The sequence below is a fragment of the Leptosomus discolor genome, chromosome Z (assembly GCF_034619465.1).
Source record: "Leptosomus discolor isolate bLepDis1 chromosome Z, bLepDis1.hap2, whole genome shotgun sequence".
NCBI lineage: Eukaryota > Metazoa > Chordata > Aves > Leptosomiformes > Leptosomidae > Leptosomus > Leptosomus discolor.
This window is the reverse complement of record NC_141419.1, coordinates 74,258,202-74,330,290: the sequence shown is the minus strand read 5'-3', so window position 1 is coordinate 74,330,290 and position 72,089 is coordinate 74,258,202. Positions and strand designations below refer to the sequence as shown.

Below are 72,089 nucleotides of genomic sequence, written 5' to 3'. Positions count from 1 at the left end.
TGGTTCCAAAGAGTGACGTGAGCTTCTTCACAGAAGCATGAGTCTATCTTCAATCAAATCCAGTTGCAAAAATTATTTCTGTAAAACTTGTATGAAAAATAATCAACCTTTGACTCGGGGTTTGAGCCTGAGAAGTGCTAAGCGCAGCATTTAATCATCTGTTGTCTAGATCAGTGCAATTTAATGAGTTTGAACATTTTAACCTGTGATTGCCACCTGCCAAATTCAAGGCTTTATGGCACTAGCAGTCAACAAACTCTGAAGGTGGAATTGACATAAAATTCATTTATTCATTAATAGATATTAGCAAAATGGGAATTTAAAATGTAAATACCAATTAATATGCCTATTTCCAAGCATATCTGAATGGAATTATTAGGGATTTTTTTTCAGAATTGTCCAGCAAACATTACCTTGGAAAACAACTTGAGGGACCTGCATACTTTAGTACACCATTTAGTCATACCACTTTACTTTCTGGTCTCATTAGTTAAATAGATTCTGGCAAGGATAATACTTTTATAGAAGTCCTGCAGAAAGCAGTGCTATTCATTCAGTAGCAGTACATAGGAACAGTATGGCCAGTGTTCCCATATCATGGTTTGAATGACTTGAGCACTGGATGTTTTATAAAAGGTGCCCTAGAACAAAGAGACCTAGCAGTATATCAGTGACTGAGATGATCTAAACCACTTTGTGATATCAGAATAATTTGTTAATTAAGAGAACAAAGTGCATAGTGTGTTTGTTCTACCATTGCTCCCCCCATCCTGCCCAATTGCCTTACTTTTTAATAACCTTAGGTGAAAGGCAACTAACTTTTGTTTATTAGCAAGAAGGTAGTTGTACTAATCTTCAGTTTTTACTGATATAAGATGCCCAGATAGCTTTTCTTAAGAAGCTTAATTACAGGGGGGAGGAGGAGGGAATTACCCTTCTAATTAAAGCTGAGAAACAAAGATAAAGCATTCAATATCTCTGAAAGTACTGAGATTACCTTACTCATACTGTGTTATGTTTCAACATTAGTTTTCCATGGTACAAGGTTGTTACAGAGGGCATACACAAACTCTTATCTTGGCAACTCATAGGATAGTTTGCAGCAGGAAAGCAAAACATTATGGCATGTAGTTTCATGTTAATACCATATACTTATTCTGGAATAATAAAATCTGTAGAGAAAAGCCTTGCATAAAAATATAGACCTCTGACTCTGGATACTCATACAGTAATGCAAATGCTCCCAAATGCTACAAAATCCCTTTACTGCGATGGCTAGAAATGTAGAATTGGGTGCCTTACAATACACAAATTGTGGTTAGTTTAAAAAGAGAAATGATGTGATAAAACAGTCTCTGACTTCACTGGCACAACAGACAAGAAGTTGGAGATAAGAAGTAAGACTAGTTAGAAGAGTTGTTATGTTCAGCAGCTGGAAAACTGATAGCAAAAGTAGTCTTTGAATGGTCTAATGGTAATAGATTTCTAAGTATATATTTTTACAATAAATTTGTGTGGCCAATTGTGACCAGAAGTATTTCATAGAAAGATCCAGACGGGCATAAAAATGGAAAAAGATCTGGACACAGAAATCAGTGAATGGGTTTCTTCATAAGGAGAGTTTGAGTATTAGAGGCCAAGAGAAATCAGCAGTTAGTTGTATTTGTGGCTCTGATTTCAGTAAGTTACTTGGAGTGCTGTTAAATACACTCAAGTAACTTGCTGGGGAAAGGGAGAAGCTGCTCTGGGCAAATGAAACTTGGAGCAATTTGCAGCTGTATCTGGTATGTTGAGAAATGTCAACACGCAGAGATACTACAGGCAAAGTTGAATTATCAATATGGCAGAAAAATCTCCTCTTTGTGCTCAGTGCTTTGCTATCTTCTTGGCATTGTTATCACCCCATGTGCCATAGCAGTAGTTAACCTAACCTAGTCGTTAGGTAGTTTTCCTACAAAAGAACATGTGGCTATGAAAGCAAGCAAGCAAATTTTTTAAAAGGACTTTTCACCTGTTCTCCTCCCTTTTCTTGTTTCCTGAAATATTTGGCTGTCCTTTAGGTAACCTTACTGGCAAAATAACAACAGACAGTCTAAAAGCAAAGATTAATGGTAAAAAAGGTCAAAAGTAGACACCAGTTTCTGACAGTAGTTACGCTGGTGTAAATTTAGTATAATTTTAATGAACAATTAATTTAAACCTTTGGGATATGGATAAAGTAATTGTAATATTACAGTTGATTTTATATAGGTTATTTACTCTTCCCTGTGCACCAAGAATGTTGCTGTTGTTAAAGTAATGCAAGAAGATTTGCATAAAGAAATTTGAACAGATTAGTCAATAGATTGTGTTGCCGAGCAGACTGCAAATTACGTACGATATTTTTTCGTTTCTGTGTCACCCCAGCCCAAGTTGGTAGTGCTGTGGACTCATTTTTCATTTCATGGCTTTTCAATGGAAGGTCATGAAACGGTCCCATGGCAATAAAAACAATAGTTATGAGTCTTTGTTTGACTTATTAGTTTGAGGACTAAATGATCACAGGGAATCTGCTGTGATAGCAGGGGTTCTGTGTTCAAGAAACTGTGGAATTTGGAGACCCTAGATTTAGGGCTTTAGGGTCTCTAATCATACACACTTAAGAAAGCATTTGACTTTGCTTTGCTTTGTTTGTTTTTTGTGAAATTAGGAAAACAGTGTTTTCCTATGGCAAGATGTAAGAAAGATTTTTTAAAAAAAAATCACAGTTGCAGCCTGGTTTAACCCTTTACTGCTTGGGGCACTGTGGAAATACCTTCAAGAGATGGATTAGAAATTGTACCTTCATGTCCCTACTGAGAATCAGCAAGGAGGCAAACACTAAGAGATCTAGTCCCATTCCACATAATGGCTAGCTTTCTGGGATAAGCTGAACCTTTGTATTTTTGTGACTTCAGTGTGGTACATTTTATAAGGATTACAGTTCTGATTAAAGTTTGTAACCCATTTGTTTCTAGTATGAATATTGTTTACAGAGTCTTCAAATAATTATCTATCATATCTAGATTGTTTGTCCTTGTCACTGAATAAATAAATAGGAGCACTACAGTTATACTGTGGTCTTTGCTCTAGTGTTAACATGCAAATACATGATTTAATCTGTGGCCTTTTCCTTTGTTTTGACCATGTGATTAGAACTCTGTTAGGCCAATATTACACTTGTCTTCCAAATTTAGTCCTAAAAACGTCACAGAGACAGTATTCTGTCTCTTTCAAACTATAAAATGGGCTGGGTTTGGATCCAGTTCTTAAAGCCTTCCACCTTCCCATATGGTTCTTTCTTCATATTTTCATGTGTTCTTAAATCATAGTCTTGTGAAGGTGTGAAAAAAAAATGCCATTGCATCAGTAAAAGACAGTGTATCTTATGACCTACATATTAACTCTGTCATGTTTGGAGATTAACAATGCCCGTCCCATGGGTCTGCCTGTCCAAAGGCAAGGAAAGTGGTGCTTCAGGCTGTGCAGAGACCTGGAACATGGGTCTGACTGTTGCCAGCATCAGTCCTTCTCTTCACTCTAAAAGAGCAAGATTCAATAAAGGCACATATGAGTTGATGAGAAGAAACATGAAGTCTCAAAGCAAATGAAAGAACAGATCATTCTGAAACAAAAGAAATTTCATTTGCTTATGACCTTGTATTTCATATTTACATTCAACATGTTAACCCAACTTACGTACCTCAGCATTTTATGTGACTGTTAAGGAAGATAAAGTCTTCCCAAGAAGTCAGTGTGACTACAAGCCTGTACAACTAAATTTTGCCTATAGCCTAAATATAGGATATATTAAGAATATGCTCAGACAAGCATTGCAGCTGTCAGCAGAAATGACCATTTCATCTCTCACTGGAAGAAATGAACATCAGATACAGTCTCAGTTGCTGAAGTTTTGTACATTTTAACTTACTTTGTTTCTGAATCTCAAATGAAAAGTAAAATGGCTTTTGTCAAAAAGGATAAAATAAATACTCAAAATGAGTAGGAAATAATTTGTTGGTATGGATATACCTTTGTGGCAGAGGTAAAGCCGTGTTTCAGCCTCATCTAGGTAGTACATTGAGAAAGGACAAAGTAGTAACTAACACTTGCCTTAGAGTTTGAACTCCGGTTACTAGTTCAAACAAAAGTAATTTTACTGTTATTCATGTTAGCTAATATAAGCTATGCAGGCATGTGAATGCAAGTTATAATTAAACCTGCATTATACTATGTAGCATATCCTTAGGAGCTCTTTTTTTTTCTTTAAAGCACGTTCTAAAGTCCTAATGACTAAAGTGTCCTTAAATGCTTAAATGCTGTGCTGTATGTTCCTGATGAATTGAAGTATAACTAATGATAAGGCCCACATGTCAACATACAGCTGAAACAGGATCAAAAAGTACTATGAGATCATAAGACCCTGGAAGCAAAATCTGAAGTATAGATATCAGTGCCTCAAGAAACTGTAACAAGCCTTGAACAGTAGCAGTCCAGAAGGAGAATCCTATGTCAGTCAGATATTACTAACCAAAAGGATTGTGGTTCAGTCACTTGTTGAAGACAAGGAAATGGGAAAAGGTTGTATCAACTCCAGATCATTTTAAAGGATTCTCGTTTAGTCGAAGAGCAGGAAATATGGGCCAATGTACTAATTCTAGAGGAAAAAAATAGATGTAGTAAGTAAGGAAATACTGTGAATTGAAACAAATAAGTTAATTAGGAAGTCTTAGAAACAAGACGTATCTTTCCAAAGGGTTTGTTTCAATTGTAACTGTTCCTGAGGCATTTTGTGATATTTCTGTAGGTACAGTTCTATACATCTGAAGTAATAAAAGTTTGAAGCAATAATACACCAAAAGAATCCAGACAAATCAACTTCATGCTCCCCCACTAGGACAGCAGGTGTATTTTTAAGCTGTAAACTTAAGAAAATAGCACTACACTGGAAAACATGTCTAGAAGAAGATAAGCAAATGTGTGCAACAAAGTGTTGTTTCTTTTTTAGCTCCACTAATCTCTCTGTACTGGGGCTACTAAGTAAATAATGAGGTTTTAAGTCACTCAACTGTCTTCTTGGTTTCCAAAAGCAACTCACATACACAAATCTGAATGCAATGTGCACTGTAGGAATAACATGAACTGAAGGTAATCCAAATGTTTGTGAAGCACTGCGCCTTCTAGATTTGGGAGCATCCACTTAAATGTCTGTATAACCACCTCCACCATCACATGAACTGGTCTTGGAAGGTTAGCACATGGAATATAACACTGGAGGTATTCAGGACCAGTTATATTGCTTTGTCTGTAAAGTGGTTTGGTTGACTGCTGGCTATTCTACAAATGCTGTAATACATACAAAGTGATTTCAGTACTGGGCCCACTTATATGGGAAAGGTAGGATAGTTTGTTGAAACAAGTTTACCTATTGTCTTTTCCAAGGTTATGATGAGTAACGAAAGTTGAATGCATCAAGCTGTTAAACATACCACCTTATAAAAGTTTATTCAACAGTTTCTTATATGCTTCATTTACCAATAAGTTCAAAAGACCTTAGTTCCAGTGTTTGTAGAAGCAGAATATTAAGTAGATTCTTCTTAATTTTAACTTTTTTCTTAATTCAACTTCCTCTTGGAAATCCACAGGTCAAATTCTCGCCATTTATTTTATATTACAGATTTTTAAGAAAATGTTCTGACAGTATGAGTGGAAATGAGACAGGATCCCCATTAAAAATAGATGATCTTCATAATGAGACTGGTGCCCATTCTGAAATCACAAGCAGAAAACTACTTAAAAATGTAAACAGTATTTGCATCTGGTATTTGCATCTTCATGTATTGTAGCAATGAGAACATTTTCTCTTTGGAAGACGGGACGCTCTGTAGCAGGAAAAGCAGAAAAACCTACACTCCTCTTTACAAAGATCCAGGTACTTGATTTGAAGACCCAATTCATGTTCTCAGTAAAAACACTGCTTTCAATAGGAGTAAGACACTGGCTACCTGACCATGTAAAAGATTTTGTTCAGAGGTTTTCCTGGTAATTGAACTGGATTTTCCATAGGCCCTATGTACTTATTTTTACAACTAGCCAGACTTGAAAGAAAAATACAGCTCTTGAATTCCTGCCTGTCCAGAATTCATATAGTCTTGAGTGCTCTGAGCTGTACTGTGTTATGTGTGTGCATTCTGGTAGTGCATACCCCATCCATGGCCAAGAAGGAAATGTAAAGCAAACAAGTGAAGTAGCCCTCTGTGCTGTATCTTGTTCTCTGACCAGAAGATCCTTCCAGTAATACTCTTGCAGAATGACTAGAAGCCGCTGTCCAAGACTGAGAACAGATTATAACAGCACACAGTGGGGCTTCTGTATCCTTTAAACATAGGAAAATTGCAAGACAGGTATTGGGGAAAAGTGTGATATAACATAGTGTGATCCTGCTTGTTTAAATCCATTGACATAGAATTCCATAGGAGGAATACAATTAATATTTTAGCTCTCAAGCCAGTGTAGACAACTGCAGTGAGTCAGAGAGAGGATTTTAGGAAGTCTCAGGAGCTCAAGACTGGTCAGTAATAAATAGAAAATATCAGCATCAGAATCTGCTGTGGTGAAGAAGAGAAGTGGCAGGTCTCAGCAAGTGTATTTGAGGGTTTTGTTCCTTAGAACTGATTGAAAACTGGGAAAGAGAAACTAGGAGTGAGTTTAGGGGGTTTCAATAGAAAGGATGACTGGAAAAAGTTAGGTCTAGGTAAAGGAATGAGATTACAGAAAAAGGAAGGAGAAGGATGAGGGAAATTTTGGGGCTTTGGGGAGTCTTTCCACATGCTCACTAGCCCTCATGCCTTCAGATGACAGGATACAGGACACGTCCTGCCTCCCCCACTTGCCATTAGCCTCTCCACCCTCCAAAGTCCACTCCGATCTCAAAACCTAGCGGCATCTTTCTTCTCTCATTGAATGGCGGTCAGCTGCCACCCTCCCCAGAGGAAGCATTCACCTGACTCTGCATGGAAGGGACAGCCAAAAATAAGCTGGCAGGTTGTTCCCATGTCTCACTCTAACAGCCCACACTTTGCACACTCCAGCTTCACCCCAAGCAAGACCTTGCAAAACAGGTAGCAAGGTCACATACTGTTGTTTACTTTGGCTGTGCCTGGAAGTTAAACTTGCTTATTGCCACTGGAATTGGTGAGAAGAGCTGCCACAGATTTCAGCTGATTTCTATGAGTAAAAATTGAATGGTTTGTTAGCAAGCCCCTTTTTAACTTGGGTGTTTGGAGGAAGGTTGAGGAAGACTTTATTCCTGTTGCTACTTTTTGCAGAGCTATTTGAATGCTGATGGTATTTGTACAGCAGGTTTAAGATGCCTCCATCAGCTGCTAGAACATGTAGCAGTATATACGTTGTTTATGTTCTTTATTGCTCCCCACAGAATAAACTTTTTAAGAAATTTTTTTTCCCTTCCCGAACAAGGCAAAATAATACTTAGGGTAAAACACGTATAATCCTTTGTGGGAAAATATGATGTAGCAAAAGTTAAGGACATTATTGACTGAACCAGCTGTATGACATTACACTATTTAAACAATTTAATTCTGCTTATGTGCACTGTGTAAAATCAGGTGTAGAAAACAGCTAGAGGCAAAGCCTATTGTAACTCCCTCATATATTAACTGTGACATTTAGACTTTTTAAGGGTGTGAAACATATACAACAATTCGTTCATGCCAAAGCATGGACTAAGGCTTACTGCCATTTAACAAAGGAACAACTGTTTCTTTGCCCTGGAGAACAGAAGATGGTCACTGGCAGGGAAGGATTCAGTCTGGAAAGAAGGGAGTGTGCTTTGCTGTCATTGGCTTGTTTTTACTGGGAAGGTGTACTGAATTAATAGAGAAGTTAATTGACGATTATATTAAATGAGAACTTGCCTTTACTATGGCCAAAGGCAGATCTGTGTTAACTGCTTTTGTCTGAGATAATCGCAATTCATAACTGTATTTAAAAACATAGTATATTACTACATTAAAAAGTTCATTTAGTATTTTCTAACCAAAAGGTCTTAAAGGGACAATGGAGGCGCCAAATAGATTGTTTTAAATATCAGCAAGGAACCCTAAAAAAGGTGTTCTGTTTGCAGGCACAAGCAAGTTGTCTTAAATCAGGACATCTCTCAACATTCCTCACCACTGCCTCTCGCTTTTCAGGCCCTGCTAACCTGCTTTGGGACTCAGGATGGGGAAACCTGTGACTAGATTTCTGTCATGATAAGGCTACCTCCTGACAGACTTTCTGCAGTAGGTCTGCACTGTTAAATATGCATTAAGACTTGCAGAGACTCAGGAACGAGACCAAATCCATATACTTTATAGTAGACTATAATTATAAACTAAGAATAGGCAGAATGCTCATTTCTTTTATAGTCTCCTCATTCTATACAAGTTGTGAATGACTAGCTACTATCCCATGTTATTATTTACAGGAAACTGCAAGTATATAGTTAAGAGAGAAAATCATGAGGTTTATGCCAACTATGCTTACGGTAATCCTGCATAAACCAAATTTTTTTTTGTACACTCTTTGAATCGTGGTCTCACTCTGTATTAACTGAATTTCCATGTAAAGCAGATGCTATTTCATTGTTGTACTTAATTATACACACTCAGCTGTCCTTTTGTTTTCAATTAAAGAGTGAAATGAAGAAAGTCTTGCTAACACTTGTTCTTGATGCTATTTTACTGTATCAAGACTTGCCCTTAAATATAAAGAACTAACATTTTCATAAAGATAATTGAAATCAGCGATCTAGATTTTCAATAAAATTTGTTATCTTTGCCAGGACTGGTATCATATAATGCGAATCTCTTTAAATGCTATAAGAAGCACCCCAATTGCCTCCCTAAGTCCATGATGAGAGTTTTAACTTTGTGAGCGTGAAAATTGTCACTCCTCTGATTCCCTTGCATGCTACCCAGAAAAACATCAGGACAACCTAAGAAGTTACAAGAAGGAAGAAAGGAACCTTGCAATTATCCACAAGTGTCCACATACGCAGTTCAGCACACTAGCATGTGCAGCCACTTATCTCACATTATTGCTGCAACATTTTTTCATATTAATGTCCAACAAGTCTCCAAGGCTTTTTTTTTAAACTCTTTCTGCAGTAGAGGCCTTATACAAATAAATATTTAGTCCTTTTGTCCCTTTGCTCCTTTTCAGTCCTTATGCATGGAAAATTCAATTTCAATATGAACTTTGCCAAAAAGAGATCTGAAAGCTGAGCCTACAATTGTTAATTTTAAATTGAATTCAAGCAATTTCATCCTGCAAAAGCTCTTTGTAGACAAGATCTATTAATAGTATTATAGTGTCATAAGCCTAGAATGGGCACTCTTCTGTGTTCTCTTGGCAAACTAATATTCTACTGATGAATAGAACAAAAGCAAGATCTTCAACCTTAACAGGTTGCAAACAGGACAGCAATACATTTCCTTTACCAACAGCAGCAAAAGGTAAATCTGCTGAAAACATATTTATTTCTATTGAATATTCATCCATTTGACAAACTTTGATTTAATGTTTTCTGTATACTTTCCTATTTTCTTTCTTATGCTTTCTTATTTTTTGTATAGTCACCCTCCACTTGCTGTACACTGTATTTTCAGTTGCATTATAGTAATGCCCCAACCTGTAGCATTGGATGCAGTCATCCACAGCTATGCTATTACATCCTATGAAGCAAGTGACATACTTGTTGCCATAATAGAGGAGAGGGGAGGGTTTATCCCTTCCAGTAACTCCATCTCTGATACCTGAGTCAGCAAACTGTTCTTTATCTTCATTAGTAATATTGAAGGTGTATTCACATTACACTCAGTTTCGTCTTTGTCACTAGTGATACACCTTCATAGTTACAATTATTAAGTTAATGGAATCATAGAATCATAGAACCATAGAACCATAGAATCATAGAATCACAGAACAGTTTTGGTTGGAAGAGACCTTCAAGATCATCAAGCCCAACCTTTGTCCTAGCTCTGTCAACACCACTAAACCATGTCCCTAAGTACAACATCTACCTGTCTCTTAAACCTCCAGGGATGGTGACTCCACCACCTCCCTGGGCAGGCTGTTCCAATCCCTGACAGCCCTTTCAATAAAGAAATTCTTCCTAATACCCAGCCTGAACCTCCCCTGGTGCAGCTTAAGGACATTTGTTTGTCCTTTTCCTCTGAAGACCTCATATGCTACCTTGTCTCTGTGTAAGAGTTTTTGCGTACGTGCATTAGAAGATACTGTCTCTCTTGAAAAGCCCAATAATCTAAGTAGGGCTAGGATCCTGATACCTCTTCCCTGACTCTTTGAATGTGGAGCAGAAGGACTGTGCTTTGCCAGAAGCCATAAAGAAAAGCCTGCAGGAGAGCCAAGAACCAAGACTGGATTTCTTACCTCCCAAGTCAGTGCCCTAACCACAAGTCTATCCATCCTTTCTCACTAATGTCTTGGCAGTTGGATTGTAAACCTATCTTGTGAGTAATAAAACCAGTTAGTGAGGATTGTTTGAACAGCACAAACCCAGTAACAGTGCAGACATGCTAGGGAGCAGACTTATGCAGCTGAGAAGCTCGGCTGCATTACAGTCGAGGGTATAGGAATAAAAACAACAGAGGGCACGCATGCTTGGAAATGCATTTCCACTCAGGCAATTTACTGTGTGGGTGGGAACTTTACACTAGCACTATTCCCCTTTCCCCACTGTTCCTACAAGTTTTTAGATGAGGGTCTAAAGACAGCACGTGAATTCACCCACTTCACTACATTTCTTTCATATATCCTGCATGCAATTATAGCTTCAAAGGTGGGGGAAAGCAAGACAAGGGTGTGAATTTTCTGAGTCCATCGTGAAGAATTCTTGGTTAAGAATAAATTGCATTCGTCCTTTGAGCATCCTTGTAGTCTTGAGGATGGGGAAAACTAGCAAGTAGCTGGCCCATGAGGGAATGAAGGGAATCACAATTTAAAAGATGTTGACAGACCTCTCGGACAAACTGAATCTCAGGAAAAGAGTCACAATACTCAGGTTTTTTAAAAGCTTATTAAAGGTTAGGTATTCCATGTGGTAACTGTATAGATTTCAGCTATGGTAGCAAGTCCAAAGCATGCTTTACAGGGTCCTTTGACTCTCACTAATGTGTTTTTGTTTTTTCCCTTGAGGGAAACTAGAGCTTTCTCTACAACTAACACGAAATTTGATCAGTTACTTCTACATGGAGGGTTTAAGAAGACAAGGAAGGTGAGTCTGTTAATTCATTAACATGTAACTCTGTTAATACTTACTTAGGGAATTTGGGCTAAAGATTAATGTTACTCTGAACACATGAAAAATCATAAGCAGTGGTACTAAAATAATCAGTCTCTGGGAGACTCTTTCAAGCAAAGCTGTATATATTGTGAGCAAAAAGTACAGTACCTTTTTATTTACAGCAAATGATCTTCATTAGTATTGATCACTAGTTCTTTATTTTCGCCTGTTCAGCACACGTATTACTGCACTGTTTCATAACTGAGCGAGCCTTGGGCAAAAGTAATGTTTTTCATGTTTCCTGTTTGATATCTAGCTTTCAGATGTCTAAGACTCTGCAAGCTACGATTACTGCATACAGAGAGATATTGGTAAAATTCCCAATAATTTCAGTGGGGTGCAAATAGGAACTTCCAATAGGGGTCTTTTAACCTACATCCTACCAGGTCCTGCCTACCTTTCCTGATATTATTCCTGCTGTAGTTGGGGAAGTTCTAGTTTCTCTCCACTGGAACATACCCGATAGATTCAGTCTCCAGAGAGGGAACTGCCAAGAGCTTTTCAATTTACTACATCAGCTGGCTCGTAATTCTCATGGAGGAGGAATAGATGGGAGTCACAATGTGGTCAGATCTAACTTCATTTTAGAAAACTATCTGAATTATTTTCCAGATGTGATTCTATCCTTCTACATATCCCACATAGTCACGGCTCAAATTATGAAAATTATGCAAATTATTTGCTTTTCAGCAAATATTGCTGAAAAATAAGGAGAGGAATAGAAACCTAACAACTGTGGCTATAGTACAGTAAAGATTCAAAACACAGCATTAAAACCACTTTTGAAATTAGGCATTTAGGAAGAAAATGCTGGATTTCAGATTTCCTTTGCAGCTTTAATTCTGTCTGCATGTGCCTGTCTGTTATGATGTGCTGTCCAATTATATAACTCTACTGTATATTTTCCACTTGACTACTACTTTGGTCAGTATTCAATTTTCTTTTTTCTTTACTGTTATTATTGCTGTGTGTGGCCACATGTATTATTTACTCACGACTTGTCAAATCCTGTCTGAGGAGAGAACTATTCATTGCTTTGGCAAGCGTTACGATACTAAGTGCTAGCTTAGCTCTGCGTGCCTAAGACTGCTGCAGACCAGGCCTTGACATTCCAGCTCAGACCTGCTGTAGTCAGTCAAAGCATGGGCTAATGAAGCCAGGTACTCCTGATAGCCCCTGTCCCCACATCTGGAGGTAATAACTCCAGGGGCTTGTATCTGGTAACACAAGGGATCAGTCCAGTCATTCTGTAAATGCAGGCAATTAACTCCATATTAGTTTGTACAAAAGGCACAGCTGACATGTAGCAGTCTCCTCTGATAGTCAATTTAGAGGCAGAAGGATACCCCTTAATGAATTCACCCATGCCTATGAGATGTTAACTGTAACAAGCTCCCAAAGGCAAGTGACTGTAACAGCTGCATTTTGGAAATGCCTAATGCCTTTTTCATGTTCAAATGGGGCTGAATTTTGCAAGTGGTCATCCAGCTGATTTGTAATTGTTATGTAGCAAGCATCTTTTGTAACCTCGTTACCTAGCTATCCAAATGCTTCATACTTGGATATGGATAAAAATAAACCTAAAATATGTGAAAATAATGCTGGGCATTTTAGATCAGGAAATTAAAATTATTATCAGAACATTCAAAGTGACTTCAAGGACTAAAGAAATTGAACATCTACTGAGAAGAATTAATAACTTTGCATTTTTACACAAACAGAGTGTAGAACAGCAGCAGTAGAATAACTAAAAAACACTTTTCCAGCTTGCAGAATAGTTCAGTGTCTTTATAGTGTCCTCAGGATGCGTTGTTGACTCTGGAAACAAGTGAAATAAAAAGAAAAGAAAATTAAATTTGATCTCTCAAAATAACAGAGTCCACTTGTACTATTTAAGTACATAACCTTAGAGGACGCTGCTTTTCTACAGTGCTAGACTAGACACAGGATTACAGAATTACCAGTTGTTTGTATGTTGGTCCCAAATCTCTATTGCTATGCAGTATGTGCACATTAACCCTCCCAGAATTACAGTTCACAGAAGAGTTCGTTACTGTTGTTTGCTCACTGATGGGTAACTGCTCTTTATGGCTCCCCATACCCAGGAAGAATGAAGCATGGTTTGGCAACTGAGACCCTAAATTCTCATTAATGAGCAGAAAAGGGGCCTTTCTCCAAATTACACAGATTCAGGTGGGAGAACTAAATCAAAAACTATATACAAGCAGTATCAAAGTAGGGAGGAACTAGAAAGCACCCCCTCCTCAGCTGGGTCATATGCTTAACCTAAAAATGTTGTACATAAAAAAAGCAAAACCGTTGCCAAAAAAAAAAAATCTAATATTGCACCAGTGGAAAAAAATGTCATAGGCTGTAAACCACTGGTATGTGACTTAATAGTCTGTCATTGTTCTTAATCCTGTTATTGTTTTCTTTGCTATTTGTTTCCACAGCAAAATTCCAGCAGTGATAGAAAATGAACAGCAGTGAGAGAATACGAAGTCTATCTGAAACTGCCTGGTGGTTCTTTCTCTCCTAGATTGTTGCTAGAACAAGGTTTAATCCTGCAACCTTTTCTTTTCTGATATCCTCACTGAATGCTATGGGAATAGCAATGCAATAGGGAGTTGGTGTACTGGACAGACAATCACTCATTATTCAAAAACCAGCTGCCTTCACCTACTATCACTCAGTATATTTTGCTGAATGAGTGCTTGCTTGTACACTAGTAATCTAATTTCCTCAGTTTTAGAACATTTCTCTCTATCCAATTTATCTTTCATTCTCTGCTTCACTTCTTTATCCATCAGTCATTCTCCATATAAAAAACCACTAACTGTACTAACTCCTTTGACTGCATGTCAAACCCCCCTCTGTGGTTTATGTTCTGCTTATGGTTAACTTTTCTGAACAATCTTTCTGCGGCTTTGTTCATCCCTAGCACAAAGAAGCCCCACCTCACTTTATAAATAACAGAGTCCATAGTCTTTGGCCATCTGTAAGTAGCTTTGACCAGCCCCAAAGCTACAATCTATATGGAATAGCTAACACACTTAAAATGCTCAGTAAAGATGTGAATTATTCTTCAAAACTTCTCTCCAGGAACAGGTAATAATTTTGAAGTTCAGTGTTACAAATATGACTACAGAAATGTCCTATTAGCCTGCACAGACTTAATTTACCTCCTTGGTACAGCAAAGATTAATGTGGGAAAAAAAAAAAAAAAGCTTCTAAGCTTCTACTGTGAAAATAAGACAGTTTCTTTAACATGGGAGTTAAATCTGTCTTTATAAACATTATTGCTCTCTCACGATGTCACTGCAAGTATTTTATTTCTTGCACAACATGCTATCTAAACATAAACCTTAGCACAATAAAGTTTAATTAATGATCTTCTGACCTTCAGTAGAACAACATAAAAGCAATAGATTTTGCACAGCAAGTCTGCTCATTATTATTATAAAAATAGCTGTATTGATAAATATTTGTTAGGAGGAAAGTATTGTAATAACAGAAAGAAAGTGCTACCTTACCTACTAACCAGGTATCTGGTCATATGTTATAAATGTTTACATGTACAGAGATAGTTGCTTAGAGCGTATGGTAAAGACTGAGTGAGATTCTGCCAGCATGTTACATGATGCAATTTCTTTTTTAAGAAGAAAAGCAAGTGCCCGTTTTTTTTTTCCAACCTATGTGGCATGGAGTCTTTGCAAGTATGCAAGTGTACAAAGCAGGCCAGAAAACACATTTTCAGATTTTTGAAATAGTAACATGTATGTACAGTCACTCAAATAAGAAAGAGGAGAAAAATGTTTAAAATTTCAAGCCTAACGCTTCATTAAAGCATTCACTACTCATGTCTGTGGAGTATCATAACTGTCTAAGTCTTGTACATCAAGATTCATCATCAACTTAATCTGTAATCTTAAAGAAATGTCTGGCCAAGTTCTGTCTTCTGAGCTGAACATGTAATTTCAGAAATAGCATGGATGCAGATTCTGCACTGATATACACTATATGCAACTCCAGTGAAGATATAAGGATTATGTCGTTTAGATACCAGAATTTGTGCCTCAGATTTAACTGAAAGCTGTATCTACAAAAGATTATTTCTAACATCAGATTTTACAACCTCTGCAGCCTTCCTGGCACTTCCAAAGTCAGGAAATTGAGACAATATGAGAATATTGTTCTAACTCCCACACTGAAGGAAATAACGATTCTGACATAGGAGCCAGGTTTTGGTTGGCTTTCACCATGTGGACAGGCAAGGGGAGGCAGTATTTTTGCTAATTAATTATTTGCTTTCTTTCTAAGACTGGAAACCTGGGGTAGGGGCTGGCTTTGTGATACAGTGACACATAGAACAGATATGTGGCTACCAACAAATTCCACATTATCCACTAAGTTAGCTTATGAAGACAGAAGCATTGAGTCACCATCAATCCCCTACCAGTCACTCTAAACTTTAGATTTTGTGGGTCAAGCCTTTCACTCTCATGACTGACCAACCCTGTCCCCAGCTGCTCCTTGCCAGTTAAAGATGCTCATCATAGAAGTTAATTCCCAAGGTACATTGACATTGAACAGTACATTTATGTCGCTCGAGAAAGGAATTGTTCACTAACCATAGCAAACTCTTCCTGTAAATCCTTCACAAATCACAGCAGTTGCTTTTTAAGGATTTTCTGGATGAGATGCTTCTACCCTGGAATTGGTAGCTGGCCACCTTCCAAGACCAGCCTGTTGACTCTCAGCCTCAACAATTTTCAGGCTGAGTGATCAGCAATTCTTTGCTTGGCCCTAGGGAACTTACCCACCTTAGGGATGCATGGTGGTGGGTGGCTTTTATGTTATTTGAAGAATTTTTCATGGATTCTTGATATTAAAGAAGAATCTCACTGATTCAAGTTATGCCTACAAGACACAGTCACAAAGAATGCAGGACAGAACACCTTAATTCAGTGGCTTCATTTAGCATCCAGTGCCAAAGTCACAAACTTTAGCTAAAGCCACAAGCCACCTTCATATCAAGGGCCATTCGGCTGATACCTCATGGCTAGCAAATACTCAGAAAGTATTTGCCACAGCTCTAAAATTTCCTAAGTACATGGGAATACATATTCTATAATGTAGTTTTGCCTCTAGCACTCATGACATACCACAATATTTTCATGGTAGCTGAGCAACAAAGTGTGTTCAGTTGTATCTGTAGTCCTTTTCAACACTTCAACTTAGTGAAAATTTTAAATCTCAAAAATTATTTAGAAAGTTCAATTATTTTCTGGCAAGTAATTATTGTCACAAACATATCCAGAGCATTAGTACACCATAGGTCTTCAATTCATTCTAGATATTTAACTTCAGTCTCAACTTTGTTCTGAGAAAAAAAACTAAACAAAATGAGATCATGGGGTCTTTGTGCTAATTACAGGTTAGCATGTTTGATGTGTAATTTAAGATTTTCCTAGATTTTCCAGCCCTTACCCCTAGAACCCTTAGGGAGTACCTAATTTTAAACAGCAGAAATATTCATTCTCACAGACCTTCATAGGTGAGATTTTCAGTACTTTTATTATTTTTACTAAAGTGGTCAACCTCAAAACATGTAAACCTGAAGATCTGATGCATGGAATAGGAGTTTCACATCCTAAATAAGCAAGTGAGAACTTGCTATGAAGTTTGTACAGATCCAAAATAAATACACCAGTCTTACTGTACTCAACTTCCTTGAGTTATTCCTATCAAGTCTCAAGTCAAGACTTCAGTGTGGCAGAGAAGGAGGAAACTTGAAAACTGGCATTCTTCTTGGAACACTAGTTAATTTTTAACTGGTGAGAAATAAGACTGTATCTACAGCAAGAGTGTATTAGATCCTGCCTTTCAGTAGCAAAACATAGCTTCCAAGCCCTTAGGCACATTATTCTCTTGTAATTGTTAATTTCCTCTCTACTGTTCTGTATGCAATAAATGAACAGATTATTATCACTCTAAATAAAATACTATAGTTGCTTTCTATAGGAGTTCCTCAAGAATTTGTGAGGCACAGATGCATTTGCCTATAATAGACATAAAAATGTTTAGAAAACAAGCCATGTGAATAACAAAGCAAATATTTGTAAAGAGTTCCATCACATCACTTTAAAGTAACTTTTATAGTAACTTGAAATTTTAAAATCATTATTATACAAGTTGCATTTTCGTTCCGTCACTGTTCTGTAAAGGTGTTGCTCCAGCAGCAGCTGCTGTGGTCCTGTCATCCCTCATCCTTATCCTTCATCTGCTCTTCTTTCATCTCATGTCAAAAGAAGTCTTGTAATAGTGGATGCAACATGCCAAAGTGATAGTCCTTCTGTGCTTTTTTATATCCTTACATAGCTTCCTAACAAACAAGCAAACACTTGATTCTCAGTGCAAAAGCTAAGATTAGTTTTCCACTTCTCAAGAGGCCCTAAAATTAGGAGATCAGGTTTACTGTTACGAGTGAGCATCAGTGCCCTGGAGAGATTTTCCAAGAGGTTGGGCAGATCCAGCCTTTTCCAGGTTTTGAAGGACATGACCCATGGACTGAAGCCTTCCTTCAGTTAATCTAGCTGTGTAACAACACAGCCTTTACAAGTTGCAAGAAGTTTTATAACACAGCATGAAGTCTTGCTGCAGAAAGAGTTATGTTGTGATTCACTGACCAATATAAATACCATGTGATTGGAATGAGACACTAATAAAAAAGAATCCCTCAGTATCTCTTGAAAACAACTGGTGTATGCTGATTAGACATTTGCAGTATTTGTGATTGTATTTTTGATTCCTTCAGAGCTTTCATATATCCAGATCTAACAATCCAGCTAAAAGGACAACTCATAACTCTAAGAAGTAATGGGCTAAAGTGACACAAGTAGGAGACAATAATTTTCTCACTCTACAAAAATATGTTAAATCCTGTGGAAAATAGCTGTTTACCAACCAGTTTCCATAAGTGTCAGCCCACATTCTGTTCTCATATGCATTTTATTTTATTATCTAGCATTTCAATATCACCAGAAATCTTGAACTCCCATATTGGGTGTAACAGAGACACCACCAGTAAAACCCACCAAGTCCTGCTCTTCCTTGCTTTCTTATGCATTGCCAAGTCTGAAGTGATAGCATGTCTTTTGAATGACATGTGAAGTAGATCATGACTGGCATCCTTGGATTCTTTGGTGAAAGTAATTGCAGTGCTCTGCCTAAATTCGTTTGGATAATTACATGGCTCTCATTTGAATTTAGCCTGTTAGCTTTTGCTAGAAGAGTACGTGTTCACTTCATCCCGCCAGCGTTTCAGCTTTTTCTCCCCTTTCAGCAGCTGCTGAATTTCAATGGCAGTTGAAATATCTATTTCTCTTTGGGGAACCAAGCATGCAGAGAATTGCAACATGGAAATCTATTATTTTAAAGTTGTGTCAAGCAGGATGCACCTTTATTTCTTTAAAATATGCATCAAAAGTGTGTTACCTTCATGAGTTTGTGTACCTTACACATTTGTAATAATATAGCTTTACCAGGACGGCTGCTTTCTGTATTTTCCACCAGTTTATGCGAATCAAATATTTATTCCCACCCTCTCCAAAATACTGAGAAAGAAGCTTATATTAACTTGAAAATAGCCTGTTTGTAAGTCAAAATCTTGCGGTTTTCTCCCTTCGCTTTGCCTTCCCATACAGGCTTTTCCCAGGCTGGTGATGATGCCCGGCGGGAGGACGGAGCGGGTCCTGCCCCGCGGCTCTCCTTTCGGCGCTGTTTCCCCGTCTCACCGCCAGGTGGCGGTGCCACCCGTTTGCGCCGCGCCTCTCGCAGCCGCGTGCTGCGGGTTCCCGGGCGGTCCCGCTCCGCTCCTTCAGAAACCCGCAGGCGGTACCGAGGCCGAAAGTACGCGCGGTCAGCCAAAAAGAGCACGGACTGCGATGCGCAAGGCCAGGACAACTGACGGCCTCGGTTCGGCTCCGCGAAGAACAGCTCGGCGGCGCTTCCCGCGCCGGGGCCGTTCGCCGCCTGCGGTGCAGCCCGGGGCGAGGCCTTGGCACGCCGGGACAGAGAACCCCAGGCACTGAGCTGGGCGTTAAGGACATCGGTCCTGCTCCTGCCGGATCTGCTCTGGAGGTTTAAAATTACCGCAGCAATCAATTGTTATTAAAATACATTGCTTGACCGAAGCACGCTGTTGAATTTGAGGAGTGTAGCAGCATAAGCATCGACAGTTCCTCAGTATTGCAGCACCACGTCTATATTTAAATTTGAAAGCCCAAAAATATACTCTAAATTACTGAGATGTTTGCATTTCAAGGCTCTTTTTCTTTTTCCAGTTCATAGAATTGTAGAATCACAGAGTACCAGGTTGGAAGGGACCTCAAGGATCATCTAGTCCAACCTTTCAAGTAAAAACATAGTTTAAATGATACAGCCCAGCACCCTGTCACGCTGAGTCTTAAAACTGTCCCATGTAGGGGAATCCACCACTTCCCTTGGAAAATTATTCCAATGTCTAATTGTCCTCATGGTGAAAAAGTTTCTTCTGGAGTCGAATCAGAATCTTCCCAGGAGTAACCTGTATCCATTACCCCTTGTCTTTTCCACGTGACTCCTCATAAAAAGGGAGTCTCCATCTTCTTGGTAGCCACCCTCGGTGTACTGGTACATGGTAATAAGGCGTCCCCTAAACCTTCTGTTCTCAAGGCTGAACAAACCCAGTTTTCTCAGGCTTTCTTCGTACAGCAGGTCTTCCAGTCCTCTGATCATCTTCGTGGCCCTTCTCTGGACCCTTTCCAGCTTGTCTGCATCTTTTTTGTATAGCAGGGACCAAAACTGAAGGCAGTACTCAAGGTGTGGTCTGACTAGCGCTGAGTAGAGTGGGGTAATGACTTCTTTATCTCTGCTGGTGATGTCCTTGTTAATGCAACCCAGCATCCTGTGGGCTTTCTTTGCCACTGCAGCATACAGTTGACATATTCTCTGTGTTGGCAACAAAGAGAGAAGAAAGATGGTGCTGATCCCTGAGCCCTTAGATGAGAAACAGAGAGAAGAGGGGACTGGGACCGAGGAGAGAGCAGGATGGGGGAGCAGAAAGAGGCTACACAACTTCATTACCAAAATCTTTCCGATTCCTTGTCCTACAGAGTAGATAGGGATCCTATAAACTTCTGTAGGGCTTTGCCTATGACATGAATTTAAAGGGTATTCAAAGCATCTTTTGTGATAATTAGACCAGACGGACAGTTCCAAGTGTGCTTATCATAGACATATGAAAAACTAATGCAAGTGTTTCTGGCGATAGGTGTAGCTGTCCCACAGCAGGCTGCACTGAGGTGGTGACTGCTGTTTCTATTTAAAGTGCAAGAATAGGCAAGTTTACCTTCTTCCAGAGATGTGAATAATTAAAATAAAATAAAAATTAAAAAATGCAGTATTCCTGCACAGTACATTTATTAATGAAGTGCAAAATTGAACTAAAATAAGTCAGGCTATCATCACAGAACTCAGTAGGGACAGCAATAACTTTCAGCTGTCTCTAAAGGCATAATATCAGAACCAACCAGGCATACTGCTTCACTTCAGGGTTAAAGTTTCCTCACGGAATGAGTCATTGAATCATTGGCTAGCAAAACAGAAAACAGCTGCTCAACAGATAATGGGCAATGCTCCAGGTTATTTTTGTCACTATTTTAGCAAGCCATACATTCAGAATTGCATTTTTAAGTGCTTTCTAGAGGACAGCTTGACAGAAGAGCCAATGGTTAAATAAAGTATCATACCTCTCCAGCAATACTCAATTATTTGCTTTAATATTATTTTAATTGGCCATTAATGTAAGTTATCTTGAACCTTTGATCTACCTTTGAAAATTTCCTTACCTTGCAATGCAGCCTTCATGAGTCTGAAATAAAATAGCAACCTTAGAACTTTAATTATAGATATGTCTAGTAATCCTGTTCTGCTATCAACTCAATAGAGAAGTTAATTTCTGATAGCTATCAGAATTGAACGGCCTCTTTCTTCGTAAGTCCCTTAGCCACCAAAGATCCCATATAAACTGATGTGCCATTTTCGTGGTAATGGAAGATGTAAGGACAAGAGAGATACAGACCTCTGAACAGCGACAGCCAAACAAGAACTGAGGGAAATAAACGTTTTTTATCACCAGTGCATTCTGCTTTACATTACCAAGCCCAGCTAGAGGCACTCTATAGAAGACATGCTAAAACTTGGAAATGCTTTTTTTCTTTTCACTGCACTTTCCTCTTAGGTCTTCTTGACCAAACTATCAAACCTTGTAGGCATTATTGGCCCTGAGATCACAAAGCAGCATGGTTACACTACAGGCGGTGTTTGAGGTCATCAGTCCTGCTTCCCAGACACGTGGTAGATGGGATCATGGATTCAAGGTGTTAAGCCCCAGAAGATGAAGGTTACTGGGACAATGTGATAGCACTAAGGATTTGGAGTTGTCTTTACTATTCTGCTGCAGAAAAATAACTCTGCCCTCTCCCGGAAGCTGTGAAACATGAGCTTTCACTGTAATTCTCCCCGCAGTCTTGAGTCTGGCTCCCTGACATGCTGGAGAAGGCTCTGCTGTGTTTGTAGGTCACTAAGAATGCAGACTCAGCCCTTCAGGCACCTCCTTTTTGGGCAGGGATGGTTATGGTTCTCTCCTCCCACCAATAACATGGTTAACCATGCCTGTATTTCACTCAGGCAGAACTTCTGCAACAACGTCCAATGCACTTGATAATATTACAATTTACCTAACCTGAAATCTGCTCCATTCCAACTGTCAAGCTAATTAAATCCCTTCCCTCAGTAACTTTATATTTCAGTCAGAAGAAATACAGTTTGTATCTATTGCTGTGTATCCCTTGGAGAAAGAGAATCATTACACTTCCATTTAAATCAAAGAATCTTTCACATTATTTGCGCATATGATTTGTCTGCGCATTATTCATAATGTCAAACAGCACAATATTGCAATAATCAGACATGCATTAACATATTGGTTTTACTACTTATGCATGAAAGCTCTGCATGTGTTGAAGCCACTCAAGACCCCAGCATTATAAATAGTGCTCTATTGTTAGTGGGTAAAAGATGAAACAAGTCTCCCGGCAGTGGAGCATAGCACACCCTATTAAAAGTTAAGCTCTGCCTGTGCTAAAAGTGAAAGGTGACATCAACACATAAACTAGTCTGCTGGTAAGGCACACGGCTGGGAAGAGTTTGCTCTGACTCTGCAGCTTCCCCAAAGCAACAGGAGCAGCAACTTACCTTTCTGCCTCAGCAATGGCAGAAGCTGTTATAAGACACTGGGTGGAAACTCCCGTACGCTATCAAGAGCAGTTTGCTGTCCAAGAGCTGGAAGCACGCAAACTGGACCACTCTTTATATGCTTTGCCGGGGCCTTCTACAGCTGCACTGAGAAACAGAAGGCGTATCACAGAAAGTACAGCTGGGACGGGGAAGAGCGACCAGGAGGAGGAAAACACAAGCTTTCAGGTCTTGCTGGACGTTGTGCAGTTCCGCCCTGAAGATATCATTATTCAGACTTTCGAAGGCTGGCTCCTGATCAAAGCTCAGCACGGACCCAGGATGGACGAACACGGTTTCGTGTCCAGAAGCTTTACCAGACAGTACAAATTACCCAATGGAGTGGAGAACAAAGACTTGTCTGCACTTTTCTGCCACGATGGCATTTTGGTTGTTGAAATGAAGAACTCACTGGGAAAGAATTAGACCCTTGTCCATAGTTTATTGGTGAGATAAAATTATTCTTAATATAACAAAATAATATAATTCAAGCAATGCTGTAGAGTGTAGTAAGCATGAGGCTGTATTTATATCACAGTAAAGGAAAATCTTTGTATATATTTTTCAGAATGCCAAGTTTATTGTTTGATGTGAAATGTTAGACTGCTTCCCTCCAGCTACACATGTTGGAAAGCCAGGCTTTTTGAACAGCAGAAAATTTAGTCTAGTCACAGGAAGAGGAAAAAAAAGCACTATTTGATAACAAATTGCGAATAAAACACCTTTAAAAGTTCAGTAGGAGGAGTTGTCTAAGGAACAAGTGTCTCTCATACATACTCATAATCATTAAAGAAGCAATAGACAGGTTGTGAGTCCTATGGAAATTTAATTTATGTACCAAAACCTCTGTTTTCTAATTTTTGAGATTAAATTCTTCTTCCTTAGGCTCTGGAAAAGCACAAGAACTGAAGGATACTCTCAAGACAAAAAAACCCTTATTTCCACAGTTCAAGCTTGTATACAAAAAAACGCTTGAGAGATTACTTTTCAGAAGTGTGTTGCATGTTTGAAACTGTAAGAAAAAAGAATAATCACTGACTATATGTGCTTGAAAACACAGTAAGTAGAAATTATGCTTTCTGTCAAAGACAAATTAATTTGAAATAAAACATTCAAAGACATTTAGAAAATTGGTTTTGTTTAACATAGTCTGCTATCTATTAGCAACTTGAGAAAAAAGATATTGCTTACAAATATTCAAAAAGATCAAATTCTTCCTCGTGAAGCCGTGGTAATAAAAAGGCATTACTCTAGCACAGATGCCTTTATTCTTACGCCTTTTAGGTAGTCTTGTTGTTCAATCAGATCAGTATTTTATTCATCATGTTACTTGATGGTTTAGGCTGAGATCCCACAACTGAGTGTTCCAGAGCAAATTTTTCTGCCCATGTATTTTCTGCCGATGTATTTTCTGCCACTCTGTGTGAACATGGGCTCTGTATGAACATGGGCTCTACGTGAACCTAATTTTAAGTGCAGGGGTTCCTTAATACAAACACAGGTTTAATTTTTGTCCCAGTGTCTCTCATTTCATGAGAGTGTTAGAGATGAAAAAAATTCCACCCGCTATATCTAGCATCTGGTCTTTTCAACATAAATAAAAATAATGCTGTAAGTGAGTTTGCAAATACTCAAACATTTGAGGAGATCTGCAGCTGCAAGTCGACTGCCTCCTTTTATGTGTACTGGAGATGAGTATGACTGCTGTGCTATGAATAGTAAAGGAATGTGGATGGAAAGTGCCAAGTTAAATACAGACTCTTCACGATAGCAATCTGCTGTTTGGACAAATCAAAAACATATTCAAATGAAACTGAATAAAAACACAATTTTAAGAATATGAGAAAAATCTGATGAACAAACCCCAGGCTCTTGCTAGCTGAAGCCAAAGAGTTCCTTCAGTTTAAAATGAAAGCTCTAAGCTTGCACATCTGCACATGTCCGTTCATTAGAAAGATTTATGTCACGGTTGTTTAGACTTGAAGATATTTGAAGTAACAGATTTTACAGAAGTGAGTAGTCCAATTCTTGCATTTTACTTATTACTTGTGCTAAAACTCACAAGGAGTTTGTACAAGAAATGCAGAATAAGGTCTGGATTGTAAATTTCCATCATGAGCAATTATTTTATTTTTTGAATAGAGCAGAAGAACTTAATGTTTTCTAACAAACCAAACCAAATACAAACCATATGTCCCTACATTTCCACTCAACCCACATTTTTCCCTCATATTACCTGTGTTTAATTTGTGTATTGATAATACACAAATTAAATTTAATTGTTTATTGAAAATAAACGATCACGCTAGGAAATCAGGTCTAGAGTTTCAACACATTTAGGTCAAGAAGATTTGTCAGCCAGGAGTCTGATGGAAGATGTAACATGGATTTAAAAAAATGAATTCTAGATACAGGTCTGGATTTAAACTTTACACACCAACTTTATAAAAGCTCACAAGCTAGACCCACGGTTTACACATCACTTTATGGCACAACTGCTGGGACAGAGTTCAGGATCACCAGTTACTAATTTGCTTTGGTGATTGTTGTTTACAGAGGATTTTGTAAATGTGATCACTTAAAATCATAGGTTACTGCAAAAATTATTCTAGCTATGATTGCAGTGATGGTACTCATAGCCCTAGAGATGAAAAAGCAGTTCTAAAAAAACATAACTGATTTAATTATTTCAAATTAGATCATGATTAAACTACTGGAAACTTGGCAAGGAATTAGACCAGACAGCCACAATCGTATCGTCTGTTCTATATATGTAAATACCATGGTTACACACAGCCTTGCTTATGTACACTGGCCTGCCTCACAAAACTGGTTGGAAATTTTGGCATTTGTCTGTTCTATATCATAGGCCTCTTCATGAAACTCCGTGCCCAAGTCTGTACTTACTCACAACATCGTCACTCAGAAACCAGTGGAACACACTGACCTAAACATGGCAGGGGTGTACCCAGACAAATTTACCTTCACTTGTACCCAGAGTTTTACAAAGCCCACATCTGTGCTCCTTGGTGAATGGGAACTTGCCCTGGTCCAGCAGCCCAGTGCTCGTGTAATGGCGACCACACTGGAGTATGGACCTGCCGCTGGCCTCCTGCATCTTGGCACTAGGAACAATGCAGACAAAACCGCTTCTCTCCTTATTAAGCGACAGTTTATCAAAAGTTCTTGGATGAATGTGTTTACCAGAACAGCATCAAAGTACTTGGCAGAGTGTTTCCAAATTGTCTGGAAAGAGCTCTTTTCACATGTTGTATGTGATGTTTTACTTTTATAATCTAATTAGAACAGAATGTGAATGTCACAGAGAAAACTGCTAATATTGCTTGTGGACAGCAGAATGAGACATTTATCAACAGCAAAGGATTTCAGAACAGCTACAGCTTAAGACAGGTTTGCTGATGTGGTTAAATTAAAAAACCCTGATATTGGCTGCCTACAAAATCCTTGGCCAGAATAAGCGATAAATGCTCCTGCAGGCCTTGCAGAGCAAGTGATATGGAGCCTTCTCATTTCCCATCAGTGAAGGATAACCTTTGTAATTGATCACACTGCTCTTCCAAATGGTTAAAGACGATTTTATGCATGAATCTAAGCACTATGACAGACGCTTTCATAGAAGAAGAAAATGTCTCAAGATCACCACTAGTCTCCAAAAGCAAGGTAACAAACGTGTTTCCATGTGATCCCGGTGGGAAGAAAGCCCACAAATGCCTTGTACTTGTTGCCTTTTTATAGTTTCTGCTGCATCCAGGGCATCTGAGATCTCTCTATACAATCCGATACTTGTGCAGTGAACCAAGGCTGACACCCATCAGTCACTCAGTTACCACTTAGATACAGCCCTGGGCATTGGAAAAGAGCAAAGGAAACCCCTGTGGTATCACAGTGGTAACATTCTCTCTAACAGGGGTAGGTCTTGTGTTCCTCACTTAGTTCATAGCCAGGAATCAAAATGTGCTTCTTCATCTGAGTAACACTACAAGGTTTGGCTTTCAATGGGAGTAGGAATATTTCTGAAAATACTGGGTGCACCTTCTTTTATCTGAAAGAGGTGCTGACCTCTGTCTTGCCAACTATCAGAGACAATGGCTGGCCCCTGTCATCCAGAGGACAGCATCTCAATGGCCCTACACTGTGAATACAGGGAGCAAACCTAAGGACCTAGACCTGTATGTTACATAGGAGATATCTGAGCTGGCCCCACTCATGTTAACTCTGGAGCCAGAAGTACTGTCCCTGTGTGCCGTCTCAGGTCCAGAAAGCCCAGACTGTGCATTGCTGTGCTCAGGCTAAAAAATCATCCTGTATTACAGATACTTTCACAGATGGAGAGACAGAAGAAACATGACACTATAGCTCAGAACTCCCTGCCAATGTTCATGCCAGCATGGAGGTCTCAGCTTTCTGCACAATGGTGGGATGTAGCCTCACTGCAAATCCCATCAATCTCCTTAAAAAGTAACACTCTTTAGCGACATGGTAATACTGCTGATGCCAACATTTTCAAGGGAAAGTATATCTAGCAGCCACTTGCACAAGTAGAACTGATGCAAGTAAAGAATAATTTACAGTTCCGCTCGTGCTCCTTGGTGTGTTTACTGCACTTTGGGCTGACCCTGACCCCAGCAAGTACACCTCTTCTGCTGATGAAGCATGCTGCTCCTGAGCCCTGTGAGATAATCAGAAGCAGCAGCAGGCGGGTCTGTGCACAGAGAGAAGAAGGACCAGAGTGGATCTCAGCACATGGCCAGCAAGGAAGCCCACAAGAGGTGTCTCAGGCAGGGATGGGGAGCAGGAAAAGCACTCCAAATGATTCAGAATATACACACACACATATATATACATAGTTGTGGTTTAACCCCATCTGGCAACTAAGTGCCACCCAGCCACTTGCTCACTCCCCCACAGTGGGATGTGGGAGAGAATCAGAAAGGTAAAAGTGAGAAAATTCATGGGTTAAGATAAAGATAGTTTACTAGGGAAAGCAAAAGCCACACACACAAGCAAAGCAAAACAAGGAATTTATTCACCACATCCCATGGGCAGGCAGGTGTTCAGCCATTCCAGGACAGCAGGGCTCCAGCACACATAACAGTTACTTGGGCATACAAAAAGAGTCTAGAGAACAGGTCTTGTGAGGAGTAGCTGAGGGAACTGGGGCTGTTTAGCCTGGACAAGAGGAGGCTGAGGGGAGACCTTATTGCTCTCTACAGCTACCTGAAAGGAGGTTGTAGTGAGGTGGGGGTCAGTCTCTTCTCCCAAGTAACAAGTGATAGGGCAAGATCAAATGGCCTCAAGTTGTGCCAGGGTAGGTTTAGATTGGACGTTAAAAAAAATTTCTTTGCTGAAAGGATGGTTAAGCATTGGACCAGGCTGTCCAGGGAAGTGGTGGAGTCACCATCCCTGGAGGTATTTAAAAGATGTGTAGATGTGGTGCTTATGGGCATGGTTTAGTGGTGGGCTGGGCAGTGCTGGGTTAACGGTTGGACTCAATGATCTTAAAGGTCTTTTCCAACCTAAACGATTCTATGATTCTCAGAAATGCCATCACTCTGAATCTCCTCTTTCCTTCTTCTTCCCTCAGCTTTATTTGCTGAGCATGATGTCATATGGTACGGAATATCTCTTTGGTCAGTTGGGGTCAGCTGTCCTGGCTGTGTCCCCTCCCAGCTTCTTGTATACCCCCAGCCCACTTGCCGGCGGGGTGATGTGAGAAGCAGAAAAGGCCTTGACTGTGTGTAAGCACTGCTCAGCAGTAATGAAACCATACCTGTATTATCAACACTGTTTTCAGCACAAATCCAAAACATAGTCCCATACCAGCTACTATGGAAAAAACTAACTCTATACCAATCAAAAAAAAGCACACATATATAAAGATTTTAAGGCATAATATTTAAACTTCCTACAAGGAATATTTGACTTTTTGATTAAATCAGCGCTTTTAAGGGCTGAAAGAGACATTTCAAAATCACTTTAAATTACAAAATTACAGTTGTCCCTGTCACTGGCTCTGCATGGGGTTGGTTTGATCCAGCAAGACTTCCTCACTCAGGTGCTGCCATACAGCCTCCAGAGCCGACTGGCATCTCGCTGTCTCCCAGCAGAGTACTGACGCAGTGTAGAGCTCAGCTGGCTGCTCCTGCAGATGGTTCAGATGTCCAAATGGGACCACATGAGGGGTTCTCTGCGTGTGTGTGACTCCAGATGAGAGGTAAGACGGGATCAGAAGAAGTTTTGGGTTCCAGTGGCAATAATTCCTTTTTTATTAGTTCCACTCCTCATTTTCCAGGATAACCCACTCTCCTCTTAGTCTGGACACTGGAGTTAGCTGTTCCACAGATGCGCAGCAGCACAGTGGTGTAGGCATTAAGAGCAGGCATAGCTTTTGTCTGTGAATGAGCTGATTTTGAGTTTGGATGTTTGGTTTAAATAAACCCAAGTCTTAACTAAAAGTGATAGCATTATATCATAGCTATAATGAAAAATTAATGAAGGGTGATTGTTGAAATTGATGATTTCCAGAGCATAGTTTGACAAATAAAAAAATAATTCTTGTACTCAATCTTACAAGGCAGACAGAAATTCATAAGCTACCTGCAGTGGTGACAGTATTTCAAGTATATTTTTTGTAACTTGACCGCAATTATCCGAGTCCTGGTGCGATGACCAGTATGTACCATATAAGATGCACCATAAATACAGTCTCTTAATGTATATACAAAGCCTTAGGGCTTGATCCTGGAGTGAAACTGATAGAGCCTCAATGCAGATTAGGAAACTCTGAGGCAAATACATGCAGAATATGAACTCTGAGACTCATTCTGTCATGCTGCCCCCAGTCGTATTTACCCGAGACCTTCTAGAAACTTCAGCCTGAAAGTGAGACTGTGGAGACAGTTAAGGTTTCCAGATTTATAGGTTTAAAGGTCAGAAGGATCAGTGATGAGCCCCAGTGTAATCCCCTGAACAGAACCCACATAATCTCACTTGCTAATTTCCTCATGAAGCCTACAGTATTTTTTGAAAAACACGTATTTAGGTAAGATACCAAATCTTTATTTAAAGTCTTCAGTTGATGGAAAACTCATCGCACCCCTCGATAAATTGTTCAAGTGTTAATAGTCACCATGGCCACAAAAGCAGGTTTTCCCTAGGCCTCTGAGATTTCTAAGTGATACAAATTTTACACTAAAACTAAAAGTAATAGTCTGGACAGCTCATGGGACAGTCTTTTTCCTACCCTGATGTTGTGAGTTACAAAGGTATAAAATTTAACACCTGCTGCTACATATGTTGTTTAGTTACTAATAGAACACAAAGGAATTCACTGACATGAAAAACTGTGAATATAATTTTCCACATACAGAGCAGAAATATTTATTGAATAACCTTTTATTGATATGTAATATCTCTCCTTTATCACCATTGGCAGGCATCAGTTTTGTCATCTTCATGTCGTGGTCGTATTGTTATGATTTTTGGTTTTTTGCTGAATAAGTCCTGCCTGTTGTCCCACTGGACATATAATTTTTAATATACCTTTAGCTTTTTCTCATAAGTATCAATTGGTATTGCTCACTACTAACTTCTTAATTTTTCCACTTCTACTTTCACTTGCCCTTTTATAGCAGTATATTTCAAATTCAGATAATTATGCTTATATGAATACAATTCTGAATTTATGGATAGCTAATAAAACATTATTCTAAATGCGTACACAATAACTACAGGCAGGTTCTATCACTGTTTCTATTAGGAAATTATAATCTCTTAAGGTTTCACTAATGATGTGGGATGCCCAGTATGTCTCCAGCACTGAAATCCCTTCTAAATCAAGTGTTTAATAAGAAAGCGACAGGCTGCACCACTGTGATAAGGAATTCATACCATTGACCTTCTCACCAATACGCACCCCAAAGCAAGCACAGAAGGAACCTTCTTCACCACCTCATCCTTTGCAGGCCTCTAAGTTTGCCAAAAGACAAGCAAAACCCAGAAGTTAAAACACTTACTTGTAGAGCAACTTGATGTCATCTTCAGACACCAAGCTTCTCAGAACTCCTCATCTCTTGAGCTGAGACAGACAACATGAGCACCTCCTTGGCCACCCTTTCTGTACTCTATGTCCTCAAGCATCAACACAAGCTAAACTTTTCTCCTTGAAGATAAGATAGCAATCTCACTCAGAATTTAATGGCACTGCCTCCTGCTAGCAGAATGCACTGTATCAGCTTAAACGCAAGCACTGAATGGAAGACACTTTGATGGCCAAACTGCCATTAAAACTGGTGTGTTGCCTGAGTTAGTGAGAACTTGTTCTGGTTTCCAAGCTGTGACTGAGAAGTCAATTTTATAAGGTTTGACAGAGGACAGTAAAAACTCACAGACACATAAGGTCGAGTTAAGGCTCATCCATCCTGATCAATTGACAGGTATAACCAAGGAGCTGCCAGTGACTAGTCCTTCACTCTGAGACCAGCCTCTGCCAGCCACCTTTCTGCACAGGGCCAGAGTAACTTCAGGGTTGTCATGAATCTCTCCAGCCAAAGAACCCAATTCCCATGGATTTCTAGAACTCAGCAGCATTTGTATTTCCCATGATAAACCCCAGGGTTAACACAGGCACAGAGCCCACTAAGAAGGTCCTCTCTGCAATTCCTCTATCCTGGGTGAGGACAGAGATACCTGCATGTGGGAAATGAATGAATGCCCAATCCTTCATTCTTGCTATACCATACTTTATTGATCCTCTGCAACGGGTTTAATGCTGAGATAACTTTATTTTTATGCCACATTTATATGGCACGTAGACATAATGGTGGCCTCACCTAGATCTCCTTACCAGTTACCCACTTAGCTCACAGTCTTGCTTTTTATAAAACGTTTGTTTCCATGGAAGGTATTGGACTGCAATATGTAAGATTACTCCTCAAGGGCTTGTGCAGCTCAGGCTAAAGCACAGCAGGCTCATGCACCCTCTATTGCTATGTCTCAGTCTTTTTGTTTAGGAGGTAAATTCTGCCTGTACGCAGGTCAAGGGACTGGCCGTCGACATGGGCCTGTTTGTCTATAACCACGAAAGACACTCAGCTTTGTCTGTCCAGCACATACCCCAACTGCCACAGCATGGAAGAACAGCATACATAATGGATTTATCTTCACAGCATCCTTAGATGGTTAGGAAACATTATCCCTTCAGACAGGGAACAGAGACAGACATGCATTCCAAGCAATATTAAATGGAGGGCTGAGAATTTCTGAGTAACAGCCATCTATTACACAGACGGGCTGAGATAGCTAGTACATACCGCAATGGTCAAACAAGAACCTCAGCATTTCTGCTCAATTACCTCTGATTTTACACAATTTAGTTTGAAAAAAAGTTATGCATTTTCTGCTTAATTTATGTTCATGTTGGAAAAATATTTTGGTTTTTTTCTAAGTCCCACTACATGTCTTCCTAAATTACGTAGCACACCATAAAGTGCCTCCATTTCTGATACTGGTTTTATGTTCTCAAGCACGTTTTCACAAAACATTTAAAAGCTAATTATATTCGATATTTTAGAAAGTGAAAAAATACCCCTAGAATAACATATTTGTCATATTTATCGAATTTTCTTCACTGCTTTGCTAGTTCAAAGTCTTTACCTGTTTTTGGTATGGTAACTTCAGTGTTTAAAATCATTTCGTGCCCTCTAGTGGCAGCCCTACCAGGCACCCTGAACTGCAACATTCCAGTTACAGACGGTATAGAAATGGAAGTAAGACAGTTTATTCCCCTTTTAAGTGAAATTTATTATCCTTCCCTACAGTTAAAAAAAAAAAAGTTACAATCATTTCTAGTTATGATGACATATTATCACCGGCAAAACAAAGTAATCTAGAGATAACAAAATAACAATAACAACAAAATCATATAGAGTAAGCATTTTACTCAGTTTGGTCTTAAAAATTATATTGATGAAAATTGGCCTGTTTGTAGCCATTTCCTTGCACAAAGCACTGTTCAGTGCATTTCCTACTAGGACATTATTCAATATCCAGACACACAGTTTTTCCAGGTTCCACAAAGGGATATCATCATAATCAAAAGGCTAAATGCCACAATAACTTGGTCTTCTCTCCTGGAAAATCACTTTGCTTTTCTTACTAAAGCAGCAAAGTGGTAACATAAAGGAAAATCAACAAAATAAAGAAGGAAAGATTTGGGGGCTTCAAGGAAAAGTTACACAGGGGTGATTCACACTTTTATTATTTTTTGTTTCAGAGCATTTGCTCATTCACCTTTTCCTGATTCAAGATAGCCTAAAATCCTTTTCCCAAAAATGTTACCAATTGTTTTTATTTTAAGCTTCTGCACCTGATCAGAAAAATAAATCATGCTGCCTTCACGCTGCCTTTTTCAGCATATGTTCTCAGGGGTCTCACGATGCCTAACTCCAAATTAAAACAATGAGATATCCCATACGAAGATGTTGGTGGTCATTCGGCTTCAGTTTGGCTTCCAGTTTCACACCCCAAATTACAGATCCCTGGGAACACATTAAATAAGAGACATTTTCACTGAATCATAGGTTATGAGTCTCAACAGGATCAGAACAACTTTCACTTTGCCTCTGAAAATTCAATTCCCAGTGAAGATGGTAGAAATTCCTGACCACACGAATCATTCAGATACATGTTTTGTGCAGCTAAAATGTTGCAAGTCACTATGTGCTATTCTTGTCTTGAACTGCTTGCCTCTGCTAGTCTGAGCAAGAAACAAAGCTCAGTCAATCCAGCTCTTCTATTTGACACTGCACATGGTTACCGAGGGCCTAAGAAGGTAGCCTCTTCAAACCCCTTAAAAAATTTTTTAGGGTGGCTTCTAATTCTGCAGGTTGATTTTCTTGAAAATAACTGTTGGGTTTTAAAAATGTTAATTTTAACACCCATAACAGAGTGCCTGCACACAGTGGTAATGAGAGCTAGCTCACTGGTGGGAGAAAGACGGAAAATGTCATTTACAGAATTGTTATTGTTTCAAATTCTCTTTGCAGTTTTGTCCACTAGGAGAATAACAAAACACATTTTTTTCCTTTCATGATTTTGCCTTATTGATGGCATTAGTGCCTGAAAAACCACAACCCACTCTCACACAACTTAATTTTTATTGGAATCTCAAGATAAAACTGGAAGATTTTAGATAATAACTACTTCACTAGTTTACACTTACTTATTTATGAAATGTAGCTTTACAGGTCTTATGCCTTCAAATTCTACTGGTAGCAGTTTTTGCACTATCAAACTTGACACCTTTGCTTGTGTCCATTTGAGACACAAACACCGAGCCAGTCCTTACTAAGAACATGTCAGATCCAACACCCTAAGGAGGGCAGGGGAAGCGGGACAGCTGCCAAATCCACCTCTGCACCACCAGCCCAGCTCAGTGCTATCCCTTCATCCTGCCCTGGCTGTGACAGCAGCAGCCTGACAGGCATCGGCACGACCGCTTGGAGCAGCAAAATCCTATTCCTGAGTGGCTTTGTAGCTGTGCAAGGCATCTTGTTTGTCACTCCAGGTTGTTCAATGAAAGCAAATCTTAAATGTGTCTATTTACACAAATCAAGTAGGTCAGCATCTTTTCCAGTACTGATCACCTCATATGAAAAAAAAAAGACTATTTCAGAGAAAACAACATTAATGATTAAGGACGTTGAAGTTAAGGTGAATAGGAACTGAAAAGTTTGGGAAATGAGTTGAATCAGGTGCAGTAAAATATATATAAAACATTAAATGGTACAGAAAAGTCAGATCAGGAGCTAATTTTCTGTAGTTTAACCTGTGAGGATTCACATGAACACACAAGACTGCCCAGATCAATGTTAGGATTAACTTTGGAAGGAACACAAAACCGCAATCACTTATCCTGATTTGCAGTAGTCAGAATCTGGGATGAAATCTAAGACCAAGGTTACACTGATCCACATCTGTATCCTGTTGGGGCTTTAGTCTTTACTCTAGGTTGACCGCATGGGTGGAGGGCAGCGTGCTGGATCAGGTGCCATGGCAATCTCTGCACTTCGCAGAAGAGAACCAGTGTCAAAGGCAGGCACTGACGGCGCACCAGCTGCAGCGGCAGAACACTGACAATCACTAGCCTTGATGGAAAAAGAGCTTCGGCAGTTCTAAGACCTGATGCAGGGCCTGAGGAGCTCCTTAGAGCTTGTTGGGCGTGGGTAATCATGACCAGGCCAGGTCACGGTGCTTCCACCAGTACCAAGTGAGCTGGCAGGAAAACCCAGAAGCCTTGATACAGAATTGTCTGAAGTCAAGGTCTTCAGCTGCACCATCCTGGGCAGCTGCCAGATTTCTCTCAGAAGATTGATGCTTCCCACTTTAGCACTGATGTTGATACTCAGAATTGCTCTCTGCAAAATCGACGCTGCAAATTAAGCACTTGGCCTTGGAGATGGTGGCACAGGTGATGCAACATGAATGTGTTCCACTGTGCTGGCCACCGAGGAGCTGGTTGTGTGGTCAGCTCTGTGGGTCTTTGGCACTATTGGCATTGGCTAATTAAAAGAGACTTGCAGAGTTAAGCAATAAAGGAATTTAGGGCTAAAATGCTAGGCTGGCGTGAGCCGATACATTAAAAAAATGTGCTGGTATATTAAAAAGATGTACTGGTGTATTAAAAAAGAAGTACTCAAGCCAAGCAACAGTAACAGAAAAGCACAAACATGTGTATTAACACTGGAAAAATGAAGGTCAGAAGAAAAAAGTAAACAAAAGCAAACCCCAGATGTCAAGTACTAAAACCAGCAATGAAAGGAACCATTGGGTCCTGTAGCATTCCAGTGACTCGCCCCCAAATTATTTGACACAAAGACCTTTGAGAAGCAATGTACGCTTTGAACTATGTCAGAGAAATGAGCAAGAACTGTCCATCTGGCAGGATGCTGATGAGAAAGCATGAAGAACTGGGGACCAAACAGCACATCTCATCCAGAGAACTTCTAGTTGTTCGTGAACAGGTAGAAATCTTGGGAGAAACTTCTATCCAGGGATCCAAAGAGAGCTCAAAGACGATTACTGGAATGGGATCCATGTGGTTAGACAACACAGGACCAGGTGCCACAGGAGTTATGAAGGGAAATGACCAGGGTAGGGAAAAACTAGTACCGGGAGAGACCATTGCACAGAAGACCAACATCAGCAGCGTGACCACATTTTCCAAGAGGGCTAAAATACACTTTATCCACAAACAAATTGCTCGTCTTCGTAAATCCAACCTTACTTTTTATTGTAAGCACCAATGAGATGGAGGAGGACCTCCAGGAAGAGTGCAACCCCCCATGGCATCTGCGTGATGCGCCTCCCGCAGAGGCGCTGAAGCAGCTCCCGGCCACGCGGGAGCCCCGGGGAGAAAACCGAGCACCCGAGAAGGTGCACAGGCCTCTTGGACGGACCCCGAGAAGCGCTGAATCCCCTTTGGAGGGGGTGGGGGTGGGGGTGGGGGGGGGTCGGGAGGAGCCGTTATGTGTTCTGAGCGGCGGAAATCTGGCAGACTGACGAGAAGTCAGCCAAGGGATTTAAAGACGCTGAACGCGCAGGCGGTGCGACACATGCAACCCGCGGCACTGCGGTAGCGACCCCGACGCTCCGCCGCGCCCCCGCCCCGGCAGGAGCCCTGCGGCGGCCGGACGCCAGGGGGCGGGCGGGGAAGGGGCGGGCCGGGCCCCCATCGATGGGGGCGGCCGCTCTGCGCTCGGCTCCTCCGCCCTGCCTCTCGGCTCTGGATTAGCGAAACTGGCGACGTGGGACGGTCGCCGGCCCGGCCCCCGCGCCCAGCCTCGCCCGCCGGGGTGAAGCCGGGACTCGGAGCCGGCCGCTCCGCGCCGCAGCGGAGCCCAGCCCAGCCCAGGGAGCCAGCCGCCGTAGCGTCCCCGCCGGCGGGACGCGGAGGCAGAGGACAGCCGCGGCGCTCCCCTGTCGCGGCCCCGCCGGTGCGGCGCGGTGAGAGGCGGCGGCACCGCGGCGGCGGGGAGTCCCCCACGGAGGCGAGGGGCGGGCGCGGAGAGACCATGGCGCTGCGGGCCCGGGCGCTGTACGACTTCAGGTCGGAGAACCCGGGGGAGATCTCGCTGCGGGAGCACGAGGTGCTGAGCTTGTGCAGCGAGCAGGACATCGAGGGCTGGCTGGAGGGCGTCAACAGCCGCGGCGACCGCGGCCTTTTCCCGGCCTCCTACGTGCAGGTGATCCGCGCCCCCGCCGCCGAGCCGCCGCCGCCCGCCCGCTACGCCAACGTCCCCGCCGGCGGCTTCGAGCCGCTGCCGCCCCCCGCCGCCTTCAAGCCGGCGGCGCAGCAGCCCCCGCCGGCGGCGGCGCCCGAGCCCTTCCCGCTGCCCCCTCCCGCCGCCGGGTACCCCTTCCCGCCGGCGCCCTACGGCGGCTCCTACCAGCCCAGCCAGGGCAGCGATGACGACTGGGACGACGACTGGGACGACAGCTCCACCGTGGCCGACGAGCCGGGCGCCCTAGGCAGCTCCTACCCCGACTACGAGGCGGCGGGCAGCGGGGCCTCCGGCCGCTACCGCCTCTCCACCCGGTCCGAGCTCTCCCTGGGCTCCCGCGGCGGCCACCCAGTGGGCCACCCGCACCCGGCCGGCAGCGGCGGCGGTGGTGCCAAGAGCTCGGCCACGGTGAGCCGCAACCTCAACCGCTTCTCCACCTTCGTCAAGTCTGGCGGGGAGGCCTTCGTGCTGGGTGAGGCGTCGGGTTTTGTGAAGGACGGGGACAAGCTGTGCGTGGTGCTGGGCCCCCGGGGCCCCGAGTGGCAGGAAAACCCCTACCCCTTCCAGTGCTCCATCGAGGACCCCACCAAGCAGACCAAGTTCAAGGGCATGAAGAGCTACATCGCCTACAAGCTGGTGCCCAGCCACACCGGGCAGCAGGTGCACCGCCGCTACAAGCACTTTGACTGGCTCTACGGGCGCCTGGCCGAGAAGTTCCCTGTCATTTCTGTGCCCCACTTGCCAGAGAAGCAGGCCACCGGCCGCTTCGAGGAGGACTTCATCTCCAAACGTCGCAAAGGCTTGGCCTGGTGGATGGACCACATGTGCAGCCATCCTGTGCTGGCTCAGTGCGATGCCTTCCAGCACTTCCTTACCTGCCCCAGCACAGATGAGAAGGCCTGGAAACAAGGCAAGCGCAAGGCTGAGAAGGATGAGATGGTGGGTGCCAACTTTTTCCTGACCATCAGTGTCCCCACAGGCCCAGGGGCCAGCCTGGACTTGCAGGAGGTGGAAAGCCAGGTGGATGGCTTCAAAGCCTTCACGAAGAAGATGGACGAGAGTGCCCTGCAGCTTAATCACACGGCCAACGAGTTTGCCCGCAAACAAGTCACTGGTTTCAAGAAGGAATACCAGAAGGTGGGGCACTCCTTTAAGTGCCTCAGTCAGGCATTTGAGCTGGACCAGCAGGCCTTCTCGGCTGGCCTCAACCAAGCCATAGCCTTCACTGCAGATGCCTACGATGCCATCGGGGACCTCTTTGCAGATCAGCCCCGGCAGGACCTAGATCCTGTGATGGATTTGTTAGCGCTGTATCAGGGGCATTTGGCCAACTTTCCAGACATCATCCACGTCCAGAAAGGTAACATCCTTATGTGTTTTCTGAAATGATGAAGTTTTATGTATCAGTGGTATGCACACAGATGTAACATCCAGGGGCTGAATTTGCCCTGCGTCTGACTTGCTGGCCTTGGGTTAAATCTTTCCATATTTACTTAGGTAGACTTGCAAAAAAAAAAAAAAAACCACATCAGTGACAATTTTTGTTCTATGCCAAAGGTCTAGACATAGTTGGGAACTTTGCTGGTCAGAGGTTGCTGTGTTTGGCTGGGTATCTCTGAAGAAGAAACCACATCTGCTTATACCACTGATACATGAAAGATTAATGGGCTTGTTTACGAACCCTGGAAATCAAGTGGTATGAAAACGTATTACTCTCTGATGTACGTTAGGTATCTTAAGTCTCTGATCTACTAGATCATAAATATGAAGTAATCCGAAGGTGCAGGTACTTCTCTGGTTGACACCTTGTTTGAGGTGCACATGGTGGCATGTGGATTTTTGCAGTGTCAGACAGTCAGATGAGAGGTTTAAAGATGCTGGGGTTTCTCAGTTCAGCCATGCATTAAACTCTCATGGTGCTTTAGAATGCTGTGGCAGACCACTATTCTTTCATAGTTTGAGTTGTTCATTCTTTGCCCTTACTATCATAAAAAGATGTTGCTCACCTGTTATCCTTCCAGCATCTTTCTAGCTGACACATGCTTCTGAGGTTCAGATTGCTGTTTGTATGGTGCTTTGTGATCCATCAGAGAGAAAGAAGCTTCAAAAATGAAGGAATTACTGCTATATAACTAGTGACGCTTGTTCAGATGAATAGGAGTTTGTAGTACTACAAATGTAGATGATTTCCCTGCTGTGAAATTAATGATATTCCTATATTCTTCACCATTGTGAGAAGACTAGCCCATCATTAATTGTTTTTGCTGTTATACTCCTTTACCTGTATTTTTCAACTCGAAGCTCAGGGGTGCGTGGGGACTGGGGCTGTAAAATAGACCAAGAAAACATCATGTGTGCTCTGCAGAAATGTGTGTATGTGTAACAGTTGCCCCCAGAAAATGCATGAGCTTTATTGAAAATTATTTTGGAGATTAATAAGTGGTGTTCTGCATCCCAAGAGGCAGAGCTTGAATTGTCACCCACGGTGAATCAGTCTTTTGTGCCTTTACATGACATTTCCAGGGGTTTTGCATCTGAAACAGTACGTTGAGTTTGATGGTAAAAGAGTTGGAAGAATTTTTTCAACAGATCAAAAAGGCAGGCTTTGTGAGTTATGCGTTACTGCTGAGAAAATCTGATTAAAAAGTGCCCGATTTGTTGTTATTTAAGAAAGTAAGCTTTTCATTAAAAAATACATGCATCAAAGTCAAATTTCTGTTCTCTTGTTGAATCTTTCAAATTGTGAGTGGAAACTTAAACAAGCTTAATATTATTTTGGAGAGAAAAGGGAAGCGTGCAATCCAGCCTTTGAGGAGTTGTTCTGCTAGCTGCAGTGGCATTGTGTCCTGGTAAAACAACTTTCAAGTATTTTAGATTTGGAGAGAAGAGTGGCCTTGGCAATTCCCTGTGTTTGGGAGTAGAGCATTTTAAAGTGAGTTGTTAACCAGTCATATGATTATCTGAAGCGTCTCGAAAAAGATAAAGGGGAAGGGTTTTTTTATTAGGTGGAAAAAACCAGCAGATTATATATGCTATTTAAATAATATATTCTCAAGCTTTAAGGCTATATAGAGTTTTTCATTGTAGTATTTTTGGAGATGAGACTTTGAAGAGAGGATTGGGAATTATGAGATATGTGCTTGATTCACCCCTGTTTCTTTTACAGTTATGTCTGATTTGTGCTTATTGGTTAGGCTTACATTGCTGAACTGGGAAATGTTCATCTGAATGAGCTTCCACTAGCGTGATGCATGATTTTGTGCCAGAACACTGTCCTGGAGCTCATTGGAGAAACATACAGCCAGTCTATGTGCAGGTGTTAATGCTCTAGCACCTCTGGGCTAACACTGCCTTCAACACAAGATTATCCCTGGTACCTATTTGCCATCAGAAAATGAGCTTGAGAGGTTGATCTCTCGAGTGTCCACATTCGGGATAGGAACAGGTTACGTGTTTGTTGTTGTTCCTGTTAGGAAACAGGCAAACTGTAGGAAAACTGAGAGGAAGATATTTTTTTACACCCACTGTATTGCTCGTTTATTACTCTTTAGGAGTTACTGGTAGCAAGGTATAACTTTTCAATTCCAAATTGTAAATTTCAGATAAAAATATGGACTGTTCAATGAACCTACAACATAATAGCTTTCTTTTAAATTTACTATCTGGGATAGTTGCCAGTTTTGAGAATTACTATTGTCTGTATAGACTAAACAAATATCTGTGGGTGGTAATAGATCATCTGAAAAATAGAGTTGATGTCTTTCTTCAAGTGTTTTATTTTCTAGTGTAGAACTTCTTTGTGCAGTAAAATGACCTCAAAGTGCCCTTAGAAATGGTAGAAGTAAGCAGCCTGATTGATGGATTGCTTACATGGACATGCCTTTAAAAAGATGTACTCTGAAGTTAGGAGTAGTTCTCCTTTGTTTTCTACATAGTGCAAATAAATTGTCCACCTGGGATAAAAACCCAGGCCTTGTCTGGACTCCATTTCTGTATTCCCCTAGACCTGAGAAGGACCGAAAAAATAAAGGCAGCTGCGCCCGAAACATGCTTATATCTGTCAGTAGAATATTTAACTGCACTGTCCTGTTGTGGGTTTGCTGTACTGCAGATAGTTGAACAGCTGCAGAATGTGATTTGGAAGTGTGTTTTGTGGTATGGACTGAGAAGTCTGCATGTCTAGAATTTTTTAATCATTTCTGCAACTTCTGCAAAAAGAAGGACAGAGAATCTGTAAGTCAGAGACAAAAGTTTGCCTCTGTTTGGGCTTTCTCTTTTTTCCTAGAATTATGAACCAAAGCCATGTGAGCCCTGCTGTTGCTTTGTCTGCCTATCAGCAGGAAACGTTAACTGTTGTACTTTTAATTGCTTTAGGGTCCAGGTCTTTCTGCCCCCTATGCTGAGAACATCATACATGATCTGAAGTGTGCAGAAAGGGATTGTCATTTTGGTCACTTGTTAAAACATGTGAACCAATAGAATCATTGAACAGTTTCGGTTGGAAGAGACCTTCAAGACCATCGAGCCCAACCTTTGTCCTAGCTCTAGCAACACCACTAAACCATGTCCCTAAGTACAACATCTACCTGTCTCTTAAACACCTCCAGGGATGGTGCCTCCACCACCTCCCTGGGCAGGCTGTTCCAATGCCTGACAGCCCTTTCAGTAAAGAAATTCTTCCCAATATCCAGCCTGAACCTCCCCTGGTTCAGCTTAAGGCCATTTCCCCTTGTTCTATTGCCTGTTACTAGGGAGAAGAGACCGACCCCTGCCTCGCTACAACCTTGTTTCAGATAGTTGTAGACAGCAATAAGGTCTTCCCTCAGCCTCCTCTTGTCCAGGCTGAACAGCCCCAGATCCCTCAGCTGCTCCTCATATGAGACATGCTCCAAATCCTTCACTAGCTTGGTAGCCCCCCTTGATACCCTCTCCAGCACCTCAGTGACCTTCTAGTAGAGAGGGGCCCAATATTTTCAAACTTTTTCTTAGCTTATTAATATTGCAAGTATTTTATGAAATGGCAATAGCTTCAACAGGAGATTTTAAAAGATTCCTTTCCTTCCGCCTCCTTCTTCTTGAGCACTCAGTGTTTAGGGAATTTTCTGTGGGGGAAGGAAGAGTTGAAAGTTCCTGCTCCAGAAGAGACAGAGGAAGGATTTGAACTTCTCTGTCCCACATGCCAGTTGAGGATCAATTTGTCAGTGCTTTGTGAAAGCCTTTGCACGGTTTCATCTGTGCTTCAGCCCAGGTCTGAAGGTTCATTGGATTGAGCCCTACAGCAAAGAATTTGTCGATCTGGAAACCTGGCATTTCCGTCTGGAAGTGCTTGGTTTGAGAGCCCCACTGAGACTGGCACAGAGCATATCAGCCCTGAAGCATACATCTGTTACAAACAACTTGTTGTTTTGTAAGTTTTGTTTGGCAAACTAAACAATTAGGGGAAAACTGGAACCTGTAGGGGTAGATAATGGCAGAGTGGTGTCCCAAACATCTGAGCACCCAGATACTTGTATGAATCTAGCCCTCAACCCCCCATAGGTAAATGCTTCTAAAGTGCTTGCATGAAAGTATTCACTTGCCTACCTGTGTTTTTTGGAGTGCAAGATCCAAATATGTTAGACAGATGTACTTAGTTTTCTTTAGCCTTTGGCAAAACATTTTAGAAGAGGAATATTCCTCAGTAGGCTCAAAAACTAAGCTGCACTTTTGTAATTTTCTTTTGCAGAACTTAAGAAATAATAGATCCACTTGCTTTAATTTTGAGAAGAAAAGCAGCCTCCCAACCTCATCTGCAGTGGATAATGCCTTCTTTTCTGTGTTTTTGAGGTCTACTTGTGGAAATTCCCTAGGCATTCTTGGCAAAATAATTCTTAAATATTAATTGCTAGAGCTTCGCTCAGGTGATGAGATCTTCTGACTTCAGTAATCTTCAATATAAATGCTCACTGCAGGCCCATGCAAGTTCAGGTTCAGAAAATTTATGCATGTGTGAGAATTTGGGATAGTGTATCCTAGTGCTCTAGCTCATGCTTGTCTGGCTGTCTTGTCTTCATACTTGCTTAGTGAGAGTAGAGAAGTTACGGGTTTTTCTGATTTCTTTCTTTCAAGTTTTGTTTGAGGAATTACTATAATTGGCCTCTTGTGATTCCTGAAAGTAGAAGAAATACTGACTAACTTGCTGTTTCATTGCTGCTTTCCGTGTTTCTCCTTTCTTGTAACATTATGTTAACTGTAGACAAACTTGGTTTAGACAAACTTGGGTTTTGGTTATGATTTTTGCAAAACTGATTTGAGAAGGCAGTCTAAGTGTTTTCTGAGATGTAGGCAGCAATTCCATTCCCTCTGCGTGCCAAGATTTAAGAGAATTGTTTTTTAAAGAATCTGAATTACCTTTTTTCCTTCTTGATTACTGTTTCTGAAAAGCAAAATAAAGCAAATGGTCTTATTTACCTGAAGCAAACTTAATTCTAGACATTGCCTTTAAAGAATGTGCTAGGTGTTTAGAATATCTTACAAAATTGTAGGTGAAAAAACACGCCAGCTGGAAATGCATCAACATTTCAAGCATCAAAAAATCCCAAATAGCATTGAAACCTGGAACTCTGTGTAACATTTTTAGCAAACTTTTTTTTTTTCCCCCAGGGGTTATATGTATTCACAAATAAATCAGCTCAAAATTCACAGCTAAAATTTTGTATCATGGTATAAAAGCAGTGCTTTCCTCTCTTGCTTACTTTCTAACCTCTTAAATTTGTTGTGCAGACATGGTTTTTCCATCCCTGTTTTTCCTTTTATCCACCTTCTCCCCTGCTTCCCGTCCCTCAGATAAATACACTTGGCATGGCATTCAACTCAGGTAACTACTGGCTAAGAGCTAGGTATGTAATCCTAGCCAGATGACCCTTACAACGGTAAAAAGAGATGGATACCTACATTTCATCTGTTTAAGGACTTTGAGAGAGGGCGGATTGCTCCAGGATGGCTTGTATTTTTTGCTCTGTCAGCCTCCCTGTTGCCGTTACAGCAATGATGTAGCATTGTCTGCCTGCTGCTGAATCACCCAGTGTTTCCTCCCAGTGTCTGAAGGTAAGCTGAAGGAAACTGAGACTTTTAGATGGCTAAAATGTGAAAGAATCTTCTTGTTTAGAAACTGTATAAAATTATAATTTCCTTGGTGTATTTATATTCAGAGCACAACAATAAACAAGACTAAAATTGAGCTTTACTTGAAGAATATTAGAAAGAGCAAAAAAAGGACTTTATGCCCTGTCCGTCTAGAAGATGCATACTTTCAAAAGTATGATTATTTTTTATTTTCCACTTCCCCTGCAATCTGTTATTTCCTTAGCTTTTTATGGGAGCAAGATTCATGCAGTCTTGATGTCTTTCTCTTTCCTTTTGAACCCACTAGCCTGATACCATGCACATTTGATGACAGAGAGACATTTCATAGCTGATAAAACCCCGGCGATTTTTTTCAGAAAGAGCTGGTAGCTGAGGAAGAATATAACTGCTCCCCCCACGGGAGAGACTGCATGCATTACTGCATACCAGAAGGTCTTTCCAGACTGCCCACTTAGTCCCCACACACTGGAGAAGTTTTGATGAGAGCTCACACCTGTAGCTTTCACTGCAGGCAGTGCATTGTCGCCTCTTGTGCTCTTACGGTTACTCGCTCGCAGCCGGCGGAAGGGCCCTAAATATCTACCTGGAAAATCTTGTGGGTGGCTATAGAGTAGCAGGGCAGTGTAGACATTGAAGAATTAAAAATTACATTGTAGAAAGAGGAAGTAATTTTATTTCAAAGACTGTGTAGTATGTTTTCAGCTTGCAGCTTATGAAGACTCTAGATAGTGAGATGATTCTCTTGCAACTGAGAGCGCTCCAGGTCTTGCTAAAAGGACTTCCATGCAAACAGGGAAGGCAAGAATTGGTAGACTGCAAATGGAAGTAGCTTCCAGAGCTCTTCCAAGTCTTTGTAAGCACACTATCAAAACCAAACAAGCTGGCTGATATTTTTTATTATTATTATTTTGCAAGTCACCTTTGAAACAAGGACTTGTTTCAGCCTTTCCAGCATCTTTCCATGACTTCATTGTTAGACTTTGTTTGAACAGTTAAAATGTCAAGTTAATGTGTGCAGACTGTATAAACTCATCCAGCTGGTACCTTACTTATTTTAAATTGCCTGGTTCCAATAGCACAGAATTTGAAAATTCTAATTAAAAAAATTAAATCATATTTGGCTTAGTCCCCAAAGCAAGCGTCTTATCGGCAGACTAAACGAAACAAACACCAAATGCTTTCTACACAGTCTTGATTCTGTCTTTCATGAAGACCATGAAGATTTAAATAAAATAAAATAAAATAAAATTCTAGTGAAAAGTGTGTTTTAAATTTTGGAATGGAATCTCATTAAATCAGTGACAGAATATATACATTGACCATCTGTTCAGTTCTTGTCGGTGACTTCAGGTTGCTATTATAGGAGAGCAGGAAGAAGTGTGATGGTTTCAGCCTTTGTTTTAGATGGGTACACATCACTGGTGGAGAACTTCTGTAATCGTAATTAACTAGGCTACCCTTTCTTGTGTCTACATGCCATTCTTTCATAACAATGTAAAGAGCAGATCTTACAAGAATTTTGAAGAAGTTACCATTTAATAGAATGATACTTACATCCATTTTGGCTGTGACTTATATTTGTCCTCAGTAGATCCAGAGGAGATGTTTCTGCTCGTATGCTGCTAACCAGTTTTACTGAAAACTAATTTAGATCACGCATGCACGGCATCATTTCTGATTTAAGTTGTCTTGAAGTCAGCATTAGGAACAGGGCATTTACAAAAGCTGTTAAGAGTCTGTAGTATCATTGTAACAGAAAAGTGCCTGTTCTTAGCTTCCCAGTTGGGAGAAACTAGTGTTCAGAACCCATGACGACTGAACTGTAATAGACCAATGTAAATTGTGGACAAACAGAGATTTCTCTTAAGAGCCTGTTTGAAGCTCTGTTTACATTTAAGCTAGTAAGAAGTACTTAAAATCACTAAAGGCTTCATGTTGGTACTTCTGCAAATTGCAATTGCTTAAATTTTCAGGTGTCTCCACCCTGGAAAACATGACTGGCAAATGTACCGTGTTTCTAGTGACCAGCCTAGTTTGTCTCACTCCTTTGTGTTCCCACAGGCTGCAGTGTCAGCTGAAGCCATAACAAAGAAAAACTCCTTAAGTGGTGCACATGAGTGCCAAAAAGTACGGACTGTCTTAGAAATGGGCAAAACGGGCATTACCTAGTGTTTGCCTCTCAGGCTGTGGTGCAAAATGGTACATTTGTGATAATGGACAGCGGCATACACAATTTAGCTGGATTTTAAGATCAAATTATTCCTGACAGGCCTTGTTTCAGACATCACTGTAGGTACCTGCAAAGACAGAACTGCTCATGAACACAGTTTAAACATAATTTAGTGGCTGAAATAAGGTCATTTGTTTGCTTGAAACACTGTTTACAATACATCTAAATATACATTTGTTTTAAAGTCACTGCATCCAAGATTTGAATGCAAAACTTCCATCCAATTTTACACAGTTTTTACATGCAATTACCTAGCACTGTGGGCTTTTTTGTTTTGTTAATGGGGTTACACGGGGCAGTAGGTGCAATAAACTGGTAATTCTGTAGTGTTCCTTTCATTTATTTTGCTGTCTTGCCTTCATCTCCTGTTGTCAGCTGTTTCAAGGGCAAACTGTGGCCTTGTTGCTCACAGAGCAGTGTGGTGTAGGGTGGCCCAGCAAAACATTTGTGCTGGAAACTACAAAGTTTGTAGATTCCTCTGGGGGAGTCTGGAACTGAAATGCGCATAAATAAATTGGCTGTGTGTGCTTTTCCTATGTGTGTGTACACTAACTGGCAGATGTATGCGCAGTGGGTCTAATCGGGTCTTAAATACTGCATTATTTAAAATAATAAAATAAAAAAGATTAGTTAGATATGTATACTGCCCATTAACCTTGGTACTTCTTTAAAATTGTGTGACATTTATGAATGAATTGAGTGAAGTTTAGTGGTCAAACATTGGAACAGGTTCCCCGGGGAGATGGTGGAGTCACCTTCCTTGGAGGTGTTCGGAAAAGGTGTAGATGTGGCACTTCAGGACATGGTTTAGTGGGTATGGTGGTGCTGCATTGGCGGTTGGACTTGATGGTTTTAGAGGTCTTTTCCAACCTTAATGATTCTATGACATTTGACATTGTGCATTCTAACACCAATGTTAATTGGTTATATATTAATTAAATCAATGTATATGTTAAAACCAGATGAAGTTAGAGTTAATTTAGTTTCTGAAATCTCTAGCAAAGACTGTTTTATTTGTATGTGATGTCTAAATTGTGTAGATTAGAAGGTGATTTCATTTTGAACTGAGGAATGTCTCTGGGTGACAGCTTTCAACCTTTGCAACAGGGTATCTGGAAGAACAAATAATTCTGTCTGACATTAATAATCCTGCAGTCAGTCAATGTTAACCTAGATGTTAACACCGTACTGTAATTTATAAGCCTAGATTTACAGAATAATATTGTCTTATGCTGGGATTTTTTGAGCAATGGAGAACAAAACAATAAAAAATAAACCTCACTTAAAATTATTGTTAGACTGAAGATTCTAAAAGCATTATAGCCATTTTCATGTATCTATACAAAAAAACCCTATAATACTAAAGCAATTGTAATTTAATATATTTTATTTGTATATTTCTAACTTTCACTGTGGAAAAGGGAACATTGTTAAAGCAGTTTTGCATTCTTAAGGGGAAGAATATCATCTTTGAATTAGAAAGACTGTTTTTGGAAACTCTTGCGTTGGTACTTTCAGAAAGAACAAATGACTTCATTGTTTTGCCTTGGATGTTGCAGATCATTCACTTTTTTCTGTTTTAAAACTGTAAAACCAGATTTTAAAGTAGCAAGTCATTCCTACATTAATTACTGTAATGGTACTTTTTCCCTGTGGCATTTCTTTCATACAGTTCAGTCTCTGCTGGTGAAGTCTTCTGGTTTTAATTTCAGACAAATTCCCATTATGCTGCTTTCCATTTAAATCTTGGCCAGAAAATGTAAAGAATTTGCAGAATCTTAGTATGGGCTTCTGTTGTAAATCTGTGCTCAGAGCATTCTTGAGCAAATAATCTGTCAATGTAGTGAAATCTCTATTCTGCTACACGCTATTTCATTGTTTCACTTTGAACTGGGAGGAGGAAGAAGTTTGGGGGCTTTTTTCAGAGTGGGATTTCATGTTATGTGTAATCTCATGTGGTGCTTCTGCAATTTGCCTTGCATTAGAGCTAATGATTGTGTAGCCCTGGGCTGAGCTGGATCACATAACTAAGCCATTGATAAAACTAAGCCACCATCTCCCTCTCCTTGGGGCCAAAGGCAGTTTTTTATTGGATTAGTCATTTGAGTCATCCCATAGCAACATCTTCACTAGATCTGGTGTAAATGGGATGGCCATGTAGACAGGCTTGTTCTGGCAGCAGTCTGCTGGATGAGAGTGTTTTTTCCTCCACAGTTGTTTCTTTCAGAAGAAGGGTAAATCAAAACTGCGCTACTTGCACAGGGTTTGCATTTTCAAATCTTTAAGCAAAGAGCTGTAGTTAAATGATCTTGTCCTTAGGTAAGGAGAAAGAAAACTTATTTCTAGTTACATTTTCTGCTTTCGCATCCTTTGAGGAAAGCAACGTCATGAATATATTGTTTTCTCTCCTCCTCTTAGAGATGGTGTCTCATATTGGAACAGTGTCTTGTAATAATAGTAAAGCAAAGGGAGTTGTTAGACTAGTTCAAAGTTCTCCCTTCAAAAGCATGCTTTGGAGGACACATCATGCCTACTGTTAGACTGTTTGATGTGATGGGCAGCTGAATGGTGTGGAAATGTAAGTTGTTTTACTTTCTAGTAAGTAATGCACCAAATTTTATTTTGTAGCTTGCTGATAGTAGAAAGATGAAAAATTGTTCATTGCAAAGGTCATTTTATTGGCACAAGATTTCCGAGGTAGAACTGCTGAGAGATTTTATTTGTCAAACTTGGGTGTTTCTTTGAAGATCACAGTGTTTTCTGACCCTAGCTGTCCTTCCCCATGAGGGAGCCATCTCTCAGGAGCCTTCAGAATCTGACACAAGGTCTCACTATCACACCGCTGTCACTGTTGGCTGAGGGACCTCTCAAAGGTGGTGGTCAAGAATATGACAGTCTTCAGTTTTGCCACGGTTACCACTGATGACAAGGCCAGAACAATCACCCTCCTCTGGTCTTTTTCCATTCTGGCATTTTTATGGCAGTATCATTTACAAATAGGGTCTACAAATAGAGTAAGTAGAGGTTTGTGATTGGAGGAGTTGGTGGCCAGGTGTCCCATTTCTGTCCCTCTGAACAGTTGCTGCTTCTCACCTGCAGCACGACCAGCATCCCCAGTGGTGTCCCGGCCCACACTTGCCTCCCTCCTGGCACTAGCAGAGCCAGCCAGGGAAAGGCAAAGAGCCGTCACGTGAGGAGCAGAACATACTGTTGGGCTGGCACCCAGCCCACTGCTTCAGTCTCCCACCCACCCCCAGCTCCGTTAAAGATGTATTTCAGGAAATAAAGTTCTTTGTAAGTTATCAAGGGGAACCACAGGACTAACTTTTTTGTCCCTCGTGTCTTCTTTCATTCCCTTTGCAGTTGTTTTGAATAATGCTTAAACTCAAGGTATAGAGTAATGAGAACATGGGTATTTGCTGAAAGAAAACGTGATGTAGTCACAACTGACATACATGTGAACTGTTATCTCAGTACTAGTGAAAGAAATCTATTTGCTTTGTTCTAGTATAATTTGTCACCGGCATGAAATGTATTTTAATAACTGTAGTGATAAAGGCATTATAATTGTAGGATCTAAAACATTAACTTGTTGGCTCCTACAAACTGGATGGGTTTTTAAGTTCAGTATTTTGGAGTTAGATACTTGAAGACATTGATATTTTGGTGACTTAATGGATGATACACCTTCGTGAGAGTGACTGAATTGCAGGCCTTCCTGACTTCAACAGATACTTACCGGTGCTTCAAGTGCTGTGTTCTCGCAGTGTCGAGCTGACACTTCTTTGTGTTTCATCCCATATACAGTATTACTCTATGGGGTTAAATCATTGCTGCTACAGTAATGATTTTTCAGAAATAGTGATACCGTTATGAATAGTATCAGAAGTTATTGCTTGAGGTTTTTAAGAATTGAGCAAGCCCAGCCATGAAACAGGTGTCTGCTTGTAGTAGGCGCTGTGCAAATGCAGAGAAAGAAGGGCTTCTGCCCCAAAGAATTCCCTTTCTCTCAGCTTGTCTTTGTTTGGACTAGTAGTTTCAGGCACAGCTGACATTTCACTCCTGGCTGCTGTATGCAACACTAGAAAGCTGATGTTTGCGTACTTTGAGAAGAGGTGGAAATGAATCAGTGGGAAGATGGTACACTCTTAGCAGTTACTCTCTTCTTTGGCTTCTTATCACACACGCTGGCAGGCGCAGGGCAGACCTGGCTTCAAGTGAGACAAAGGACTTAAGTGAAGAGCAGTCTTGATTGCAGTCCCCATGAGCTGAGCCCAAAACTTTTGCCTTCTGGTCACGTTGCCGGCTGCAACTTGGACTTGTGTCATGTACACTAAAGTGCAAAGAATCAGTGTATAGGGCTGGCTGCTGGTAGGCTGGTCATACACTGCAGTTGGAGAGCTTGGAGACACATACGCATCACCGTGGGTTTACATGTATATATGCATACTTACAGTGTGGAGAGAGAGTGAGTACAATTTCAAGTACAGATTCAAACCCACTCTTTGTTGACTCTTCACACAATCTCAAATATTTATTAGTGTAATAAAACCTCAGGTGATGTGAAAACATGCTGTTTGATCCAAACTGAGTGCTCTCAGGTTCAGGAATTATTTTTTTTTAATTTAATTTTCCTGAGTATATATGCCCCCTTCTGCCTCATTGCAACTTCATGTTTGCGTGAGCTGCTTACTGACTCAATATTCTTGTTGTTTTCCTGATAACTGCTCAGCAATTTCAGTTGCTGTTTGTATTGTGTGTTTTACAGCTTGGAAGTATCTATTTCTAGCAGGAATTTTTATGTTGTCCATATTGTCCCTTCTTGGCTGCTAGCACATTACTATAAATGTCCCTTGTTAAGTGTGTTTATATCATGTTGTGCTGTCTAATCTTATACGTCAAAACAAATACTGAAACCTGAGAGTTTCTCTTGAGCCCTTAGCAGCATTCAGTGAGCACCACTGTCTAACATCAGGATTTGGGCAATGAAAACAGCATTCACATCTGCTTTTCCCCACCTTAGAACAGAAAGAAATGTAGTGCAGCTTTTTGCAGTGTCTTTGATCCAGGCCCTCTTTGCTGTTTGAAAGCTAGTCCTGATCACTGGAACATGATCTCTTGACAGAAGGTCTTTTCATCAGACCAGGGCCTTTAAATGCATGGGCAAGACTTTACAGAACTGTAGAGCTGGAGCTAAAAAAACCCAAGAATTTATTTTTATGTATTCCATCCCTCTGGGAACAATACACTGGCAGATATTTATCCCAGGCATGAATTCAGCAGGACGTTTCCTTGAGCTAGTATGCGTTAGGAGGTGGCTCCTTCTGTTTCTTTTCCCTTAAATGTGTGTTAGCCTTTTCTAGGACTGCTGTAATTCTGCTTTTCTTTTTTAAAATACATCTTGCTTTTTTCAATTCTCCAAATACTAGATGCTCACATAATTAAATTCAGAAATCAGGAGGTGTTTCTGCAGGTGTAATTAGACTGGAGGGTGCTTGCTCGGCCTCACAGCTTGTGAGGGTGGCAGCGGGAGATGGGAGGTGCTGGATTAGGTGCTGGGGGCGATGGATAGATTAGTGAGGACAGAGGTAGGAGAGTTCATGGGGTACAGGCTGGGACTGAGGTGGATGAGGAGTTGCAGGCTGGGAGGTGTTAGAAGTTACCATGGGACCTGTACCCTACTCGGGCATCTCTGAGCAAGACCCTTGTTTTCAAGCAGGGATACACACAAGGGGCTGCTCTCTGCTCCCCGGTTCCCTCACCCTGTCCTCCTCCTGCACCATTAGAAACCTTCATGAATTATTGCACCCTTGACATCAGTGAATCTCTGCTCCATCTTAAGAGTTTTGCTTATGTAGATTAAACTACAAGGGCTGTAGGCTGTGGAGAAGTGTTTGGAGAGAATTTGGGATGAAATACGGTTATGTTATTGTTAGTAAAGCTCCTTGCAGAGCCATGCAAACTAGCAACACTTTTTTCTGAGATTTACTAAACTGAGTCTTGCAAACTTCAGTAGATTCTGAACAATTTAAAAATTATATTTTAGAAGAAATGATTGTTTGCTTCATAAAATAAAGTACGTGGGCTTTTTTTTCTGTGTGTTTAGGGAAGTTTCTTCAATTGCCCTAAAATAAGCTAACATTTTCTCTCTATTAAGTTGTTTTAAGATTGTTTTACTAATAATTTAACATTTCATTTAAAGGACTTCAAAAACCAAGCACTTTTGTAATTAAGCTTATACATAAGCTTTTGTCATATAGTTCTGACATCCAGTTGTAGTCTGTGTAAGTTTTAAAGGAAGTTCCATTGCAGGACCAGTATGAATCCATATGCATTAAGAGAGCAGTGTTAGTGACTGCAAGCTTTCTCCTTGGACTCCTTTCCCTAATTATAAATCTTCCTTTTTTTTTTTTTTTTTAATGGCAAAAAAAGCGTAATGCATAGTATGTCTAGTCTGGAGGGCTTTAGTGTTTGGTGATGTATGTTTTTTGTTGATGTAAAATAATTTGCAGATTATACATGCTCCAGAACTTAGTTATGCTTTCAGCTGCTGATGCTGTAATTTTCAGTATTTTTCTTCCAGTTTGGTCATTCTAGAAATAACATCTAAAGCTGTTTCCCACATCACAACTGAAGAGTTGTCATGTTTATTTAACCAGCTCCATCTGGCTTCCAGAAAGTCCCAAATTTTAGTTTTTCACAGCCATGCGTGGATTCCTGCCGTGCCCACAGAACGCAGAGAAAATTTTTGCTGAGCCTGGTTTTGTTTGTTGAAAAAAAAGCGTCCCCTTTGCAGAAGAGGTAATTGAATGTTTTTCATATCATGCCCTACCTTGCAGATTCCCCAGTCCTTAGAGGGGAAAATACAGATGATTTGGCACGGTCCCACTGCTGGCACCACTGCATGTGGAAAAGGTTTTTCAGTGGTGTTTTTTTGGGCCAGGCTGGAGATGATGAGGTCAATCCGCTGAAGCAGCCAGTGCCAAGATTTTAACCACCACACTGGCATGCTGTGGGGACCGGGAGGGTATGCAACCCTGCCGCCACCTCGCAACCCCTGGGGAGAGCCACTGCCCTTGGCCCTTGGGCAGCTCTTTTGCACACTGGGTTCAGAGCATGGCCTCTGCCATTCAAATACCAGCATCCTCGGCCATGCAGCCTTCTGTCTATGCTTACCTTGATAATAACCTCCCTGCCACAGTTTATAAAAGAGAAGGAAAATCTTCCATATGGTCTTTCTGCAGGTATATCACACCGGAGAGGAATTTCTTATGCTTGTCACTGAGAGCTCATACCGGAGCTGCAGACGGTAGATGACACGTACAGCACAGCCTAAATGCAAATTAAGCAGAAAAATATGATTTTTAAGAGTAGAGAAGTACTGATAATAGGGGCAGTATTTTCTGACTGTTTGCAATTAAAAACATCCTCCCCCAACAGTTAACAAGTTGTTGTTAGAAGTTGAATGGAGAAAAGTCACATGTGCTTCTCTGATTTTAAGAATTCCAGATTTTATTTATAATGCAAGACACTACCCTCATTTCATTTCGAAAATGCAACAAACTCTTTTTCCCCAACTCTGCCAAATCATCTGATATTTTAACTTGCTTCTAGTAAGAGCGTACCTTGACCCTCCATTCTGTGTGATTGCCTGCTGAGATGGGCAGGGGATGAGCCACAGCAGTCAGGGGAACGTGAGAAGCACCTGAACAAAATGCAGCGAGCAGCAGCCGTGCTCCCCAACCCGCTGTGTGTGCAGCAAACCCAGACGCCCGTACACAAGGTCATGCTCCAGATCTGAATTGCAGAGATGTGTCAGCACGATGGGGGGAGGCACATTTGAAGTGTCTTGTGAAACAGGCACAGGGAGGAAAGGACAGAAGATAGTATTACTGCTGATGAACTGCTTTTTTACTGTTTAATGGTGGTTACTACATGTGTGGATTCAGGCTGATGAGAAGAGAAACCTGCTTCCCCAGCAGATAGTGGAAGTTGTCCCCCTGGAATATATAGGCAGAGGTTTCTCTGTTAGCTTGCTGGCTAGTGTCACTGTAGGGAGGACAGAAAAGCCTTTCCTCAGGGCAATGTAAAGGGATTCCTGTCAGTGAACTGTAGTCGGGTGTATGGTAAGGAGTGATCTGAAAGGACAGAGAGTTAAGACATTACAAATAGTTGAAGGAACAAGTAACTTAAGTGTGATCATAAAGGATGTGAAAAACGTCCTATCACAAACATCTTGTGAGAAGAGAAAAGCTGTTTTGGATGGATTTGTTTTAGTTATATGAATAAAACATGTATGTAATATTTAAGGCAAAGAAATTGCTCTATGGGAAATGGAGTCCAAGCAAAAGAATGTCTTAAGATGTATCTTGGTACTGTGTTGTTACATGAGTCTGCTTTGGGTAGGTTTGGTTTGGGTGATGCTTTGTTTTCGTAGGATGTGTGTGCTGTAATTAGCTATTTGGAGAAGAAGGACTGTCAATTGTTTTGCTCTGGTTTTCCTCTAGCTCTTGCAAGACTGTGTTAGGTCTACCTAGATGTCTGCAACTTTGAAATAATCTTTTAGATTCTCTGTTACACAATAATTAATTTTGGGGTATCTGTAGTGTAAAAGCAGAATGGTGTATTGGCAAAATTTCATGTATTCATATCTCCTTTTGGCATTTCACAAAGATTGGGAAAAGTGATGTTTCCAAAGTCCAATTTCTTAATCAGGTTATTTTTCTGATTTTTAAGATTGTGAAATAGGCATGTTTTACTTACTTTTGCAAGCTAGAGCCTTAAAAGTGTGGGTTTTTTTAAAACAAGGTTCACTGGTCAGTGATTATTTTATATGAAAAGTTTTATTTTATTCCTTTTCGTTCATGTGTGTATATATAAATTCACACATATAAATACACTTAGAATGAGCCTTATACAAATGCTTGTTACTAAATCACTTGTTAAAATATAGTACTCAAGTCTACATTGTCTTCACAGTTCAACTATTTTGTTTTGTTCTTTACACAGGAGCCCTTACCAAAGTAAAGGAGAGTAAGCGGCATGTGGAAGAGGGGAAGATGGAGCTCCAAAAAGCTGAGGGCATTCAAGAACGCTGTAACATTATCTCTTTTGCGACCCTAGCAGAAATCAATCATTTCCACAAAATTCGTGTGAGGGACTTTAAATCACAGATGCAGCATTTCTTGCAACAGCAAATACTCTTTTTTCAAAAAGTGACACAAAAGCTAGAAGAAGCTCTTCACAAGTATGACAGCGTTTAATCTCTGAACTTTGATTTGTGGACTTCCCTCAGCATGAATGTGACCCAGGCGGCAGAGCAAATGCAAATGCTGCTGCTGCAGAACGGTTGCCAGCAGTAGACGGTGGTACAAGGATGGGTTTGTGTTCACCTGGACCCCCGGGTTAATCTCCAGTTATGTAGAAAGGAAACAGTTATAGGGCTATGTAGTAGAAACAGTACCACGCATTGTAACTAAGTTATACTGTGTATGCCTACACTACCATTGTAACTTTTTTGAAATAATGAGTATACTATTTGCCTTATTGCTTTTTGAAATATGGTATTTTAGTGCATACTTTGTAGACCTCAAAACCCTTTGGGTCTTTAAGGAAGTCGGCTAGAAAAAGCCTGCTTCAGATGCCTTTTTACTTTCCTAGATTTGGATTTCCTAAATTCAAACGATTCTCTGTTTACAGACTCCTACTAGAGCAGCTATGTGATTCTGTGCCTTTAGAATCTATTTTTCCTTTTCTAGTAAGACACATTTTTATGATTGAATGAATGAAGCATTGATGCCTATGACAGGAACTGATTACGAAACCTCACTTTGACTGGAGAAAAACCAGCTGCCATCCAGTTTGCACAGCGAGTACTGTCTTACGACAAATATTGGCTCAAAAAGGAGAACTTAAGTCTGTTCACACTTTCCCTGAAAATGGAGACTACTTGTCACATGTACTAGGATGTTAAGCACATATACAAAAACACTTATACCCTTTCTGAAATGAATATTACAGTGAGGGTTTTTTTCTTTTAGTATACAACATTACTGTGAGTGGAAATTTGAAGAGCTAGCCTAATAAAAATGTCGTATTTCAAGGGGATATGAATGCAAGCTGTGTGACTGGAGCATTTTTGAAGTTTGAAATGATCTGCTCGTTGTTCAGTTGCTGATTCAGTTTAACTTCAGATTTGCATCTACATTGCCAGTTGTCTTGAGTTGAAACTCCACTGTGATTCATTAGTTTACTAAGTTACCAGTTTTCAGGAATGCTCAGTAATGTAAATGATCTGAAATAAGTGTTGGCTGAACTGACTTGGAAAACAGGTGGCGTTTTTATATTTTTAACACTCAAGAATTAACAATTGTCTTAATTTTTTGTATAAATATTTTTGACAAGCAGGGTGCATTTATATGTAAACACTATCTTTTAAGAGTTTTCTGGCTTATTTCGCTTGAATTAAGTCTGAAGTATGTGTTTCTTACCTATTGGTTTCCTTCTTATAGGTCAGTATGAAAGAGGGGGTTTATTTATCCTATCTTTTTTTCTCCTAAACAAAAATAACGAAACCTTCCAAGGAAGCAAAACATGTACTTTTTTGTTTTTAATTAATCAAAGATAGCTTAAACAAATGAAAGCCTCAAAAGGAACTTAAGCAACAGTTACATTTAAGTACAAATCATTCCTCACTTATGCAGCAGAAATGTGCAGTTCTTTCACTTGATCATGTGAGTTTCTGTAGCTTAAGCCCACACCTGTGTTTTAGAGGAATAAATGTAAGAATGTAGTTTTGGCTTTAAGGTTTATCCCCAAATGGTTGGAGATTGCTGTTTTATGCAAGTTGTGTTCGGCAGTGCTTCTAAAAGAAGTAAAATACAGAATAGTAAAGAGGGAAAAACAGTATTTGTAAAAGAAGGGACAATCAGTGGGGAAAGACTCCATTTCCAGGCTATTGAAAAAGTGCTGCAAACAACAAGATTGACCATAAAATAAGGACCATAGTCATAGGGCTGACTTGCTCTTTACCTTCCTCATGGTGTCTCCTTCTACATTCAAAACTCACCGCTTCCCCTAACAGCTCTTCCCAGCAGTACTCCAGCTTCCCCTATGTCATTTAATTATGTGAGATAGTGATGAACTAAGTTTGAGCTAAGTTATGTGGCTTACGTTTGCTTAAGCTGGATACTGTTTTTTTAAAATGTCTTTGCAGTAATTAGATCAGACTACAATCAAAGACCCGTTCAGAAATTTATCTCTGTCCAGTTGAAGTATTCTAGGAGGTTGGTATTAATGACATGTACATGTCCAGGAGGAAATTAAGCTGTGATATGTATACATACAATATTATCAGACAGGTACAGTTTTCCCAAATAAACTGTCATGGCCTTCACCTTACTTTCTCATTTGTGAATTTTTGGGGTGGGGGGAAAGTAGAGGTGCTAATTGGTTAACCTTGATGTACCAAAAAAGCTTCACTGGAGTCCTGAATCTGAATTGTTGCAGAGTTCAGAAAGGTTCAAAACTGCATCATTGTTAGCATCTTCCTTTTTCCTCACTCATTATAGAGTTGGAGTTAGACTGATACAGGGAGCCTGAACTCTATTAATGATTACTGCACTATGTGAGAACAATGGTTTCAATTTTATTTGGAATAAGTATGACATTGACCACTCATGATTGACAGACTGGTGGATGGTGTGGTCTGAGATCTGAATGTACTCTACAGTAAAGTAAATGTATATTGTGTGGGACTTCTGAAGCATCAAAGGAAATCTAACTGAATCCTTTCAAATAAATAAATGTGGAGGAAAGCAAATTAGGTCTATAGCATAATGTTAAATGCCTGTGTTTTATTCCATTCCTGTAATTTGGTTTTGATGCATCGCAATTTTTGCATCGACAAGTAGTATCTGGTGTACTTGTGGCAGGTTAGAGAGGTTGAATTGAAAGCTGCAAGAAGATCCATTGTTGAAGTGCTGAAATCAGTGAAGACTGGAATGAACCCATCAGGGGAGTGTTACCTACTTAGAATAACCAGCAAGTGGAGTGTGAATAGTGTTTCTATTCAAATTATAGGGTTTACATTTAGAAATTAACAACCTGCTGAAATTATTAGATCAGTTGGTTTCCTAGTCCTTTAATTGTCTGATACTTGCAGAGAAGACAGCCACCTCTATTTATGACTTGTGCATGTTTTCTAGATTCTCTCTACCAGTTTTGAGGTCCAATGGCATGGTACACTTGATTTAAAAGTGTTGTAAGACCCATCTTAGAGAGATCAGTAGGAAAATTTTGTCGTGGTGAAACATTCAAGACAAGCACCAAAAAAAATCTGAAGAAAAAAAAATCAAAATGGAAGAATATGTTGCATGTAAAATTGGTATTTTTTTAGAAAATATTTTTAGAAAATCAACTGCCTACACTGAAAATGCCTACATTATTTGGTGAGGCACAGATATCTTTTTGGTGAATTACAAGACTGTTTGCAGTAACTTATTATTTTGCCAGACCTTCACTATTCCAGCTAACATCATCTTTGCTGGTTTATCTGCTCCAGCCTGAGTTCTTCTGGGAAACTTAAATGAAAGTTGTTCAGCTATTTCTCAGAAGGAGATCATAAAAATAAAAAGGTTTTGTCCTCTTAAATTCTCTAAACAGTTTGGCTAGAAAGCTTTAGTTCTTTCATACTTTGGAACAAGGACTTGAAACTTGGCAGACTCATTACCTTTTGCATCCTTAGATATGTCTCCTGCACTGCCTGTGAAAATTTGTCCAAATAATTCCAAGTTAAACTAAGGTTTCCCCAGGCCCTACTATGCTCAAGTTTGACAGATAAATTTTCTGTAGCTCCCCCTTGCTCCAAGCAATCTTGGTTCTAACCTCGATCAGCAGCAGCAGAGACTTACTCTGTCATTGTTTTTCCCCTCATCCAGAAGGTGCTGAACCTCCCAGACCAACCAGCAGCTGAGTGAAGAAGGTATTGGTAGGTCCTGGCATGGCTACTCCTTGAGTCTGGCCACGGGAGGAGAGAAGCAGCAGCTTGGAACACAAGTTTGAAGTTGAGCCAAGGCAGCTACAGCAAGGTGGAGGTGGGAGGTGGTCAAAGAGGAGCACGTGGGGACAAAGATCAGAAAAGGGCGAGGGCAGAAAGCCCTGTGACTACAAAAGCCTGTTCCTCTAGTCCCTGATTATACCTTGGGCTTCCAAAACATCCCTGCCTTTTGCTGTTACTAAATAACCATAATGAGCACACACTAAATGGGTAACTTAAGGTCTTCTGGAGGTGAGGATGGCAACCTTTTGTTTCTTTCACTGGAAATTACTTTTTGCTTGATGGTCAAAGATCTGATATGGCAGTTGAAAAGTTTAACTCAGTTGACGAACTGTAGATTTCAGGGCTGAAGGAGATGCCATAATGCAGGCTCTGTGAGGCAGCACTGAAGATGTCAGTACGACTCCATGTGTTCTAATATCTGTTTTTTTTCTTGGGGAGGGAAGAGGTAACCAATTTAAGCAGTCGCACACAAAAAACCTGTATTAAAGAATGCTTAGACTGATCATTCAGCGAAAGAAAAGGAAATTTCAGAATTAAAGTTGCCTGTGTAACTAACATATCAAGGCGTACCATGATACACGGTCACATAACTGGTTTTGCACCACTTCCCTGCCTGATTCAGTGCACAGGATATACAGCAGTCTCCTAGTCAACTAAGGCCCTTCAGGGAGAGTGTTGTCTGTACAATCCTTACTTCTTTTGCAGCATCAGTTGTACTCTGCACAGTGAGAAAGAAAGGCAGAGTGGTGATCAAGTAAGGGTCTCCGTCAGCCTGCAGAGTGGTGCTCAGAAAACTCGACTCTGTCCGTGCCTGTACCTGCGTTCTTCTATGCAATATAAGCCATGCAAAATAAATAATTCCTATGAAGGGTGTGCTCTCCATTTTGTGTAGGCTTGAGTTTAAACCCAGGACTTACTCTGAAAAAAATGCTGGGAATTCACAGTTTTCGCTCAAGGTAATGGACAATCTGCTTTGAATAGAAAAAATGCTACGAAATGCAAATTTGTCTGGGAAAAAAAAAAATAAGAAATTCATTTGTTTAAGTTGACCACCACAAATTAGAGGACATTTGTAATCTCTCAGCTGCCAAAGGAGAATAATAAACCCAGCTAATTTTGCTGGAATGTTGTGAATATAAACTCCTTGAAATAGAGTTTTCAGATGTTGCTTTATTAAGGTTTTGAAAAAGCCTCAAACCATCCTAAGAAAGTTAATACTTAGTCTTCAGAATGAGGTGTGAATATTATTCGGGAAGTAAGGGATGGGGCCATGTGTAGAGCAGAAAGGTGAAATAAGCCTCTAAAAGAATCTCGTTCAGGTACTGTTCATTCAGTGAACAGAAAGAGAAAGGCCTTCCTGTAACAATTGCATGTGATCCTGTCATTGGAGCCCGTTTAAATGGGTATTCACAGGAAAGATGAGTTAGTCATATGGGTTATCTTACTTCTGGCATTTCCTAAGTTTTGAGATGCTGATTTTGTAATTTCAGTAATTTCTCAGTGTAACGCAGCGCAGTATAGTATGTGCTATACATAGAAACATAAATTGAACACGAGCCGGCAGTGTGCCCAGGTGGCCAAGGCCAACAGCATCCTGGCCTGTATCAGCAATAGTGTGGCCAGCAGGAGCAGGGAGGTGATCGTGCCCCTGTACTGGGCACTGGTGAGGCTGCACCTCGAATGCTGTGTGCAGTTTTGGGCCCCTCACTGCAAGACGGACACTGAGGTGCTGGAGAGGGTACCAAAGGGGGCTACCAAGCTAGTGAAGGATTTGGAGCATGTCTCATATGAGGAGCAGCTGAGGGATCTGGGGCTGTTCAGCCTGGACAAGAGGAGGCTGAGGGAAGACCTTATTGCTGTCTACAACTATCTGAAACGAGGTTGTAGTGAGGCAGGGGTCGGTCTCTTCTCCCTAGTAACAGGTGACAGAACAAGGGGAAATGGCCTTAAGCTGCACCAGGGGAGGTTCAGGCTGGATATTAGGAAGAATTTCTTTACTGAAAGGGCTGTCAGGCATTGGAAAAGCCTGCCCAGGGAGGTGGAGGAGTCACCGTCCCTGGAGGTGTTCAAGAGACGGGTAGATGTTGTACTTAGGGACATGGTTTAGTGGTGTTGGTAGAGCTAGGACAAAGGTTGGGCTCGGTGGTCTTGAAGGTCTCTCCCAACTGAAACAGTTGATTCTATGATTCTATATACAAGTAATACTAACTTCAGCATACTTCAGACTCATGCAGTTAGCAGCAGTGCTCCAGCATGCACTGAGTTAATTTCAATACGTATGACTTTTGGATACAGTAGAACTCTTAATTTTCTAAAGTTAAAAGATGTCTCCCATACCTGTCTGATAGAGTTGCCACTTGGCAACTCCATTTGAAACTAAGCACTTAATTTGGTTCCACTTTGAAATCAAGGAGAATTTCTTTTGTTGACTCCGCTGGGAAGAGTGTCAGGCTCTGCGAGTCAAAATTACATCCCTCTGTGAATCCAGTACCCTTCAGTCCCCTCCTTTGCCGATTTACAACTGAATATAACTTACAGAATTTTGAAGTTGGCTGTTAAAAAGCTTTTTCCTGTAATTTAATAAAAATCCATTCCTGCTGTTTTAGGGAATATGACGTTATCATTTGAAATAAAGAATTGGAAGGAATGTGGTTTTTTACTGGTTTTAGTTTTAAAACGTGTTTCCAAGGAGCATGAAAACATTCTGTGAGAAGATGAAATCAGGAATTATTAATTCCATCCTTTTTCTCTTTTGATCCCTATAATTGACAGTAACAGCTGACATTTTTAATGACATAATAATGCTGTACATGAGAAGCATAACATAAATACACAAAAAATTAAAGAGCTACGTGAGGCAGTATAAAGTTTTATTTGTAGTGAGTTAGGGCCGCTATATTTCTGACAGTTGGTGCTGATTCACACCATGCTATTTTTAATTTTTTTAAATTTTAATTTAATTTACTATTTTCCTTTTGAAAAAAAGCACGAGACAGTTATTTAATTAAAAATAAAGGTAGTGAAATAATATTATAAAAGTATCCCCCCCCTTCCATTTTTAATCACTAGCTCCCAAGTAAGAGTTGCAGGAGACATTCAGTTCCTTCTCTGACCCTGAGGCGTACTCAGCTGGCACTCTGTCTTTCAGGAGGGTACCATGCCCACCACGACACCTCCAACTCTTCTTAAGGTGACTAGGGGGAAGAGCCACAAGCACCAGTTTCCATTTCTCAGACAGTTTCTGGTCTAGTTGAAAACACAGGAGCAATGTTGTAAAGCATGACTTGCAAAATAAGAAGTGTCAGAATCCTCCATCCTGGCAGGGTTCTTTGGTTTTGCTTTGCTCAGAGAAATGCAGACAAGACTACCCGAACTGTTAAATCAAAGAAATTGAGGACCATGCTGCTGATTCAATTGCTGTCTCAAGTGTGTGCCAGTTTTTGTCTATCACGGGTAGATTTCACTTCATACAATTGTAAGAAAAATAGGAAGGGTTTTTCAGAGCTTAGTAAGTGTTGCTTTCATGGTTGTTCAAGATCCGTGAAGCAAGCTGTATCAGAGGGAAAGTCACTCCTGTCAGAGTGTTGTACCAGATCTGTGTTGTGCCTGTGTGTAGCTACAGCGTGGAAATACAGTGTGTCCACTAGGTTCATGCAAACAAGACTGAACATGCTAATGAAGGATTGCTAGACAATAAGGGAAGTCTGTCTGCTCAAGCTCAATTACCTTCTTCAGCAGAGTTTTTCATTTCAAAAATTTAGCGTATGCATTTTCTTTTTCTTCTTTTCCCCTTCCCACTCTCTCCCTGGGACTCACTTGTGAATAACCGCAGGCGGTTGCTCTCAGAGAGCTTGGGCTGTTCCATAAGCAACATGCATTCACAAGCTGTGTGCCAAAAAGCATCTGGATCTCTGCTTTGATTAAGGTAAACAATGTGTCAGGGTGCCTTTAAGCTGAATTTTGAGTGGCGTGAAAGTCAGATGGAAAATTGAAGTTGTGATGATACACGTTAAACCTTGAACAAAAATGTGGCTGGTGCATCAGCCCGCAGAGGTGAGCAGCTGGAGCTGTTGTCCCATTCTGCCTGTCTTTTCATCCAGGTGCTTGTAAGCAAAGACACTTCAGTCTCCCGTGTCTTGAATAGGTAATTTTCCGTTTCCCTTGGACATCACACAAAGTGAGGAAGAAGCGTGACATAGTTCAAGAACTGATTGCTCACACTTTGAACCATAGTTAAGGAATGTGTTTAGCCAAAAGAGTTGAGCAATATGCATCCCCATGCCTGGGGGTGGGGAGGAAAGAAATTTAACTGCTCGCAGTAGTAACCAGATGAAGGGCAGACCCTGCGCCTTGGAGCATTGCTCAGTATACCAATGTGGTGAGAAAAGCCTGTCTGGAACTCGTTAGGGCAGGAGGACGGGAAGGAAGGAGGAAGCAATTGTCTCTTTCCTCACAGTCTAAGTGCAGAATTGGGAGCTGTGTGTTGACAGACACAGAAGGAAGCTGGAGGATGCTGCAGGTTTCTCTCTGGACTGCTCTGAGATCATGACTGCCCATCCAAAGGATGAAGTATCCTACAGAAGGCAGTTGTGGCCACCTTCTCTTTAAAATCCATTATTACTTGATGTAAAATACGGGAGGAACCTCTGGCAGTAAATGCTTAAAGCAACGGGCTTCAAGGTCATCTCACAACCTCCCTTGGCATTCTTCTGCACTGGGAGACAGGGAGGAGCCTGAGCTCACAGTGATCACAGACACTCACTCCTGGGATATATGCACATGAACCTCTGAGGACAAAGGACCTGGGATTCCCCTCCGCATGGGTGAAGCTGCTTCACTGCTATCCAGCACAGTGTGCAAGAGGCAGTGGCAGTCCCACCACCATCTGTCAGGGCTGAGCTTTACCATCTTCTTCAGGAGGACACACGGAATGTGCTTACCCTCCAAAGAGGACTCTGAGCTGTAGGCCCCCAGCTTAGAAACACATTCATCTGAAGCTGTGTAGGAAAGACATAGGCTCCCAAGGGGGCTGTGCTACCCATGACCCCAGTGCTCATTCCTTCACTGGCTGCTTCTTGATGTCCTTTTGCTTGTCTCTCTGGGAACTGTATATGCAAACTGTGCAGGGAGCCAAGTCACCCAACACAGAAGTCCCCTCTGTGAGCCAGGCCCCTTAAACTAGGCTTACAGGATCTGCATTCCTTATAGGCTCTAGCCTTAAAGAGTTGTCTACTTGAAGAGTCAGGAAAATTTGTCCGAATTAGATCTAAAGCAGATTAGCCAAACCATGTTAAAGCCTTGTGTTCATGTACTCATTCAGGATTCATGTTATTTCCATTTAGCTTAATTTACCCAGCTAATGAATTAAAGCAAATCAAATTAAGTTTACTTTAATTCTGAACAAGAATGCCCATTGTTTGCATAGGAAGTTACGCAGCTCTAGTAACCTAAACTCCCATACACAGCTGACACATGAAAACCGGTCTGAAAATTCCTGCACAGAAAAGCTCCTAAATAATTATATACATTCTGGGATTTACATAAAATCTGAACACCTTTTCCCACTCATCTTTTCTAAACTGGGATTGGAAGCTAACATTGCCCTAGTCCAGGTCAGACTCCAAATAGGATCTATAGCTGCCTATCTACAGGAATACCAAAACCAGGAATGGTGGGGGCAGAAAAAAAGTGTAGCTGTCACTCAGTACATGATCTTTAAATCTTCATGGTCCTCAGCATTGCTGTGAATACATTATGTTGTGACATGCTTTCTGTCCTTCCCACCATACCATGCCATATTTCTGCTAACAACCCTCTGCTGAACTGCATTCCCACAGAGCAGTCACCATCCCCACTGCCTGCAGAAGGAACAAGCCTAGCAAAGAAAAACAGGCAAAAATGGGCTGGTGGAATTAAACTGGCATGCAGAGTCTGTGATCAGTGGCAATTGGCAAAGTTAGCTATGTGTTTGTGGGCAGGGGTGACTCAACTTTTTCCTTATTGTGTCAGGCATGTTCTGTCTGAAGCAACTCTATTTTTCTATAAACTTACCATACATGTATCTTTTCTATGTTCACTTTTCACTCCAGTTTGTTAGGCTGCATTCTTAGAACTTGCATTAAACATTCATAAAACCTTTTTTTCAAGATCTTCCCTGTTGGATACTTTTTTGTCTCTTGTGAATAACTGTCACTGAGGTATTGTTTCAGTGGTGAATTTGAACTCTTTCTTGGCTCATTTGTAATTCCTGCTCAAAGGTTTGCAGTTTGAAAGTAGTCTGACAATGAGCAAAACTTAATCTCTATCAGCAAGAAGGGAGATAACCTGGTGGTTGCTTTTCTTCCCTGTTGTGGGGTCCTAATGAACACTAAGCAGCCCAGAGCAGAGGTGTGTCCCAGATTGCAGTGAAGCCAATATACAGGCTGCTGTAGTGAGCCGCAGGACAACAACGTTTGGGACTACATTCAAGGAGGGACTTAGGTACCTAATTCCCAAATTATATGCCTAGAATACCTTCATCAGCCACCGCTCAATCCTGGAAGTGCCTAATTCCTTAACCACCTACCCTTTGAGGTTTACATTCCTGGGGCTTTTTCAGGTGCACTTTGCACCTTCCTCAAGGTTGCTCAGGTCTTTGTAGGTGTGCATTGCTTAGAGTGCATCTAAAACTCACCAGCACGGATTAACTGGGCATTTCTCTGTCTGAGTTCTTAGAGTTGTGATGATTGTGCTACAGGCCATCTAAAGTAAAAAAAAAAAGTCTGGATTAAAGAGCACTTAAGTGCCTGCGAAGTGAATTCTGTGACACCTTTTTTTTAAGCATTGGATCTCTGAGTGCAGTGCCAAGAAACTGAAGCCCTAAAGTGGGTTCAATTTCCTATGAATGACCCTGCAGGCTTTCCTCTGGGAGAAGAGTTCGTGGCTCCAGAGGGATGACATGCCAAGGGTGAGACCCAAGACCTACCAGCTAAGCCTCAAGCCTCTCTCTAGGAAATCCAAAATACAAGATGCATTTGAACTAACAGTCAGCTGGAAATGCTGGTTATTCATTTTTTTGCTGTTGAGGTTGAGTAGCCACTGAGCATAGAGCGGTTTGAATCACATTTTTGGTCTACACACCTTGTCTGCCAAAGTTGAGTTTTGTTACTAACCACGGGCATCACAGGGAGCTGCTGAGGGAAGAGTTAACCTATTGGTTTTTAGGTCCCTGCTTTGAGCCACTTTTTGGTCCTGAGTAGTTCTGCGTGGCAGCTGAAGGGAACCCCGTGCGTCACTGGCTGCTGTGTGATCATGCGGAGATGGACAGGGCATGCCTGGCCTGCTGCGGCGTGGTACAGACCTCTGCAGTGTCCAATGCAGTGCGTTGCTGTGGAGATTTGTTCTTCACAGGTGCATGTATTCAGCAAACAGGAAGAAAACAAAGACTTTTTTTCTGAATTTGGCATTTGTAATAAATAAAATCTCCTGTCATGTGAACTTTTAATAGGATCAGGCTAGCTCCCACTCTTTCAGTCCTGAGAGAGCAAACACTTGTGTCAATTTTTTGTGCCCTTCCCAATTCACCTTCTTCAAGATAAGTCTTGGGCTAGGACTTTTTAAAATCATCTCTTAGGGTCCAGAGAAAAGACCTATAAAATGAAGTTATTAGCATCAAACTTGTAACAAAGTAATTATTAGAACTGCCAAGCACAGTATGATAGCAACAAAACACCCACTGTTTCACACATGAAATGTGATTTTGCATTGTGCTAGCTCAGGCAGCAAGGACTTCTGAAACCACTGAACAAAGCTTCAAGTGTTTACAACAGAGAACTTCCTCTAGAGAGAAGGTTTCCAGTCTACCTGGTGGTTAGTTTATAAGTTTGAGATGTTCTTACCAAAGCAACAAATTCAGATGCATTATTTGTCTGCTTGGTCCCTAATGTTAGGAAGAACAAGTAACAGGCATGCAGCGGAACATGAGGAGCTGTCCTCCACAGAGTTTTCCTTCTACTGCCACCACTCATTGGGGTGGAAATTAAATTCATAGACTGAACAAATCTGCAGGACATTAGATGGTTTATTGTCCAGCAGGTCACAACCATCAGGAAGCGAGGCCTGATTAGGGTAAACCACAGACTGCAACGTTAGTCTTCTTTCTCACTTCTTTCTAGATGTGTATTTTTTAAGATAGTAGAGGGTTAATTATCAGTGTGTTTTGAATTGAACTCTATGCCTATGTCAATGCTTGCTGATCTGGGTGTCACCAAGCAACTTGCTAAGCCTGCTTTGTGAAAAAGGTTTGTTGTCCTCTCAGCAGCAGGTAACATCTCTGTTTTAAGGCTGGAAGAAAATGAATTATAGGGACACCCTTGCCCAGCTCTTGAGCACATTTATTCAGCAACATATGTTAGGAAAGTGGCATCCTTCACTAAAAAGAAAATACTCAGTTCATGTTGATGGCAGGACCTGCCAGATATGGTTTGTTGGATATTTATTACCCACACTGCCAGTAGGCAGCAGATGCCTCTGTTTCTATTATTGACAACTCCCTGGGAAAAAAAAAAAAAAAAAAAAAAAAAGAAAGAAAAAAAGGCTTAAAAGGGACAATAATGTGCTGAAGCATCTCTTCACTCAGGTGGTAATTTCTTAACTAGAATTCTAAACATCAGGCAACATATCAGTATTCCTATACCCCATGTTCAGCGCTGAATTTTTAGGTCATTTTATTATGCTTTTCCACTAATTGGTTTGTGACTGGCAGACTTTGAAGTAGTGTGGTTTTTCTCTTATCATACAAGCTGGAAAAGTGCCCAAAGCATATTAGCTCATCAGCCAGACATTTGTACCTGCTGCTCACTGTCTGCTACTGCTAAATATATGCTAATGATGCTATCTGAATCTTGGGAGGACCGGGATGAATTTGTAAATTGTGCTCATGCCAGGAAAATGAATGCTACTTACAAAGATGACAAAGAAAGCAGCTGCTTTTAGATGAGATGAATCACCACCTTGCATATTACTGTGGGGTAATACATTATATTTTCTCTCTTGAATTCATTTTTTGGAAGCATGTGGTAATAGGGCAACTATAGAATGTGAGAAACCTTTCAAAGCCTTCCGAGATAGAATAAAGAGACAATATCAGATTTATTGTTTTTCAATAGACTTATGTTTAAATGCATACAATTCTGTTCTAATGTGGGTTTTTTAGGGGTCTTTTCCCATACTGTGTCCTAATTAGAAAGCTCCAGCCTTCAAATATTTTATAAGGGTTTTTTCCTTTCCTTTAGTTATTCATTATAAGGGTCTTTTCCGCAACAGTGGGCAATGTTTGTCTCTGAAATGCTTGTGTATAAAATATATCCAAAGCAACGGAATAATATGAGAGCAAATCAAGCCAATTTGAAATTCCAATATGATGCAAAATAATGCAACCTCTGTTAAATATGTTTGGTATGAAAGAACAATTTAAGCTAATTGTAAGTACAGCTGGAGTTTGGATTTGTTTTAACATTTCTGAAAGACGACTAAGACATGGAAACAACTGGCTGAAAACTTAGGTACTGTGTTTGACAAAGATGCAGATGGGAGTTGGACTGAAGAGTAGAGAGGTGGGGATTATTTTGGAAAGCACGGCAGTTCACCTTTCTTTGGTATTTCAGTGGTGCCAAGGCAGGCAATGCCCTTCCAAAGTGCTTTTCCCCACACTATCCTATCCCCCCAAACTAGAACAGGAACAGAAGAGGTGAAGAGAATTGGCCAGACACAGAGCAGGTATTTTGACCCCGAGAAGTCAGTGATGGACATCCCAGGGCACAAACACTGCTCTCCCCTTGCCTGGACACTGGGCTCAGCCGCTCCCAGTGCCTGGCAGTGCCACAGGCCAGGCTGGGGGGCAGAGTTTGGGCTGTGAGGACTCCTGGGGAGGTCCACAAATGAACCGTGCTGTCATCCAGGCCCAGAGCTAGTGAATCACCGAGAGCTGGGCTGGCACTGAGGACAGGGTTGCTGTCTCATGGGAAGGCCAGGAAACACAGCTCTAGTTTCCAAACCCTGTTCCCATGAAGTGTCCAAAACATGCTGGACCACGCAAACTGATCAGACAATCTTGTAAAATCCTTTTCTCCAAAGTCTTAATACTTTCTGAATAAGTCATAGAATTTTTCTTTCATATAATAAACCAATGGAATTAGAAACTTTTTTATTTGTCCTTGCTAGGGATGAAACAACATTAAAGGACCTTGAAATACTAATATTTAGCCACAAAAAAATGCTTATCCAAAAGCAATGGCCTAACATATGTGAAGGAGGTGTGACTGAGAAATGCAAAGAACCTCTAAAGGAGTAAACTGAGGACACCAGGTTCTGCAGGGCGTATTGCAGCTCCCTCTAAACATCGCAAACCACAAGAGCACTATGACGACTTGCCATCATCTTAACCTACAGTCATTCTGGCCATAGGAGCTGTGCTTAACCCCTTAGACACAGCACTGACATTCTCTGCAGTCCAGCATCTTAAAAAGAAAAACTGAGCATTCCCAGTCCCTGCACACGCATCATTGCTGAAGGTGACACTGTGCAATGTTTCAAGCGCTCGGTGAATGTACTGCTATCAAAGAGTGCTTACAGAAACACAAGTACCTCCAGAGACATCAACAATTTGCAATGTAACCCTGTAGCCCTGCAGTATAGTATTGCCTTCTAGCAACAGGCAATGAGCTCAGCAGTGAATTTGCAACGCCTCTGGACTCAGGCACGCTCTGTCTGAAAGTCTCTTGACCTGCCCGCAGATCTGTTTTGTTTAGCCATGACATCAATTTCTCTAATTGACCAGGTGTCTACAGTTAATTTGTTCTACTTTTGTCTATCCTTGCATGATAGAACCATCGTTTTATCTATCTGGCAGTAGCAAGTGGTAATGCTATGTCGAATGACATGTTCAAGACTGTGACATAATGATGAAGGGCAGAGAAACAGCAGCCTGGTAGACAGCAGAGAATTTGAGAAGCGGAGACACAGGATGCATCACAGACGCATACAGGGATAGAGTGATAAGAGGTGGGTCACAGGCTTAGAACTGGAAACCACTCACCAAGGGTCAGTTTTACAAGTATGGACCCAGAGGTGGACAAAACTGATTTTAGAGATAAAAAGAGAACAAAGAAATAATATCTAATCTAGCATACATAAATGGTACTGTATATAGTAAGTGCATTCATAACATGGAACTGTAGACCACCGAAAAAAAAAAGAAAGGTGTAAAACTGTGTTGGTAAACATAAAAAAATGATCCCAAGTGCATCTCAGGGGAGGAAGAAGAATCCAGCACTGAACATCACATTCCTCACACTGAGGGACTCCAGGGGCTGATGGTCGACCCTATTGTCCTCTCCAGCAGTCCAAAGCTCCTGAAGGTCCAAAGGAGCAGTGGAAGGGTGAGCATAACTCCAAGGGAAGGGATAGAAACTGTTGAATATATGCATTACCATTTTATTATTGCTATTATTGAGATTTTTTTCTGTACAGAAGTTCTCTAACTGCATTATTAGTCTCCCTTTTCCTGCAATAATAACATCTAGACTAATAATGTTTCCTGAATTAGGCTCTTAAGATTAGCATTATAGTACCAATAAATTCTTGGCTTTATTTATGTATTTGTCATGCTTCCTATTTGCCCACAAAGAAGATTTTGAGCGCAACAGTGTGTTATTTCCCACACAGAAGGAAAAGAAATGTTTATTGGCATCTTGGGAGTGCCTAAGCCAAGGCAGACAAGCCCTCCAAGCACATTGCCCCAGTACCAACACCAGCTGCACAGCTACACTGGAGCTAGCACCCTTTAAAAGCGATTTTTCTTTCACATTTTTCTTTCATAAATTCCTTTGCAGACACTGTTTCCTGAAGAAACAAGACATTCCAGTCCTGAGCCACCCTGGAATGCTGTGACTATTGCTCACTTTGGGGGCTCTGGGCCCCTGCCTGTTGCTGAGTCCTGCTGGTCCCCCCCATGGTGCAGGTCTGTGACTCTGATCTCTCTGGGCCATTCCCACCACTGGCCATCAGCCCTGGCCCGTACCAGGATAAAAGTCATGGGGGAAAAAAAGATACTTAACTTCAATCATGCGGGCTGGGGAGTATGAGGGAAGCAGACATGATAATACCGATATCAGTCTCTGTCTACAGGAATGGGAGGACAGGGATGTAAGAGCCGTGGGAGCCACCTGGCCTTGACCTCAGAAGACAATGTGTTTTGCCTCTTCCTTGGTTCTGCCTTGAGAGCTGTTATCCACATCAGTATCTCAAGGTAAAAATACAACTTTCTTACCAGTAAAGACATGATGCCAAAGTCATGTTAGGGTCACGGAAAGGAAATTGTGGCCATGTCTGAAAGACTTGCACCGCCATTTGTGTTTATACATTAAACTGAGTTCAACTGTGAAAAATACGACATAAACATCAGGGGACCAGAGTGCTGCTTGTAATGCCAGGGAACAGTGGAAAAATCCTTACAGCTCTGGCAGAAGGAGATGGGTGTGGGAAGAGAGGTTTTCATTACAGATACCCTCTGATCATAGTTTTACCAGGAAATAACTGTATATTTATATTTTTGCAGTCAGGTTTCCAGTCTAATACTACTACTACTGCTGTCTGCTGAGAGTTGCTGTG

General features: G+C 41.0%; 2 protein-coding genes across 2 annotated transcripts; both read left to right on the top strand.

Annotated features, from left to right (window-relative positions):
- Window positions 1-22,699: 22,699 nt before the first annotated feature.
- On the top strand, window positions 22,700-23,149 carry HSPB3 (heat shock protein family B (small) member 3). The gene has a single exon (XM_009960540.2). It carries the CDS (start codon window positions 22,700-22,702, stop codon window positions 23,147-23,149), a length of 450 nt encoding a protein of 149 aa, XP_009958842.1.
- A 13,667-nt stretch (window positions 23,150-36,816) lies between these two features.
- Window positions 36,817-55,644, top strand: SNX18 (sorting nexin 18). Its single transcript, XM_009957411.2, has 2 exons — window positions 36,817-38,386; window positions 55,391-55,644. Exons 1-2 carry the CDS (start codon window positions 36,817-36,819, stop codon window positions 55,642-55,644), a joined length of 1,824 nt encoding a protein of 607 aa, XP_009955713.2.
- The last annotated feature ends 16,445 nt before the right edge of the window (window positions 55,645-72,089 follow it).

Coding starts and splice junctions, on each gene's coding strand:
- HSPB3 (XM_009960540.2), top strand. CDS start 22,700: ATGGCAGAAGCTGTTATAAGACACTGGGTGGAAACTCCCGTACGCTAT.
- SNX18 (XM_009957411.2), top strand. CDS start 36,817: ATGGCGCTGCGGGCCCGGGCGCTGTACGACTTCAGGTCGGAGAACCCG. Junction 38,387..55,390: donor CATCATCCACGTCCAGAAAG/GTAACATCCTTA, acceptor TTCTTTACACAG/GAGCCCTTACCAAAGTAAAG.